This window comes from Candoia aspera, chromosome 1, assembly GCF_035149785.1.
Source record: "Candoia aspera isolate rCanAsp1 chromosome 1, rCanAsp1.hap2, whole genome shotgun sequence".
In the NCBI taxonomy this organism is placed as follows: domain Eukaryota; kingdom Metazoa; phylum Chordata; class Lepidosauria; order Squamata; family Boidae; genus Candoia; species Candoia aspera.
Genome location: NC_086153.1, coordinates 343,926,985 through 343,982,440, shown reverse-complemented (window position 1 = coordinate 343,982,440; position 55,456 = coordinate 343,926,985). Strand labels below are relative to the sequence as shown.

Sequence of the window (55,456 nt, the reverse complement as noted above, 5' to 3'; positions counted from 1 at the left end):
AAAATTGTGTCGTAACAGCCTGCGTTCCATCTAAATTCAGCAATGGAAGGGTTGTCCTGAAATTTTCAAGCTGTATTATTTAGCACAACTCTAAGGACCGAGCTGAAGCTGGCTTCCTTTGCGCACTACGTCTCTCTAGAGCCAGTAAAGGACACGCCGTGCTTAGGAAGGGAGCCGGACCGTTCGACCACTCTGGAGCCCCATAAGCGTCTACCTGCGGTCAGGGGGTGGAGACACCCAGGTCAGAACCTCGCCCCTCCTCCTGCTACCTTCCACGCACAGTGGACCCGGGCAGGGAGCGCCTCCTCTAAGCTGCCGAGGCCATCCGTGCGTTCTTCCAGAGATGCCTCTTGCTGGAGAAACTGTGGTGGCAGCCACTTGCTTTCGTTTTTTGCAGAGAGATTGTTTCATTTCCCGCCAATCTGCTTTTAACAGAATCTATCTCCACTGCTGTACAGTATTCTCTTTTGAGATGACCTCCTGTTTCAGAAAAATATCATTTTCCTTTTGGTAAATACTAGAGTTGTACAGCCTCGTGTGGCGCAGAGTGGGAGGCGGCAGGATTGCAGCCGAAACTCTCCCCACGACCCGAGTTCCATCCCGGCGGAGGCTGGATTCTCTCTCGGGTAGCCGGCTCAGGTCGACTCAGTCCCCCATCCTTCCCAGGTCGGTGAAATGAGCACCCAGCTTGCTTGCTGGGGAGGGTGGCGACTGGGGAAGGCAATGGCAAACCACCCCGCTCTATAGTCTGCCAAGAAAACGTCGCGGAAGCAGCGTCCCCCCAGAGGGTCAGACATGGCTCGGTGCTTGCATGGGGGACCTTTCACCTTTCACAGGGCTGTACAGCAGTAATTCAAAAGGAAATTTTGGAGAACACATGGTGATGTATCTATCAGCAACTCCTTAACCCAAATGTATCTTTCCCTTAGGTCATACTGGAGCCATGGAGACCTATGAGGGTTCTCTGCTTTCCAAAGACTGGACACACCACAGTGCCGCAAATCTGTACACAATGCTTCATTGCAGCACACACCTTCCCCAACAATTGACTATTGCTCTCCACCCTTCTAGGACTTGCAAGGCGATGGTGCCATTAAGTATGTCTTTAATATCCAGTCCTTCAATAGCAAGTCTGTGTAAAGTGGCATACCACCTTTGCTCCCTTCCAAAATTTCTTTCACTAGTTGGGCTGAGGTGCTGCATCAATGTGGTTGTTCCTCTCCCAGTTGCTACCAAGCTCCTGGCAAAGCGCCTGGCAGGACTCCCACCAGGAGATGCTGCTCATTGTAGGCTTGTGGTCCCAGCTGTTGACTAAGAGTCCTCTTGCCTGCTTGTAGCAGCTGCCGATCTCCAGGTGCCGCCTCCACTTCCCCGCCTGCACACTGTTTGCTTATTTCCTTTTCTCCCACACCTCCCCACTCTGTTGCAGCATTTGCTCTTGTAAGCGCAGGGCCTGGGTGGGGTGAGGCTGCCTCTGGACATTGGCAAGTCCTTGAAAATACCAGGTTGTGGCTCAATTATCACAGGCAGCTGAAATGCTGGCTTGGGTGCTTGTGAGTAAAGTTGTGAGTGAATGAACTGAGAAAGTGTGAGAATCTTTGGTTTAAGATACCGGATATCCAGGTTCAAGTCTTTGCTTCACCCCTTTGCTTTCTGGGTGACATTGAACGTGTTGCTCTTTCTCAACCCAATCTATGGGGGGATAAAATTAAGGGAAATCCTTACAATAGTCCCTTGAACTCTCAGAGAAAATGTGGAATATACAAGCAATCTATAAATGAGTAAAATATTTGTACATTCCTATCTTGCACACGCAACGTACCAATTAACTCTTTTAGAACTTCACGGGTTGCTTTTCCTTTGTTCTTACCTCAGCTTTTTTAGGCATTCACAACTCATTGGCTTCATCTCCTTCATCACAGACACTAGGGAAGAACTGAAGGTTCCTATGAAAATTGTAAATTAGCACAATCCATGCAAGTAAGTGGCTTCTGATGAGGTGTCCTCCCCGTTTTTTTGCTACAGAATCTGTGGTTTGGGTTCAATGTATATCCAAATATCTCACAGAACTTGTGAATAAATGTATCCTCTTTACACCTTTATTTAAACTTTTAACAATACAACTTTCAAACGTTCATGTATTTATACATACAGGCACTGTGCATATATTTATATAAAAATACTTTTAACTCAAGAACCTAAGAGTTGAGAAGACTTTATTGGTACATTTTAGCACTTACATGAGACAGCTGAACAAATCTGAAAATCTCAAGCTGCTGCATAACTATATTGGAACAAAAATAAAATCATAAAAATATAGCTTTTGAGACTCTTAAAAAAAAAAGATTCATCCAAATGCCAATGAAGTACCGCTGTGCCTGTAATTATTACTATTTTGTGTGTGATAGCTGTAAAGCCAAAGGGCATTTTTTTCTTGTAGCTTTAGAAGGCATGGGGAGACAAAACATGGCACAGGCAGGCACTGCAGTCCTCCTAACACCATTAGGACAACAGGTTGTCGTTCTGAAACAGCACGTTCTGCAGCAAGGTTGGCCGAGTCTATTTTCAAACATCTCCGTGCGTGAATAGGGGCTGAGTGGATGAAGCACTGCCACCCACTCAGTTAATTCTCAGAGTGATCTGTAGTATTTCCTTGACTACAAATGCCACTTGAAACATTTGAGCAAATCTGGAAAAGATATAAACTAGAGTCAGCACTGAGTTATTGGACACGGCACCAAACAACTCACATATTTTTGCATCTAATCCATGAAAGTTAACTCTGTAGTCTAGCCTTCAACAATCTGACAAGTTGTATTACAGAAGCTCAGGCCACTGTAATTTTTAGGGACTGCTTTTTGCTTGTTTAGAAGATTGATTCTGTCTATGAGTTCTTTGCTTCACATACATACTAGTAAATCTGCAGGAATTTTATCTGCATTTCATGGAGATTTCAATTACCACATCATGAGAGGCAGTCAACAACCATCACTCCATGTAGTTATTTCAATGTATGTATGCAATGCTAATCAGTAAGTGACGTTAATTCATTCTGAGTATGATAACCTCAATATTGCTTGATTTTTAGAGGTAATGATTTACTTTAAGGATCTGTCCTCTTAGTCCTGTGAGAAGTATAGTTTTGATGCATATATATACATACATACATACATACATACATACACACACACATATATATACAAAATATATTTTATATATTCAGCAAAGGATGGTTACCTTGTCATGGTGCTGGACCTTGAGCACCTCAGTGATGCCATGAACTAAACCATGAAGGGCCACCCAAGACGGGAAGGTTATGACAGAGAGGTCAGACTAAATGCGATCCCTGGGGAAGGTAATGGCAACCCACCCCAGTATTCTTGCCATGAAAACTAAATGGATCGGTACAACCAGAGATATGTCGGTATACCATCGGAAGATGAGACCCCCAGGTCGGAAGATGGTCAAAATGCTACTGGGGAGGAACAGAGGATGAGCTCAACTAGCCCCAGACGTGATGACTCAGCTGGCTCAAAGCCGAAAGGACGGCTAGCGGCCAACGGTGCTGGTGGTGAACGGCGAATCCGATGTTCTAAAGATCAACACACCATTGGAACCTGGAATGTAAGATCTATGAGCAGGGGCAAATTGGATGTGGTTATTGGTGAGATGTCAAGATTAAAGATAGACATTCTGGGTGTCAGTGAACTGAAATGGACTGGAATGGGCCACTTCACATCAAATGACCACCAGATCTACTACTGTGGACAAGAGGACCACAGAACAAATGGAGTAGCCTTCATAATTAATAGTAAAGTGGCTAAAGCAGTGCTTGGATACAATCCAAAAAACGACAGAATGATCTCAATTCGAATTCAGGGCAAGCCATCTAACATCACAGTGATCCAAATATACGCCTCAACCACAGATGCTGAAGAAGCTAAAGTAGAGCAGTTCTATGAGGATCTGCAGCACCTACTGGACAACACGCCTAAAAGAGATGTTATTTTCATCAGAGGAGACTGGAATGCTAAGGTGGGCAGTCAAATGACACCTTGAATTACAGGTAAGTATGGCCTGGGAGAACAAAATGAAGCAGGACATAGGCTGATAGAATTTTGCCAAGACAATTCACTCTGCATAACAAATACTCTCTTCCAACAACCTAAGAGACGGCTTTATACATGGACTTCACCAGATGGACAACACCGAAATCAGATTGATTACATCCTTTGCAGCCAAAGGTGGCGGACATCTGTACAGTCGGTAAAAACAAGGCCTGGAGCTGACTGTAGTTCCGATCACGAACTTCTTATTGCACAATTTAGCATCAGACTAAAGAGATTAGGGAAGACCCACAGATCAGCTAGATATGAACTCACTAATATTCCTAAGGAATATGCAGTGGAGGTGAAGAATAGATTTAAGGGACTGGACTTAGTAGATAGGGTCCCGGAAGAACTCTGGACAGAAGTTGGCAGCATTGTTCAGGAGGCGGCAACAAAATACATCCCAAAGAAAGAAAACCAAGAAGGCAAAATGGCTGTCTGCTGAGACACTAGAAGTAGCCCAAGAAAGAAGGAAAGCAAAAGGCAACAGTGATAGGGGGAGATATGCCCAATTAAATGCAAAATTCCAGAGGTTAGCCAGAAGAGATAAGGAATTATTTTTAAACAAGGAATGCGCGGAAGTGGAAGAAGACAATAGAATAGGAAGGACAAGAGACCTCTTCCAGAAAATTAGAAACATTGGAGGTAAATTCCAGGCAAAAATGGGTATGATCAAAAACAAAGATGGCAAGGACCTAACAGAAGAAGAAGAGATCAAGAAAAGGTGGCAAGTATATACAGAAGACCTGTATAGGAAGGATAACAATATCGGGGATAGCTTTGACGGTGTGGTCGGTGAGCTAGAGCCAGACATCCTGAAGAGTGAGGTTGAGTGGGCCTTAAGAAGCATTGCTAATAACAAGGCAGCAGGAGACGACAGCATCCCAGCTGAACTGTTCAAAATCTTGCGAGATGATGCTGTCAAGGTAATGCATGCTATATGCCAGCAAATTTGGAAAACACAAGAATGGCCATCAGATTGGAAAAAATCAACTTTTTTCCCCATACCAAAAAAGGGAAACACTAAAGAATGTTCAAACTATCGAACAGTGGCACTCATTTCACATGCCAGTAAGGTAATGCTCAAGATCCTGCAAGGTAGACTTCAGCAGTTCATGGAGCGAGAATTGCCAGATGTACAAGCTGGGTTTAGAAAAGGCAGAGGAACTAGAGACCAAATTGCCAATATCCGCTGGATAATGGAAAAAGCCAGGGAGTTTCAGAAAAACATCTATTTCTGTTTTATTGACTATTCTAAAGCCTTTGACTGTGTGGACCATAACAAATTGTGGCAAGTTCTTAGTGGTATGGGGATACCAAGTCATCTTGTCTGCCTCCTGAAGAATCTGTATAACGACCAAGTAGCAACGGTAAGAACAGACCACGGAACAACGGACTGGTTTAAGATTGGGAAAGGAGTACGGCAGGGCTGTATACTCTCACCCTACCTATTCAACTTGTATGCAGAACACATCATGCGACAAGCTGGCCTTGAGGAATCCAAGGCTGGAGTTAAAATCTCTGGAAGAAACATTAACAATCTCAGATATGCAGATGATACCACTTTGATGGCTGAAAGTGAAGAGGAACTGAGGAGCCTTATGATGAAGGTGAAAGAAGAAAGTGCAAAAGCTGGCTTGCAGCTAAACCTCAAAAAAACCAAGATTATGGCAACCAGCTTGATTGATAACTGGCAAATAGAGGGAGAAAACGTAGAGGCAGTGAAAGACTTTGTATTTCTAGGTGCGAAGATTACTGCAGATGCTGACTGCAGTCAGGAAATCAGAAGACATTAATCCTTGGGAGAAGAGCAATGACAAATCTCGATAAAATAGTGAAGAGCAGAGACATCACACTGACAACAAAGGTCCGCATAGTTAAAGCAATGGTGTTCCCCGTAGTAACATATGGCTGCGAGAGCTGGACCATAAGGAAGGCTGAGAGAAGGAAGATCGATGCTTTTGAACTGTGGTGTTGGAGGAAAATTCTGAGAGTGCCTTGGACTGCAAGAAGATCAAACCAGTCCATCCTCCAGGAAATAAAGCCAGACTGCTCACTTGAGGGAATGATATTAAAGGCAAAACTGAAATATTTTGGCCACATAATGAGAAGACAGGACAGCCTGGAGAAGATGCTGATGCTGGGGAGAGTGGAAGAGGGGCCGACCAAGGGCAAGATGGATGGATGATATTCTAGAGGTGATGGACTTGTCCCTGGGGGAGCTGGGGGTGTTGACCGACAGGAAGCTCTGGTGTGGGCTGGTCCATGAAGTCACAAAGAGTCAGAAGCGACTGAACGAATAAACAACAACAACATAAAATATATTAATTATTTTTTGTGAGCCAATTGCAGTGAAATTTCATTTTAATGTGCACTTGTGTACAGTGGAATGACAATAAAAGTCTATTCTATTCTATTCTATTCTATTCTATTCTATTCTATTCTATTCTATTCTATTCATCTATAAGATTAATAAATAAATGTTTAATTCAAGTGTCAATTAAATGAGAGGTTTACAGAGAGGGAGATGGTCAGGGCTGAACATATTAAGGGAAGGGTTTTGCATTCACCTTTAAATGCTCAGGTTTATATTTCGAAGCCTGTCATTTTCAGTTAATGGAAGGATATTACAAAAAACTAATTGTGTGGGAATTGGTCTTTTAGAGGGTATAAGGCCAAGGAAATGCAAGGGTTAAACACCAATTAAATAACTTGATTCAATGTATATGGCCATCTCCATCCATTCAGCATACAGCTCTGCAGAATATATGGGGGGTCCTTGGTTAATGATGGCAACTGGGACCGGAATTTCCATCGCTAAGCGATGTGGTTGTACAGCGCAATGTCGTGTGACATTGCGCCGCTTGGCAAGGGAGGTTCTGGCACTTCCAGCTGCCATTGTTAAACAAATCCCACGATACCATTGAACACAATGTCACACAGTCACCCCCCGTGACCTCCCACCAGCTTCCCCTCTGATTTTGCTTGCTGGAAGCTGGCAGTGGTCACAAAGGGCGACCATGTGATGTTGCAACACTGAATTGCGAGCTGCTTGCCAAGCCCCCGGGTCATGATCACGGGATGCTGCAGTGGCCGGAACTTTGAGGACTGGCTGTAAGTACCACTTGTTCAGCGCCACTGTAAGTTCGAACGGTTGCTGAATGAGCGGTCGCTAAGTGAGGACCACCTATAGTTAAAAGTTTGTTTGAAGAAAACAAATCTGAATAAAGAAGCCAAGGAAACATGAAGAACATGAAACTGACAAGGAGGAAGGGAAAGGAGCACACATTGTTGGAAATGAAGGTGATACGACCAGGAAGACAGTGAGAGACAGGGTAAGTTGGGAATTCCACTAGGTGAGCTGGGCCAAATTCCTAAAGAGAAGCCACCCATGTTACAGGCAGCAGGGGACAAAGAGGAAATCTTGGTGACCCGCAACAGTCTTTCTTACTCCCAACTAAGTGGTTATAGGAATGCCTTTCTAGATGTGACCTATATTTATTTGAATCTTCTTCACTGGCCATTTTCAGTCACATTAAAAAAAAAAAAGTCATGCAGCACATTCACACCAAAGAAACTATAACACTGAATCCACACAGAATAGTGATCGATTGAAGCAAAATACCCCAAATATGCATCCTTTCAATGGGATTCAGCTTGTTTTAGCCCCTAAACAACACCCAGCTTCACTTTCTCCCGGCTGAACAAAGAGGAGACTTCACATCTGAAATGGGAAAAATCACTGATACATCAAAACAAAACAAACAAAACAAAACCACCATGCCCAACCTGAACCCAGCTGAAATCCGTGCATTAAGATGAGAATATAATCATACCAGCATCAGATGAAGGAGGAGCCAAAGTAATCCTTGGTACATCAGAATATGATGCCAAAATGGACAACCCATTAACATTCAAGCCACCACCAAAAAATCCGGTCAACAAGACTGAGGAAGACGTCAAATTGCTCATGAAGAAAACTGATTTGGAAAAGTCAGTAAGGACAACTGTGAGCCCCTGTGCCCCTATGGCCTGCCAAAAACCAACAAGCCAGAAATTCCACTGCAGCCAATGGTCAGCCACGCTGGAACAACCGTCTGCCCAGTGGCAAAACACCCGGTCAATATACTAAACCCACATCAGGAAAACACTGCAAGCAGCCATAAAGAACAGCGAAGGATTTATGGAAATGATAAAATCCAATGTGAATAAGGCAGAATATAAAAATGCAATAAAACCTCCAAGTATTGAAAAAAGGCAGAGTAGCTGAACACTGCGCAAAGTGCTACTGTGCTGGGAAGACATGAAATTCCTAGCCTTTGAAGCCAAAAAGCACAAAAGGAAGATCCGGAAAGCAATTTCGGTGGAAAAGGTATGGAATACAGAATTCCTTGGACAATTCAAAAACCCATCAGCAGGACTAATGGCATGACCTGTTTACAGGGAATTAACCATTACTTTTAGCTTGCCTGTTGACAATTAGTTTATTGCTAAAATGATGCATTGCTTTATGCTATTATGTGCGTTGCACATTAAACAACTGGGTTTTTTCGTGACTGAAAATGGCAACGAAGGAGGTTCAAATGAGGTTAATCAACGACCAAACATTTCCTTCATTATTATGTGACCGACAAGGCCCTCAAACTGTGCTAGGAGATGAAAGCCTCTTGCCTCATACCTAGAACCGTATACGGTTATTTTGCTGGAACTTTGCATGAATCATTTAATTTTATTTGTTTGTTTGCTTGTCTGTTTATCTAATTTGTCCCCGCCCACCTCCTCCCGTCGGGGGACTCTGGGCGGTTTACAACAATCTATTAAAAGCAATAACCATAAAACGCACAGAATAAAATACAACAATATAAATAACGGTAAAAATAAAGGTAAATTAAATTTTAATCCCGCCTTTTCATTTGTAAGGTTCTGGGTAGCTTATTGAAATTTGGATGAAAATCAGATCCACGGACCTTAGCGCCCGGCCATATTGGGACGCTGTACGTCACCCGGGCAACAGTGTTGCTCTTGAATAACCCCTAACCCCTAATTTGTGTTAGGCGGCCATGGTGGTTTGTCTCATTTCCCTTCCTCAACTTACCGAATGACTACACACGCTTTCTTCCCTACTCCAATTCCCAAGATGTGTATTATTTGTTGGAACAATAATGGCAAAGATCACACTAAGGCTGCAGCTAAGGTTTAGACTCTGTTATGTGATTAGCTGCTCACCATTTGTACTGTAGCGCAAAGAGACTACCTGGAGAGGAACTGTTTAACTGCAAAGTGGTCTCTAGTTCTGTTAGTTTTTCAAGCCCTTGCTAGTAGACTAGTATATGCTTACAGGTAGTCCTTATTTAGCGACCACAATTGGGACCAGCAATGGTCGTTAAGCGAAGTGGTTGCTAAGTGAAACCACAACTGTGCTTACAAAATCTTACTTCAGCTTTCCTTTGCTTTACAGAGCTGCGAACGTCATAAATGCGAGGATTGGTCTAAGAGTGACTTCTTCATCACCGATGTAACTGTGAACAGTTGCTAAACAAGGCAGTCGCTAAACGAGGACTATCTGTATTACCTTTTATTAAACATGCAGCATTGTCTCACTGAATTGAATTAAAAGTGTTAACTGCTAAGTTGGTGCAGAACTATATTGTAGTAAAATATAGTTTTACTTTTGGGGGGAGATGGGCGGTGGTGAAATTTGATAGATAGATAGATAGATAAATAAATAAATAAATAAATAAAATTTGCTGCCCTGTTGCCAACTCCTCTCCTCCTCCTCCTTGGTTTGCTGCCAAAAGGTAGTATCCTGGCTTGGAGTGGGCAGATTGTGTTGACAGCAAAGGAATGGATTAAAACCCTCTGGCTTTACTCACTTTATCCTTTCTGAATGTCACTGTTGGCAGGAAACTCTCTCCTAAAAGGACAGTGATCAGGATGGGCTGAGTTTAGGGGATACGTGAATTTTGGTTCTGACAGGCAGTTGGCCCATTATTCCACTTTACTGCACAAATCAGCAGAGAGAAAAGGAGAGCACACTGGTCAAAGCTCACCGATGCCGGTGCCTGCTGAACAGCTCTTTGGCAAGCTGGGGGGAGGTGGCGTCTTTTGACACTCAGACCCTCCTGCTTTACCGTGTGTGGCACAGCTGGAGAGGGTGGCTCCACGTTCCAATTCTCCAGGCTCACAGTTCATCACTATTTTAAAGCTTTGCTAAACCCATACTCAATATTCAGCCCCTCCCCAAAGAATTCAGCAGGCATCAGGGGACGCTGAATAAAGCTGAGGGGGCATCCCTCTTTCAAAATCCAGCCTCACCAGATGCTAAGTTTTGAAATGGTCAGGTTCCTATTTTACCTGCAAGTTATCCAATTATCTCTTTGATGAGATGACTGGAGTCCCACACAAAACAAGATCTGTGAACAACGAAAACCCAAAGTTTTCAGAAAGCTGTCAACTTTAAACCACTATGTCCTGTTGTCATGACCTCGTTGCAAGGCACAAAGAGCCTCACAACGTGGATCATGATCATTAAGGAAAAGGGGAAGGAGATAATCAAACCAGGGATTAACACAAGCACCCAAAGGCACCCACACCCATGGACCCATAAGCAACTGAAAAGAGAGACGTCAGAGGAATGAAGACGCACATGGTGCCCCGGAGGACACAACCATCGCAGGGAGACAAAGAAGACACCGGGGAAAAACGCCCAAGCAGCCATCAAGGGTCCCATCAAGAGGGATTGGGGCATTGAGGGGTGGGGAAGCCCGGGGCAATACAGGAGGGTATAAAAGGGGCGCCCCCACACTACCTATCCCGTTCCCGTTTTTCGTTCTGTCAGCTATCATTTCAATAAACCAGAAATCCTTAATACCCATTAAGTGAGTCTGTGTCTTATTGTGAAGTGAGGCTGGCACTGACACCTGTCTCTTAGCAAGAGCTATGGAAATAGGTTGAAAATATGCAAGAACATTATCTAAATGTAACATTTTTTGTTCTTTATTTGTTTAGTCACTTCCGACTCTTCGTGACTTCATGGAACAGTCCACGCCAGAGCTTCCTGTCGGTCATCAACACCCCCAGCTCCCCCAGGGACGAATCCATCACCTCTAGAATATCATCCATCCATCTTGCCCTTGGTCGGCCCCTCTTCCTTTTGCCTTCCACTCTCCCCAGCATCGGCATCTTCTCCAGGGTGTCCTGTCTTCTCATTATGTGGCCAAAATATTTCAGTTTTGCCTTTAATATCATTCCCTCAAGTGAGCAGTCTGGCTTTATTTCCTGGAGGATGGACTGGTTTGATCTTCTTTCAGTCCAAGGCACTCTCAGAGTTTTCCTCCAACACCACAGTTCAAAAGCATCTATCTTCCTAAATGTAACATACCTTCCTTAAAAACCTTATGTACAGTACTTAAGAAATTTTCGTCCAGTCTCCTACCTCCCCTTTCTGGGAAAGGTGGTTGAGAAAGTGGTGGCATTGCAGCTCCAGAGGATTCTGGAGGAAACAGATTATCTGGACCCCTTCCGGACAGGTTTCAGGCCAGGATATGGGACAGAGACTGCACTGGTCACACTTATGGATGATCTCTGGTGGGAGCAGGATGGGGGCAGTGCGTCCATCCTGGCTCTTCTTGACCTCTCAGCGGCTTTCAATACCATTGACCGTGATATCCTTTTGGGGCGGCTCAGGGAGCTGGGGGTGGGGGGCATGGTTCTGCACTGGTTTGGCTCCTTCCTCTGGGGCCGGTCCCAATCGGTGGTCAGAGGGGGCAAGAGATCCGACCCTCGAGCCCTCCTCTGTGGGGTGCCGCAAGGTTCAGTTCTCTCTCCGCTCCTATTCAACATCTACGTGAAACCGCTGAGCGAGATCATCTGTCACCACAGACTGAGGTATCATCAGTACACTGATGATACCCAATTATACATGTCTATCCTGGGTAAAGTAAGTGATGCGGTAACTGCCCTTTCTCGGTGCCTGGGGGCTGTGGGGACCTGGATGGAGAGCAACAGGCTTCAGCTGAACCCTGGCAAGACAGAGTGGCTGTGGGTTAATGGCTCTTCCGTAGCCAGGAAATTGTCATCTTTAGTTCTGGATGGGGTAGCCCTGCCCCATTCAGACCCAGTGCGGAATCTGGGGGTCCTTCTGGACACACAACTCCTGCTCAAACAGCAGGTGGCAGTTGTGGCCAGAAGGGCCTTTGCGCAGCTTTGGGTTGTGCGCTAGTTACACCCTTTCCTGGATTGATAATGCCCTCCAAACAGTCACTCATGCCCTGGTCATCTCCCATACAGACTACTGCAATGCGCTCTACATGGGGCTACCCTTGAGGAGTATCTGGAAGCTTCAGCTGGTCCAGAATGCAGCCGTGCGGGTTGTTTTTGGTGCCCCTAGAAGGGCGCATGTAACACCTTTGCTCTGTGAGCTGCATTGGGTGCCAGTTTGCTTCCGGGTCCAATTCAAGGTGTTGGTTATCACCTTTAAAGCCCTACATGGCATGGGGCCAGGCTACCTGAGGGGCCGCCTCTTTCCCATGACATTGACCCGCCCCACCCGATCGTGCAGAGAGGGCCTGCTGCGGACCCCGTCTGTGAGAGAATTCCATCTGGCGGGGTCCAGGAAGCAGGACTTCTCTGCAGCGGCCCCCGCCTTTTGGAACACCCTTCCCCCGGATGTGGGACTGGCCCCTTCACTCCTGACCTTCCGGAAGGCCCTGAAGACCTGGTTCTTCCATCTCGCTTGGGGTGGGAAGGTGGGTAGCCATTCTTGGGGGTGGCATGTGCCTTAGCGCCCCTCCCACCAGATTGGAATTTTTATAGCCACTTGGGAGTCTATATATATTTATATTGTACTTTTATATTTGTAACTTTTTTTTTATTGTTTAGGGGATTTTAATGTTGTTATAGTATTAACTTTATTGTAAACCGCCCAGAGTCCCTCTTTTGGGGGAGATGGGCGGTAACAAAATTTGAATAATAAATAAATTAATAATAAATATATGCAGTGTGGATGTACATTTGAGGGACATAACCTCATTAACCATGACATTCATTGTCCCCTTTGGAAGCTAGGCTGAAATGTTCAATACTTACATGATTTGTCCTATCGGAAATCTGCTGTTCAATCAGTTGCACAATTTGCTTGAAGGCTGGCCTCTTTACAGGATCAGCATCCCAACAGCTCTTCATTATCTTAAAGCTACAGATACAGTTAGAATGAATCAAATAAAAAAAATCAATCATAACCTTCAGAAAATTTTTAGAACTTTTAGTAAATTCAGATGCACACAATTTGGATCTTTTTCAAAAACAAAACATTAGCTTAGTAACAGGAAGAATGAGAATGCCTTCTCAAAAGAATTCTGAAAAATATATGCAACGCGCATCTGAAGTCCCAGCCTCCCATCTGCCATACAGTAGTAGACTTACCAAGATTGTAAATGCAAAAGTATGGATTTGAAAAGCCCAAAGAGATAGATAAGTGATTGTCACTGTGCTTTTGTATTATACTCCTTAGAAACTGAAATAATTCTACCACGGAGCTTGCTGGAATTGTTCCTGAATTTCCTATAACCAATGGGAATGAATGCTAGTATCAAAGTCTGCAAGTGATCATATCTCCTTGAAGTAAACTGCAAGGAACTCCAGAGGAGCTGAACTGATTTTATTAAATACTGAGATAGGCATTCCGTTTTTCCTGGAATGCTCACATGACCATACAATGTTGCACAGTCACACGGGCATTCTAGAAAGTGCTGCCATAGGGGAAAACAAACGAAACGGACTGACAAGCTTATTAATTTTATACACGTGCTAAAATATACATACTTACAGTACACACACACACTTACAGCTCAATTGGAAATGGATGAAACAATGATGTTTTATTTATTTTTCAATCCATTTCTGCTGACTTTTAGGAGAGTAGCTGTTGACACAGGGTGAAAAGCTACTACTCAGTGCAAAAAAGTGCTTTGTCTCCAATATATAAATAACACCAAGTCTAATAATTGGAGAACCAACAATCAAGATCAATTATTAAGTTGATGAATTGGCTATATACAAGAGAAAACCATTTGCACTGGATCATCATGCAGTGGCCTAACTTTAGGACGTGAAATTCTGTTTAACTAGGGTGGTGATGATGGTTGTTGTTTGTTGTTATCCAGATCACTATTTGCATAATGCACCATTCAGGATAACAGCCATGTACTTTCCATGCATATGAGGTCACACACTGGGTCAATTTCAAGAGACTTGGATGTACTGGGCAATGCCTGCAAATGTGAACAAAAGTGGGATATTGACTGAACAGGACCTGGGGTCACCATGGAACTAGAGAAGGTTCCAGGGCTTTTGTTGTTTATTCGTTTAGTCGCTTCCGACTCTTCGTGACTTCACGGACCAGCCCACGCCAGAGCTTCCTGTCGGTCGTCAACACCCCCAGCTCCCCCAGGGACGAGTCCGTCACCTCTAGAATATCATCCATCCATCTTGCCCTTGGTCGGCCCCTCTTCCTTTTGCCTTCCACTCTCCCTAGCATCAGCATCTTCTCCAGGGTGTCCTGTCTTCTCATGATGTGGCCAAAGTATTTCAGTTTTGCCTTTAATATCATTCCCTCAAGTGAGCAGTCTGGCTTTATTTCCTGGAGGATGGACTGGTTGGATCTTCTTGCAGTCCAAGGCACTCTCAGAATTTTCCTCCAACACCACAGTTCAAAAGCATCGATCTTCCTTCGCTCAGCCTTCCTTATGGTCCAGCTCTCGCAACCATATGTTACTACAGGGAACACCATTGCTTTAACTATGCGGGCCTTTGTTGTCAGTGTGATGTCTCTGCTCTTAACTATTTTATCGAGATTGGTCATTGCTCTTCTTCCAAGGATTAAGCGTCTTCTGATTTCCTGACTGCAGTCAGCATCTGCAGTAATCTTTGCACCTAGGAATACAAAGTCTTTCACTGCTTCTACATTTTCTCCCTCTATTTGCCAGTTATCAATCAAGCTGGTTGCCATAATCTTGGTTTTTTTGAGGTTTAGCTGCAAACCAGCTTTTGCACTTTCTTCTTTCACCTTCATCATAAGGCTCCTCAGTTCCTCTTCACTTTCAGCCATCAAAGTGGTATCATCTGCATATCTGAGATTGTTAATGTTTCTTCCAGAGATTTTAACTCCAGCCTTGGATTCCTCAAGCCCAGCTTGTCGCATGATGTGTTCTGCATACAAGTTGAATAGGTAGGGTGAGAGTATACAGCCCTGCCGTACTCCTTTCCCAATCTTAAACCAGTCTGTTGTTCCGTGGTCTGTTCTTACTGTTGCTACTTGGTTGTTATACAGATTCTTCAGGAGGCATACAATATGACTTGGTATCCCCATACCACTAAGAACTTGCCACAATTGTTCCAGGGCTACCTGTAACTCATTTCTTTTTCCTCGTATCAATTCAAACAGAATTCTACAAAATCGGCAAATACATGAAAATACAAGAAGGGACCTACAGTATGATTTATTCTACTACTACAACTTTTCAAAGGAGAACATAAAACCAAACCAGCATTTCCATCAAAATCTAGTAATTGGTATTTTTTAACTAGTAATTGGTATTTTTTAACTTCAAATAAATTCAGACTCACATTTCCGCAGGTGCAAATTCTGGACTAAACATTCTGTATCCTTCCTTAACGTTTTTATAGAACCTGGAATCCACAGGCATTCCGGGATAGGGACTGCTTCCTGTTAACCAAGATGCTGTCCGTCAGTATATCGCTTTATGTATTTATGTATTTATTTGAATTTATTAGCCACCCAACTCTAATGGCCTCTGTTTTAAAGGGATTATGTTCTAAAAATGAGAGGGGTAAAACATCCAGGAAACAAATATAAAGGACATATTTGATCATCAGGAGCATTTTACCTAAAGAGAAAAGTTCCCAAAGCAGAATCCCGTACGACCAAACATCACTCTCAAAGGTGTACACGCATTCAAAAATACTCTCAGGGGCCATCCACTTGACAGGAAGTTGTGCCTTGGTGGACAAAGAAAGGACATGTTAAAAAATTAATGGATAAAAGGTCTTTTCTTATACAAAGTGAAATTCAGCAATTATTTGGTAGAGCTTTCAACAGGTTAAACGTTTAAGCTGCTCTTCAGTACATTAGCTGTTAATTAATCTTATTTTTATAAATTTGCATGTTACCAAATGTTTCATAAATAAATACAGTCACTCATTGCTGGAAGGAACACTACAAGAATACTAAGAATCAAACTCATCCTTTGAACCCATTCAAAATTAAGGGACCAAGAGCTGCTGAGGACTTGTACTCTTTTCTTCCAGGAAGACCATCAGCAATGGGAAGAGCAGACTGGGCCCCTCTGTTGCCACACAAGAAATGGTAATTGCTGTCTCTCCTCTCCTTTCAGAATGAACACGTTTGATCCTGGACAGAACGGTCAGTAAATTAAAGATAGTGTCTAAACTTTATAAGTAAATACTCTTAAGTATGTTAACTTCAAGCCCAGTGAATTAAAATTTAGCTTCTTGGCTTTTATTGATGAACCTACTAATTAACCCAATTAAAGCCTGCAGCTTTAATAATTATGCAGCAAACTAATTCCTATCAGAGTGGAAAATACATTAGAGCTGGGCATTCACTGTTACACAATACTAAACAACGCCAAGATACTGAAAGGAAGGTTATTTCAAAAGCATTTATGAAACTTGAATCTGTGTAATAGGACTATCTGGTTTTCACGAATCTGCTCTTTAATGCTCATTTGGGGAATGAATTCATTTCCGGGCTGTTCTTGCAAATAGTTTCCTTTGAGGTCTGACAATTTTGTTAAATCTATCTTTTGTACTTAGGGCAGGATAAACTAAAGTCATTTAAGACTAGCAATCCTGGTAACCCGAGAGGTTTAGAAATTCAATAGAAAGCTAATCATATACTCAGGTAATCTTTAATTATTTAATAGAAACTACCCTCTTTCTATTCCCTCAACTGTCATGGTAGCTTTCTTAAAAGGTGTCACAGCATTTGAACTTGATTCAGTTTAATCGCTATTGCATCTGAACTACAATTCCCAATTGTGTAGCCTTGGATATATTGGATTTAATTTGCCACAATCCTCCAGTTAAACTGACCAGAGACTTTAACTTGAGAAAAACCCTTTTCCTGTATCCTACGGTTGCTGTTTTCATGTATCCCATGTTATATGCTCTGTATCTTTATTAATTTGTAATTCACATCTTCAGCCATTTGCAACTTCATCCAGTCAAAATCCTGTAAGATCAATTCAGCTTTAAGTTATTACCCAAAGAACCATGTAACCACTTTTAGATAATCAAGTGAAGGCTGGTCTTGGATAGAAAATCCTTGGGCTACATAAAAAAAAAAAAAACCTCTGGAATTTGGATTTGTCTAATATAGATCCATGGAACTTGTTCTACCTCTAAATTTAGGTTTGTATCACTACTATACAATTCATTTGCTTTGTTACAATTTCTATAACAAAGTGTTGATCTTTATTGTTGGCTTGGTTATAGAAGTACATGCTTAGGTTAATAATCACGCTATTTCAACAGATCTCAACATACATTTCCTCCAGTGATGACCACCGCATGATACAAGAACCATAAATTTATTCTGAGGTTTAGGAAAATAAACTGCATTACTGTTTCAACTAATTATATGAAGTAAAGCCTTTAAATTAGAGTGGTAAAGTTCAAGAGCTGTATCAAGAACGAACGGAATCATTCCTGCTAAAAGCCAAATGAGGTACTGGCTACTGTAACGTTCAAGAGGGATCAGCATTTCCTAACATCTGCTTTAAGTCAGCCCAGATAGAGTAAAGGGACATCTTCTAACCCTAACCTTCTTGGGTCCAGTTACAAATATCCGTTTTTCTGAATCATTCTGGCCCTAAACAGGCAACTTAAACAGGCAAATTAATGATAGCTTAGAAAAAAGATACTTTTTTCCAGATATAAAATAGAGTGAATGGATATTGCTCAATATTTAATGGATAAGAAGAATACTCCAGTGCATGAAGCAGTGAAATTACAGCACAGCCATTCCTTTTACATCCAAGATGGCGACCGGGAGCAGATACCAATCGCTGCTCTGGAGGGGAGGTTCCTAGTCTCTTTGAACCCTGATCCCCAGCCCCCTTTTTGCCAACCAGGGGTTTTGGGGGAGAGATTTCTTTCAAATTTGCGGGTTCTCTGCCCTTTGGCACCTTGTGCCAATGTTGGAGATGGCTGAAGCCCTCCACAGGCAGAGCAGTAGAGCACAGCGTACCCTTGCGGTAGTGGCGGATTCCATGGACTCCGGCGAACCTCTGCAGACTCTGGTGGGCCCCTACAGACCCCGGTGGCCTTGGCAAGGTGGCGGAGCATGATGGGCCTTGTGGGTGGACCCTCCCGACTGGAGCGGCGGAGCGCGGTGGACCTTGTGGTGGTGGACTCCGGCAGATCTCCCGTTGGCCTTGGTGGACGCTGGTGGCGTTTTCCAGGCTTCCTGACTGGGGACTGGTGGGACGCTGAGCCCCCATGTCAAGGGCCAGCCTTGATGGTGCATTGAGTCCCGGCGCTGCGGAGTGGACTTTGGCGGTGTGGGGGGTCTGGCCTGATAGTGCATGGGACCCGGGTGGTGGAGTGGGTTTGGTGCAACACCCCTGTGGATACAGGTGGGGCAGTCCCCAGCGGTAGGGGAGAAGCAAGTTGGAGCGGAGGACTGGTCACTCCCCCAATTATTAGAGGCGGCAGAGTTACCGGGGGCCCCTCGGTGTGAGTGTGGTACTCCCCTCCGGGTGTGAGATGCAGGGGGAGTCCAGGATTGTATGGGTATGGGAGAGTACCCACCCGAGAGACAGGAGGTAGGTAGGAGTAGGTGGGGCGCCCCCCTGAAACCAGTGAGAGAGGCTGAGGGGGGGCACAGTGAATGTGTGAGTGGTGGTTGGCCCTAACAGCGCTGAGAGCGGGAGCTGGTGCACTGGGGGGCATGCCATCACCCAAGGTTGACTGAGTGCGGGAGGATGTGTGCGTGGGTAAGGGGACCCGTCTCAATCCAGGGTTTCCAGAGGTCCAGAATTGGAGGCTACCGGGCCTGGAAACTCTGGGGCTACAGAGCAGGTTAGCCCATTGAGGTGGTGATGGGCTGGGGACGTTACGATGGGAACCAGAGGGCAGGCCATCTTCGGGGAAGACGCCCCTGGTGTTTGTTACCGGTGGTGTGTTCCGGCCCTCTGGGTTCAGACCCAGGTCCTAGACAGCAGATCCTTGAGGGCCCTGGTTTCCAGCTGCCGCTTCTTAACACCAGGTCAGTTAACAACAAGGCCCTCCCTCATATGTGGGCAGGGGAGGAGGGGTGGCGGTTATCATCTGAGAGTCTCTAGTGGCCTTCAGAGGCGCTGCTCCACAACTGGCCAGTTGTGAGACCGTTTTTCAAGGGCTCCCGAGAACAACTGGGAGTGTCGCTGCTGTACCAGCCTCCCTGCTGCATAGCAACCTCCCTGCCTGAGCTGTTGGAGGCTGTCTTGGAGTTGACGGTGGAGTTCCCCAGACTTATGGTTCTGGGGGACTTCAACCTGCTGTCTCTGGGGCGGGCCTCAGAAGCAGCTCAGGAGTTCATGGCCACCATGGTGGCCATGGGCCTATCCCAGATTGTTTGGGACCCAACTTGAGACAGTGGGACAGTGACTCTGGACTTGATTTTCTTGTCGGAGCAGTGGCAACGTAATCTGAGGGGAGAGCCGCATCTATCCCCATTGTCATGGTCAGATCACACCCTGGTGGCTTTGAGATTCTTTTATGCCGCCCTCCTCCATAGGGAGGCAGGACCCATTTGATTGGTCCACCCCCGGCGACTGATGGACCCAGCAGGGTTTCAGAGGGAGCTGGGGGTTATACCCCAGGATCTGCTGCACAGTCCAGCAGTGGTCCCAGCTGCAACCTGGAATAGGGAAGTGGCCGGGGCCTTGGACAGGATCGCACCTGTGCAGCCTCTCTTGCCCCATTCAACCTGACACTCCCTGTGGTTCAAGGAGGAGTTGAGGGTTTTGAAGAGGGTTAAGAGACCTGGAGTGTCACTGGAGGAAGACAAAGACCGAATCTGAACGCTAGAGCCGCTGTTAAGGCCTAACTTGTGGCTGTTAGAGTGGCAAAACGTCAATATTTCTCCACTCTTATTGCATCTGCAGAATGCCGCCCAATGGCCCTGCTTAAGATTACTCGATCCTTTTTTGGTAAGGTGGACGTAGTAATCCACCTACAGGGCCATGCAGAGGAGTTTTCTGGGCATCTGCAGGATAAAATCGCTCAGATCCGTTCCAAGTTGGACTCTGAGCGTGAAGCAGGGTCTGTGGAGATGCCCGGGTAACGCGCTCACTGTTACCTGGGAACAGTTTTATCCTGTTGGGCCTGAGGAAGTGGACAGGATCCTCCGGACTGTAAACGCCACATGTCATCTAGACCTATGCCCTTCCTGGCTGGTGAAGGCAGCCTGGGAGGTGACATGTGGTTGGGTCCAGGTGATGGTTAATACATCTTTGAGAGACGGGGTGTTTCCGGCTGCCTTCAAGGAGGCGCTGGTGCACCCCCTCAAGAAACCATCACTGGACTCTGCCATATTGGACAATTTTCATCCTGTCTCCCACCTCCCCTTTTTGGGGAAGGTGGTTGAGAAAGTGGTGGCATTACAACTCCAGAGGACTCTGATGAAATGTTATTATCTAGACCCCTTCCAGTCAGGCTTCAGGCCAGGATATGGGACAGAGACTGCATTGGTCACGCTTATGGATGATCTCTGGCGGGAGCTCTTCTTGACCTCTCAGCGGCTTTCGATACCATTGACCATGGTATCCTTTTGGGGCGGCTCAGGGAGTTGGGAGTGGGCGGCGTGGTCTTGAGCTGGTTCACCTCCTTCCTCCAGGGCCTGTTCGAATTGGTGGTGATAGGAGATGAGAGATCCGACCCTCAACCCCTCTTGTGTGGCGTGCTGCAGGGCTTGATTCTCTCCCCTCTACTGTTCAACCTCTACACGAAACCACTGGGTGAGATCATCCATCACCTTGGGGTGAGGTATCATCAGTACGCTGATGATACTCAATTATACATCTCCATCCCGGGTGAGATAAGTGATGTGGACTGCCCTTTCTCAGTGCCTGGGGGCTGTGGGGGTCTGGATGGGGAACAACAGGCTTCAGCTGAACCCTGGCAAGAGGGAGTGGCTGTGGGTTGAGGGTTCCTCCGTATCTGGGACTTCGTCATCTTTAGTTCTGGATGGGATTGCACTGCCCCAGACAGACCTGGTGCGTAATCTGGGGGTCCTCATGGACACACAACTCCTGCTTGAAGAGCAGGTGGCAGTCATGGCCAGAAGGGCCTTTGCTCAACTTGGTGTTGTGCACCAGTTACGCCCGTTCCTGGAGTGAGAGGCCCTCCGAACAGTCACTCATGCCCTCGTCATCTCCCACATAGACTATTGCAATGCGCTCTACATGGGGCTACCCTTGAAGAGTATCTGGAAGCTAGGGCTGGTCCAGAATGCAGCTGTGTGTGCTATCCTTGGTGCCTCAAGATCAGCACATATAACACCCTTTCTGCATGAACTGCACAGGGTGCCAGTCTGCTTCCAGGTCCAATTCAAGGTGTTGGTTATCAGCTTTAAAGCCCTACATGGCACAGGTCCAGGTTACCTAAGGGACCGTCTCATCCCCATAAGATCAACCTGTCCCACCTGGTCATGCAGGGAGGGCATGCTACAGACCCCGCCAGTAAGGGAATGCCACTTGGAGTTGTGGAAGCGCCTTCTCTGCAGTGGTGCCCGCCCTCTGGAACATTCTGCCCTGGAGGCGAGGCAGGCCACTTTGCTCCCAGCCTTCCAGAAGGGTTTGAAGACCTGGTTCTGCCACCTTGCCTGGGGTGGGAAGGGCAATAGTTCTTTCTGGGGGTGGCTGGTGCTGTAGCGCCCTCCCTACTGAGCGAGATCTTATCACTGCTTGGATTTTATATTTATTCATTCTCTATTTATTTTGGTCTTACAATATTACATACAATACAATATTTGTATTGTAATTTATATGTTTTATGGCTCTGTCAATTTTGTTGTAAACTGCCCAGAGTCCCCGGAGCATGAGATGGGCGGTGACAGAAATTTGAAAAATAAATAAATAAATAAACAAACTCAAGATAGTGAAAGCTCCTAATCTAGACAAATGAAATGCAATTTACTTATTGCCCACCTGCAGGCGATTATCCTGCACTTTAGAACAACCACGATGCAGATAATGTGCTGGAGGCTGGAAACTACATCACTGTCAAAACCATGCATTTGATTAGCACACACAGTTGCTATTAAGGGGCTTTCAGACATGAGTTTGCTTCCCTGTGTAATAATATTTGTTAGCTCCTGTCAAACACCTACATCCCACTTTGAATTCTGCAGGGAAAAGCAGTGGTGGTAAAAATCTGTGCTAAGAAAAAGAAACACGGCTTCCGTGCTCCAGCCTTGGATGAGTCGGATCTTCACTATCACAGGAGACTGTTTCAACTGCATCCCTGATACACAGGAAGAGATTGCAGGTTTAATGAAGAGATGACATTGAAAAGGGGAGACCATTTGCAGTGAGCTAATGAAGGACAGGAGGAACCTCTTCATACCTTCTGTTTGGAAAACCAGCCAAATCTCAGTGTCCCATTCCCAAACTTCCCTGTCCTTTGAGAGAAGAAGTATGTGCTGCGGAGCTGATGGGTGTGGTTTCTGGTCTATAAACTGGTCTATATACTACCCCTGAGAAAGAGAGACAGATTGGACCAAACATACTTACATTCCCTTTGACTACGTAATTTGAGTCATTCCTGATATCTCTTGCAAGGCCAAAGTCACAGATTTTTGTTATCCGTCCATGAGTAAGTAATACATTCCTTGCTGCCAGGTCTCTATGAATGCACTGAAGGGATAGATTTACAAAACTTACATGTAACAACAAATAAACAAAAATAATAATCAGCACTGCAGATTACTACTGTGTAGAACACGGTGGCAGTTTCAGCGCTTTGTAGCAGAGCTCAGGTTTTTGAAGATGAGAGTAAAGGAGTCCAAGAAAACACAAAGCAAGTACACAGGGCCGCAATATATAAAAGAGATCCTATGTTAAGAAAACAGTATTTATTTTAATGCTGTGCAAATTCCTATTCACAGGTCCTGTCGTTAAGACTGCAGTGAGTGGTTATTTCCTTTCCTCATCCCTCTGATAGCTCAGAACGTGCTTCGGAAGAATGTCCCGCAGAAACCGATGGGACATGCTTCTACTGTATGTAACGTCAGGTTTGGAACGTGTTTATTCCGTGCTTCTACAATCAACATACGGCCTTATGGCGTCCGGGACTCTTATGGCGTCCATGAGCCACAGAATCATTTGTTTCCTCTTTCTGGGGTCGGAGAGAGGGTTCTGCTCTTGGAGGAGTGGTATCTGATTTCCTCCTTCCTTGTCCACCAGCCCACAAGGCTGGATCTCGTTTAGGCTGGAAACCCTGATCTCAGAAACCCACAAAGGGAGTTATGGTGGAGGCTGGAGAAGGGGGAATGGAAGGAGCCCTTCTCCATGCACCAACCCAAAAGACTGCTGATACCAACAGGTGTTGCTTATTTATTTCAAGCAACATTCGGGTTCTCACAGCAAAACACTGCATATTTGAGGCCAAGCATGCAATATAACATTTTTTAAAGTTATGTAACAGGGCACTGAGAACTTGCAGATTTCCCACCTGCCTGCAATGGGAGGTGCCTTGTCAAAAATTGGTGCTACACACTGCCTATCTGATGTATATAGGCAAAGACTAAAAAAACTCAGAGCAGAATTTCTAATGACTCTACAGGATAATAGTGGGATTTTCCTTCTCTAAAAGATCTCTCAACAATGAAAGTACAGAGAGCATCATGACACTTATATGAAGAGTTTCTCTGGGAGGAAGTATGACAATCTAATATCATCTCTCTCTCTCTCTCTCTCTCTCTCTCTCTCTCTCTCTCTGTATGTATGTATGTATGTATGTATGTATGTATGTATGTATTCATTCATTCATTCATTCATTCATTCATTCATTCATTCATTTTCCTGAGTTTCTACTTACATTTTTAGATGAAAGAAAGCTCATCCCCTTTGCCACCTGATAAGAAAAACTTAACAGATCGCCAACATCCAGGGCCAGTTCATCATCTTCTAAGATGGCAACAGTGACATCCTGATTAGCCGATGATCCTAAGCAGAACATGTGGGAACAAGGCATAAGTGGGGAAATTATGACTGCTTGGAAAGATAACAGATCCCCAAGCAACAGAGCATGGCACCAAATTTACACAGAAATTCTATTCAAGTACACTGCTATCAAAGCTTAAAAAAAACAAAAAAAAAACCAGAATGTAAATTCGCCCAGCCAATGGAAAACTGTGAGTGTTCTTTTAACCCAAATTGTATTTTAACTGGCTACGTGTAAACAAATACTGAAAATTTCAGAAAAGTTCCCACCCTTTTTCCAAATTACCTAGTCTTTTAGTGGTTTTGGCATGGATGACCTGAGAAGCTCCTGGCTTCACGTCTATGTATTCCTTGGCGGCACCCCTGTGTGGAAAGCAGAGGAATTATGAGACTAATTCATACATTGGACACTTTGTGTCACAAATAAAGAACACTTTTTACAACGTAAAAGGAAGCATGTAAATCTTTGAGTACAAAATAACTGAATTTCTTGAAAAGAAATGGACATCTATTATTAACATGATGAAAGGTACGGGTAGCTTTGTGACTGAAGACACCACTGTGAGTTTGAATTCTGACATTTCACTTGAACGGATCTTAGAATTACTCTTGGAAAGACATTTTGGATAATGGGTTATTTGGACTGAAGAAAGTTAATCTTTTTTTAAGGAACCGAAACAAGTTTTCCCTCTTCTAAAAGCTATCTCGTTGCAGAAAATTCCCTTTATTAATTTACTGACTTCCTGAGATATGAGTTATTACTGTCTTTGTTTGAATAACACAACAAAATAAAATAAAAACACCTGAACACAGAAAACACCACATTGTAATATGTTAGGATTTTTTTGTGTACAGATAATTTTTTTGTTAGAAGGAATAGCTTATCTTGACCTGGTAACTTTTTAATCTTATTATTTTATTTTTATCCCACTTTTATTATTTTTATAAATAACTCAAGGCAGCAAGCATACCTAACACTCCTTCCTCCTCCTATTTTCCCCACAACAACCCTGTGAGGTGGGTTGGGCTGAGGGGGGGTGACCAGCCCAAGGTCACCCAGCTGGCTTTCATGCCTAAGGTGGGTCTAGAACCCTCAGCCTCCTGGTTTCTAGCCCAGCACCATTTAAACCTCCTGAAGGAATTTCCATTTCATATTATAACACTTTGAGCAAAAATGATTTAAAAATTAGAAGGTTCTGATCTCTATTAGCTTGGAGGACCTGACCATAGCTATATGCATCTTGCCTAAGCAGCTGACAGCACTAAGCCAACTTTGGGTACCTCAAAAAGTTAAGATGAAATGGATTTGTTTAGTACATGGATAGGAGACCATGTAATGGTAAGTAAATCCAAGATGGCGACCAGGAGCAGACGCCGATGCCGACCGCTGCTCTAAGGGGAAGACTCCTGGGCCTGCCCCCCCGGCTTTCATCTGATCGGGGGCTTTGGAGGGGACCGTTGGGCCCCTCCAGTGTGAATGAGGACTCCCTCCTGGGGTGAGAGACGAGGGGGGAGTCAGGAAGTGTCTGACGGTGTGGGAGAGCACTCACCTCCTGAGCGAGAGGCAGGAGAGGGGGAGCGAATGAGATGCCCCTGGCCAACCGGGGAGAGAGGCCCAACAGGGAGCATTGCGACTGAAGAGTGAATGACTGAAGAGTGAATGGGTGGGTGATGGCTGAGCCCAGATGGCGCCGAGAGCGTGAGCTGGTGCACCGGAGGACCTGCCATTCACCTGTGGGTACTTGAATATGTGTGAGGGTGAGTGAGTGCATGGAGGGACCTCTGTTTCAAACTAGGGACTCCAGAGGTCCAGGAGCAGGGCTAGATGGACTTGGAGCCTCGGGGGGTTGTAGGGCAGGTCATATCATTGAGGTGGTGATGGGTAGAGGATGCCATGGTGGGAGCCGGAGGGCGGGTCATCTTCGGGGAAGACACACCCAGTGTTTGTTACCGGTGGCGTGTTCCGGCCCTCTGCGCTCAGGCCCAGGCCCTGGTCAGCAGACCCATGGAGGCCCCGGGCTTCGGCTGCTGCTCTGCAACACCAGGTCGGTTAACAGCAAGGCCCCCCTCATATGTGATCTGATCATCAAGGGGGGGCAGACCTGGTGTGAATTACCAAGACCTGGCTGGGCCCTGAATGGGGGGTGCCCCTTTTGGAAATGTGCCCAGCTGGGTTTGCGGTATGGCACCAGCCGAGACTCCAGGGCAGGGGGGAAGGGGTGGCAGTTGTCACCCGAGAGTCTCCAGTGGCCTTCAAGGGCAGCGCTCCACAAGTGGCCGGGGGTGAGTCCCCGTTCTTCAAGCTGGGCTCCCAAGAACAGTTGGGAGTGTTGCTGCTGTACCAGCCTCCCTGCTGCGTGGCAACCTCCCTGCCTGAGCTGCTGGAGGCTGTCTCAGGGTTGGCAGTGGAGTTCCCCAGGCTTATGGTGTTGGGGGACTTCAATCTGCCTTCCCTGGGGAAGCAGCCTGGGAGTTCATGGCTACCATGGCAGCCATGGGCCTGTTCCAGATTATTCAGGACCCGACTAGAGACAGGGGCCTCAGCCTGGACCTAGTTTTCTTGTCGGAGCAGTGGCAAGATGATCTGAGGGGAGAATGACAGCTTTCCCCTTTGTCATGGTCGGAGCACGCCCTGGTGGCCCTGAGATTCTCTTATGCCACCCCACTCCGCAGGGAGGCAGGACCCATTTGATTGGTCCGCCCCCGGCGACTGATGGACCCGGCTGGGTTTCAGAGGGAGCTGGGGGTTATACCCGAGTCTCTCCTGCACGGTCCAGCGGAGGCCCTGGCTGCTGCCTGGAATAGGGAGGCGGCCGGAGCCTTGGACAGGATCGCACCTGTGCGGCCTCTCTTGCCTCATCATACTCAATGCTCCCCGTGGTTTACAGAGGAGCTCAGAGTTCTGAAGAGGATTAAGAGACGTCTAGAGCGCCGCTGGAGGAAGACAAAGACCAAATCTGACCGAACACAAGCTAGAGCCGTGATTAAGGCCTATTTGTGGTGATAAGAGCGGCGAAGTGTCAATACTTCTCCACTCTTATCGTGTCTGCAGAATGCCGCCCCATGGCTGTTTAAAATTACTCGATCCCTCCTGGGGAAGGTGGACCCAGTGACCCACCTATAGGGCTGTGCAGGGGAGTTTTCTGAGCATCTGCAGGATAAAATTGCTCGGATCCATTCAAAGTTAGACTCCAAGCATGAGGCATGGTCCGTGGAGATACCAAGGGAGTGTACTTACCTAGTTATCTGGGAACAGTTTGATCCTGTTGGACCCGAGGAAGTGGACAGGACCCTCCGGACAGTAAATGCTACCACTTGTCATCTAGACCCATGTTTCTCCTGGCTGGTGAAAGCAGCTCGGGAGGTGACATGTGGTTGGGTCCAGGTGATAGTTAATACGTCCTTGGGGCAGGGGGTGTTCCCAACTGCCTTTAAGGAGGCGCTGGTGCACCCCCTCCTCATGAAACCATCACTGGACCCTACTGTACTGGACAATTTTCATCCAGTCTCCCACCTCCCCTTTTTGGGGAAGGTGGTAGAGAAATTGATGGCGCTGCAGCTCCAGAGGGTTCTGGATGAAACGGATTATCTAGACCCCTTTCAGTCAGGTTTCAGGCCTGGATACGGGACGGAAACAGCATTGGTTGCACTTATGGATGATCTCTGGTGGGAGCGAGATGGAGGCAGTGCATCCATCCTTGCTCTTCGTGACCTCTCAGCGGCTTTCGATACCATCAACCATGGTATCCTTTTGGGTCAGCTCAGGGAGTTGGGAGTGGGTGGCGTGATTTTGCACTGGTTCACCTCCTTCCTCCAGGCTGGTCCCAATCGATGTTGATCGGGAGTGAGAGGTCCAACCCTCGACCTCTTCTGTGTGGGGTGCCTCAGGGTTCGGTTCTCTCTCCGCTCCTCTTTAACATCTACATGAAACTGCTGGGCGAGATCATCCATCACCACGGGGTGGGCTATCATCAATGTGCAGATGATACCCAAGTATACATCTCCATCCCGGGTGAAGTAAGTGATGCTGTGGCCACCCTTTCCGAGTGCCTGGGGGCTGTGGGGGCCTGGATGGGGAACAACAGGCTTCAGCTGAACCCTGGTAAGACGGAGTGGCTGTGGGTTAAGGGTTCCTCCATATCTGGGACTTTGTCATCTTTAGTTCTGGATGGGGTTGCACTGCCCCAGACAGACCTGGTCCGTAATCTGGGGGTCCTCATGGACTCACGGCTCCTGCTCGAAGAGCAGGTGGCAGCCGTGGTCGGAAGGGCCTTTGTACAGCTTCGTGTTGTGCACCAGTTGCGCCCTTTCCTAGATCGGGAAGCCCTTCGGACAGTCACTCATGCCCTTGTTATCTCCCATATAGACTACTGCAACACGCTCTACATGGGGCTACCCTTGAAGAGTATCCGGAAGCTTCAGCTGGTCCAGAATACAGCCGCGCAGGCTATTTTTGGCGCCCCTAGAAGGGCGCACATAACACCTTTGCTACGTGAGCTGCATTAGTCACCGGTTTGCTTTCGGGTCCAATTCAAGGTGTTGCTTATCACCTTTAAAGCCCTACATGGCGTGGGACCGGGTTACCTGAGAGACCGCCTCTTCCCCCTATCATCAGCCCGTCCCAACAGCTCATGCAGAGAGGGCATGCTGGGGACCCCGTCAATAAGATAATTCCATCTGGCGAGGTCCAGGAGGCAGGCCTTCTCGGCAGTAGCGCCCGCCCTTTGGAACATCTTGCCCCCGGAGGTGAGATTAGCCCCATCGCTCCAAGTCTTCTGGAGCAAGTTGAAGACTTGCCACCGGGCCTGGGGCAGGGAGGAGAATCGACATACTTGGGGTTGGCTAGTGCCTTAAAGTGCCCCTCCTACATAATGATTGAAGAGATCATAGCCATGATCTGGATACAACCCTAAGGAAGAGTGAATTCGAAGTTTATAAATAAAAAGGATTTCCCCCTCCCCCCCCCCCAGCTGGCACACTACTCATAAAACAGGCACAAATTTGTAACAGCCAAAAGTATACAAAAATGCGCTGTGATTTCCTGGGAATAACTGCCAATTATGGCAACACAGCCTTACTGCATGCGTTCTTTTTGATGGAGAACGTTCTTGTAAACAGCAGCTTCTTCCGGCCCCAGGAAAATAAAGGAATCCCGTTTCCTCCTTAGGAAATTCAAAAGGTCACCATAGCAGCAATATTCAGTGATGACTAGAATAGGACCTGCAGATGTGGAGGAAGTGTGAAGCAGTGGGTGAATTCCGCATTCTGGCTCAGGCCTTTTTTTTAATTATTAAAAAAAGACTATTTGTCTACATGTACAAAAATGGGTCTTTTCCAACCACACTATAGATTAGCGTTTCAGCTTGAAAAGTCAGAGCAAAATTACATCAGCAAACTGTGACTTTTATTAAGTATTAAAAATAAAGATAAAAAAAAAAAGGCAGAATCACGTTGTTTATAGTACAAAGTGTTTTTATATCAAAGATATGTGTTCCCAATGCCTGGCCGCTACTAAAAAATTGGAATACATAATAACATTGTATGGGATTTCAACTATAGGATGCTGGGCTGGTGCAAGTAGGTCACAATAACCCCCTTAATTATCCTAAAGCATATTTTAGTAACTAAACTACTAGAGTTTTTGTCACAGTGAAGTTATTACTTGTTTATGTTGAGGTGGGTACCATAAAAAGAACTTTAACCGCCGGCTGGGCACAGAGACACAGATAGCCTTATCTACTATATGATACAGAAGATAAAGCAAATAATGCAGTCTTAATGCTCCTGACCAGTATTCTAGCCAGTCAAACGGATCCACTCTGAGAATACTCCGTTTCTTCCTCCACCCCACAAAAGTTAGGTCAGCATTATATACTGTACCTACTGAGACCCCTCAGTTCTCCTTTGGAAGGTCCCCCCAACTTCCATAGGGTTGCCCCCGATTGCTAATGTTCAGGTAACATAAAAGTTTGCAAAGCTGCATGCTGATGGCTCTCTTTTGTATTCAGATAGTGCCATTTGTCTTTATGATACTTCCCAGTCTTGGAGTAAAATCACGGTTAGTATAGTATGCTTGCTGGGTTCAAAATGAGGGTCACTGATTTACTCTGAGACACAAAGATGCCATGAATTCCTTGGGTTGCCAGCGTAATGAATCCCAGAAGAAATGAAAACAACTCTCCCTCAGCGCTTGGCCCCAGAGACGCAGCCAGGCCCTTATTCTCAGAAACCCTGAAGTGTGAATGGACATCCTTGCTTCTCTTCTCAATTGACTCAAACACAAATCTATCAGAATCATACCTCCAACAGTACAGGCTCCAAGCAGATTCACAATGTTATCGTGACTGCCAAGGTAACTCAGCACCTTCAGTTCTGACATCAAGGCTTCTTTTTCAGTGAAATGGGCACTGGCTAAAAGAGAAAGATGTAAGAGAATAAAGAGGGGAGTTGAACAGTAACCTGCTATGTAGTACTTCAATCTCCACCTGACACCCAGAGGTAACAAGGTGTCTGCTCCCATATGGCCTGATAGCTGCCAGGCGTCCTGCCTACATGATGTTAGCTTTTTTAAAAAATGAATGCTCAGAAATGATTGGGAAGCCAGGTTAGTATGCTTCAAAGCAGAGCGTAAGCCTTATACCCATGAATTATTCTCAGCCACAAATAGAGGCCAGGAACATTCTTGGGGAATAAAATGATGGAGGTCTGGCCGTGTTTCATGTGTCTTCTGGTATGTTGGGGGGGGGGGGGCTTGTGGTCACCTACACCCACCACGGCAACCATTTGGTGAATGGCTGTAACGATGTCGCTGGGCCTGCCCTTTGGAACCTCCCCCTGCAGGTTCGTTTGGCCCCAACCCTGCTGCCGTTTCTTATGTCTCAGAAGGGTAAGGCGCCTGCAGGTTGGGTGGGCCTGTCATTGTGGTCTTTTTTTTTTTGATACAGTTGTGTTGGGGTTCAAGTTTTATCACCCTTGAGTGCCGTTATGCTATTAATGTGTTACTGTGGTTTACTGTTCTTATTTTTGTTCTGTTGCTTTCAATCCCATGTTCTCTGTCCAGAGCTGCAGTTGCAAGTTGGGTGGTTACATGAAATCCATATAATAAATACACATAAAGACCCATGAGTGCTAGCGACCTGGGACTCCTGGGGCGCTCGAGCAGATTCTTTCCTCCCAGGGCACAACAGTCTGTGGGAGCATCCTTGAGAGACGGGGGAGGAGCAGGAGCTGCAGCCAGGGCAGTGGTCAGAGAAAAGACATCCCAGCCGACAGAGGGAATGGGGGTGCGGGAAGCACCTCAGAAGGGACTCTCCCCAGTTGTCTGGAAAGCCAAGCCAAGGGGGGAACGATGTGCTCTGAGACTTGCAAGATGTCAGCCCTTAACCATGAGTACTGACACTACCTTTATTGTAAAGTTATCTTGCGTTGATTTTAAAACCTTTTATAGAGGTTCAAAAACACTGCAGACTGGTCTTTATTTGTTGTGAGAAACACCACAACTTCAAGACGCAACTTCAGTTTGATACGTTAACAAGTATATTTACTGATTCTGAAAACGCCTCACTATATATTTTGTGCTTTGAAGCTCTTAAGGGGACAAACCTAAGTCACTCCAACTGTCCTCCAGAATAAGGCAAAGTTAATAGAAAAATGACCTTTCTAAGGAAGTTACTTGGTTGTGCAAATTCTTCTCCAAGGAAGGACTCCCAGTTCTTCTTCTATAGTTTTACAGAAAGCTAGTCAAGACCACTTTGTTTACAAAGGAATTTGATGCTCAAGGTGAGCTTCAGAGGTTTTTTTTTAAAAGAAAACTGAGTGTCAAATGGTTTTGAGAACAGTTGATATTTTACAGTAAATGTTGAGGGATGGTGGTGACTAGAAGAAGCAACCTCCTTCCAGTATGGCCAATCGCTGGCCTAATTTCAGTCTGTTCTCACAATTTCCTTTTCCCCCCCATTCTTCTCCTTGCCATCCAATTTAGAGAGAGACACCCCTCCTCATACAGTTGCCAGGTTCATCTTCAGCCTCTGGGATGAAGGTCTCTGTAGCATTGCCACCAACCAGACATCTATCTCTCGTTGATACCTGGCTCGGATTCTGCTAGTCCATGTTAATGTCTGATTTGGTTCAGATGGCAAATCTCCATAAGAATACAGGGTTATATGAAGCTTTGGAAGCCCAAGGGAAGAGAGACATTTTGCAAATAAACAAAAGGAAATCCAAGGAACTTACGCTTGAGCATTTTCACTGCCACTCTCGTTGGCCTGTTAGGTTGGAGCAGACCATAGGCAGTTGCTTCAACAACTTTCCCAAAAGCTCCAGCTCCTAGAGTCTTGCCTAAAGGTTTCCCAAAACACATGAAAGGTAAGCACAAAAGTTCCACCAAACAGTTTATCAATACAATTAACTGCATATAACACTATACGACCCAAGAGCAATTGCAGAGCTCTCTGGATTCCAAAACAAATCGCCAAGATGGAGTCCTACCATGCCTGGACTGCAAAAGATCCAGAAACCACCAGACCAGGGTTTCTCAACCAGCGTGAGAGATCACTAGGGGTTCTCTGGGAGAGCACGATTTATTTAAAAAATTATTTCAAATTTGGGCAACTTCACATAGTTTCATTCCTTATTTTCAATTTAAGAACACTGTTAGTGCATACAGTATATACAAGCCTATCCATGAAAGAAATATAATACTTTGTAACTTCTGGCCTATATTTGAGCCTGAATGTGCAGGGGTTCCCCCAGGCCTGGAAAATATTTCAAGGGTTCCTCCAGGGTCAAAAGGTCATGAAAGGCTGTGCTAGACAGCAGCAAAGAATTAGTTTCGGCAGCTCAGAATCAGTTTGCCCATCCTCTCTCCTTGTTCCTTCACCAGCAGGCAGACAGTGGCCAGCAGTTCTCTCTGGGGACTCTCTCTCTCTCCCTCTCTCTCTCTCACACACACACACGGGGCTTACAATGACAGATCAGGCCACTCAAAGGTGTCATGCAAGGAGGAGGCCTCAAGAGACCACCCAGATGTTTTGTGCTACTTTCACTATGCCACCCACGTGCCCTACTTCGATAGTTACTACCTAAAACGTGGTTTCATGGGGGGTGTCCAGAACATTTATGGGGCCATTTCTAAATTATTCCATGAATTGCCCATAGGGGTGGGGAAGAAGGGTAGCCAAATCATAGCAATTTTCTCTCAAATCCTTAATTTTTCATCTGACTGAATACAGGACCATGGAAGACATACAAACAGAGCAACTGTCTATGACTCATTGAAAAGCCGTGTCTCTTTCCAAGATCACAGGGCTACGTTGGAGGCCTCCCTACAATAGCCACACGGCTCTGGAAAAAAGTACGACTGCTTTAATGTAATAGAACTTACCCCTACAACTAATTGCGTTGGGGTCAGAGATACCTACAGAATCCAGTGCTTCCATCAAAATGATAATAGCAACATCGTTCTATCAGCTCTGCTGGTTTCATACATGCATATATTAAAAGTGCATGCGCAAGACGTGGGGCCTGGCATTGTGTTGGCACAATGGCACTTCTGTTATTTCCCTCCCCTTGACCCCGTCCTGCATGGCAGATGCCTCTGTATTGGGATATCATAGTATGGATGCCCTTTTCTGGAATGAGCTGCTCAATCAGAACAACAAGGAAAATTAGGTTAGGAGAAGAAGGCATTTTAAAACTACACCATCACTGATGCAAGGGTACTGAAAGTATTATTTAATTGCCAGCAAAATTAAATATACACAAACTAACCAAAACTGAGACGGTTCCTTGGAAATTCCCATTTGTCATCGTATGGAAGCTGTGTTGGATCCATGTATAGATAGCTGCTTCCATTTATTTCATCCACCACTTTCCACTGAACCCCATACTTGGGTTTCTGGAATAAAGGGGTAACTTTTTAACGTACTTAGACTGGGAATGCCGTGGCAGAGGAAGTGCTGAATGGCATTCCAACCCCCCTGCCCCCTCCCCACAATCCTTACCTGGAGATATTTATAGGTAAGGACTGTGACTACAACACACATCAGTCCTGCTGTTACACCAAAGCCAATCAACAGTGGTGTGAAAAGGCTGTGACTGTTTTCTTGTTCTAGAGAGACAGACACACACACACAAGTATGACTTAAGACATCTTATTAGCAACTTGAATCTTTACTTTTATACACTTGTTTTATTTATAACCTGTCTTCATTCTGGCAAGTCTACAAGGCAACTAGCAAACTTTAAAAAATAAAAGCAGAATATGAACATCAGTAATATTAATTAAAACCAACGCTAAATTGATACTTAAATACTCTAAGAATTAAAAGATTGGTGAAAAAGATGGTCTTTACAGATTTATAAATGCTGAGGCAGTAGATGTCCAACACAGGTGCTGAAGGAGTGTATTCTATAGAAGTGTTTCTCAAGCTCAGCAAATTTAAGATGCGTGGACTTCAACTCCCCAAATTCCCTGGCCAGCAGGCCAGCATAGGAATTCTGGAGTTGATATCCATGCATCTTAAAGTTGCTGAGCTTGAGAAACACTTCTATATTCTGAGACTAACACAGGGAAGGCCCTCTCCAGTATGCCAGAAACAGGAGCCTTCTGACATCAGAGGCATCTTCAAAAAAGACTCTCCTCTGGTTTTAACATTTGGGTAGAATTATTTATAGGAGATGCAGTCTCTTAGATAGTCAGACTTCAAGGCGTTTAAAGCTTTAAAGGTCAATACCATCATCTTACATGATGCCTGGGAAGCACCTGGCAACCAATGCAGTTTTAATATAGGCATTATACGATCCTTGTGTCTTACATTAACTTGCAACTTAATTGCCATTTTTTGCATCAATTGCAATTTCCAGATACTTTCAAGGACTGTTCCATGTAGACCAGATTGTATGAATCACTATGGAATGTAATGGAGGTGTGAATATTCACTGTCAAAACCAGCCAGCTCATGAGGGTTGGGGGATGGTGCACGAACCACAATTGTCTGAAAAAGCTCCTTGTTACAACTGCTACCTGTGAATCTTTGGATAGCTGAAGATGAAGGAGCCCTACCTTTCAGCAAAATGAACCTTGTTGAAAACAAGTTGAACCTCAATCCTCAAAACAGTTCCCTATTTGCCAAGAACAATTCCCTCAATAGGCCTACTAATGTCATTCTTGGAAGAACCCCCCAATGGTTTCAAGTAGATGTTGAATAGCATGGGACACAAGACTGAACGTTATGGATTACCATAGGACAAGAGCCCAGGTGCTGAACCGTAGTCCCCCCAAAACCATATACTAGATATGATCCAACAGGATCAACTAGAATCAGTATAAAATAGTGTCCCCAGGACCCAATTCTGCCAAGTGATCCACACACTACCATGGTTGATAATATCAATGCTGCTGAGAGATACAGAAGAACTAGCAGGGCCCTGTTCCCCATTCCCAATTCTTGTACTGGTCATCCACCAGGGTGACCAAAGCAGTTTAAGTACTAGTATATCTTTTTGAAAGCTTGATTGAAATAGGTTTAGATAATCAATATTAAGATGCATCTGGAGCTGCACAGCCATTACTATTTCTAGAAATGGAGTATTTGAGATGGCCTATAGTTGTACAGAACTTTTCCAGGAAGGGGTTTGTTTTTTCAATAATCTTGTAACTCCTCCTCTACAACGTGGATATATTAAATCACCTCTCTTAATCATAGGTGCAACCCCTAAAAGTTGAATTAATTAGCCACGAGAAGCAAAAGAGCCAGTTTGGCCTAGTGGTTAAGGTGCTGGGCTAGAAACCAGGAGGCTGTGAGTTCTGGTCCCGCCTTGGGCATGAAAGCCAGCTGGGCCAGTCACCCTCTCAGCCCAGCCCACCTCAGCTCACAGGGTTGCTGTTGTGGGGAAAACAGGAGGAGGAGGGAGCGTTAGGGATGTTTGCCCCCTTGAGTTATTTATGAAAATAATAAAGGCAGGACATAAATAAATGAAATAAATAAAAGTTGAATAAGCAACTGCCATCCCTCATCTCTCCACATCTCTGTCTGTATCCTTGAGATCTACTGATAAGGAAGATTCCAAAACAACAGGATGAGCAGATGTGCCGAAGTTTCATCTTCCTGCCCCTTCTAGGTCCAAACTGAGACAGATCCAATTGACACTGTCCACAAAGAATGATGCAGTGAGATCGCTCACAGTGAGTTGTTGACTCTTCTGACTCCTCTCTTCACAACATCCTACTAATTCTGCAGCATGGAAAACCAATGCTTCCCTGCCCTGTGCAGACACAATGGAGGCAGAGTAAAACACTCTTTAAGAGCAGGACTTCAGACAAGCCCAAGTCCTGTGCGAGCTGATCCGTTCTTAGAGTCCCCCTGCTTCTGCCTCAGCTGACATCCAATTTGCTTTACTCTCTGCTAGCAAGTCAACCAGAGGGCTGATTGGGCTCAGGGAAGAAGGCACTTAAGTGTTATGGTGACAATGACTGTTTCTGTATTCCAAAATCCTCCAGGCCATTGACAGTATTGCCAAAATATAATGTGGGAAATTCCCTAAATGTATTCAGGAAAGCACTCAGATCTTGGGTCAATCCATTTTAACCACCGCTCCATCCTTCCAGAGGACCATAAAACTGATCAGAGGCAAGTTGTTCATGACAATGGGGTCACATGAACTCCTCCAACTTCAGATCACAAGCTCCCCTCAAACAAAATACTGTGCCCTGCTGCCTCTGTGAAGCCAGATACTAGTTAGGACAGGTCAATGGTTGGCACAAAGGGTATGTTACTCCTGCTTGGAGAACTTCACATGAACGTGGAAGCCTGAGGTAACCCAACACCACGCCCAAGATCACCTAGCTAATTAAGGAAGAGAGACTGTCAGGCAGTGGGATGAATGTTACATGAGTGGTGTTTCTACATCCATCCAGCAGCATCCATTCAGAATTTACTGACTGTTGAATGGAGTCCCTGGTCAGAGAGATGGAATTCTCCTAGACCATCTTCTGGCCCTCCGAGCCTAGCTTGCTGTTCTAGAGGGCAATCCAGAGCTGAGAGAGATCATTTCTTTCCTCTCCTGTCAGACATGTGTCTGTAATATATACCAGGTCAATGCTTTCTTTCAGAATTCAAACTATAGTGACAGAAGTTTTACTAGAAAACAACCTGGCATTGTAGAGGAGGTATTTTAAGTTGAGAAACTACTAACATTGTCACCTTGACTTCTTTGGTTAGATTGCAGCCAGAGATGAAGGCTCAGGCAGGCATCATCCTGCCCCTCTACCCTCGCTTGCCAGTTATTATTTTAGAGCAGCATTTCTCAACTTAGCAACTTTAAGACGTGTGGACTTCAACTCCCAGAATTCCCCAGCCAGCATTCTGGCTAGGGAATTTTGGGATTTGAAGTCCACACATCTTAAAATTGCCATGGTTGAGAAACATTTAAGAGTTTTCTCCCAGGCCATGTGACTTGCATTTCAATTTGACGTTAAAGCAATAAACTTTCAGTGATGTGTGTGTGTGTGTGTGTGTGTGTGTATATATATATATATATATAAAAATTCAGATATCTCTACTTTTGACCAATACATCATTATCAAAATAATATTCCTATAACAAGAAAAAAGAATCATCGCATTTAAAAGTGAATTTTAACATGTTTTGACCGAAGTATTGTGTATCAACTTAACTTTGCGATATAGTGCTTGAAGACGAGCCCCTCAAGTCAGAAGGCACTCAATATGGGGGAGATGGGCGGTGATATAAATTTAATAAACAATAATAATAATAATATGCTACTGGGGAAGAGCTGCCTTCTCAAAGTAGAGCTGGGTTTTGTGACACGGATGAAATAAAGCCTCCAGGACCTTCATTTGCTGATGCGGCACGACTCAAAATGAGAAGTAACAGCTACAAACACCCATTAATAATTGGGACATGGGATGTACGAAGTATGAATCAAGGAAAATTGGAAGTTGTTAAGAATTAAATGGAATGCCTAAAGATTGACATCTTAGGTATTAGTGAGCTGATGCGGACTGGCATTGGTCACTTTGTTTCTGACAATCATATGGTATACTATGCTGGGAATGAAAAACTGAAGAGGAACAGCATGGCATTCATCATTAAGAATATTTCAAGATCAATTCTAAAGTACAATGCCACCAGTGATAGACTAATATCTATACGCCTACAAGGAAGACCAGTTAATACTACTATTATACAAATTTATGCACCAGCCACAAATGCTGAAGTTGAAGAAAGTGAAAACTTTTACGAAATGATGTAATCTGAAATTGATCAAACATGCAATCAAGATGCTCTGTTAATTATTGGCAACTGGAACACAAAAGTTAGAAATAAAGAAGAATGATCAGTAGCTGGAAAATATGGCCTTGGTGACAGAAATGATGCTGGAGATTGCATGATAGAATTCTGTAAGACCAATGATTTATTTATTTGCAATACTTTTTTCCAACACCACAGTTGATGGCTATATACATGGACCTCGTCAGATGGATTACACAGAAATCAAATTGATTATGCTTGTGGAAGGAGAAGATGGAGAAGCTCAATACTATCAGTTAAGACTGTTGGTATTCGGGTTATAACATATAACACAGGTTATGGGCCCAGTAAGCCACCAGAGAGAGCAGAGAGATCAGCTCCACACCTCATGCACATTTTTAAGGCAGGTAGCAAAGACCTGTGAAAATTTTCTTTGGAGCCACCTGGAGGTTTTCCAGCCACTGCCAGTCTGCAGGACAAAGAAGCCAGCTGAGGTGGCTTGCAAAAGAAGGAAGAAGCCATGGCTGCCTCCCAACCCTCAGCGATGCCTCTGAACAGCCTATCAGAGACCAACTACCTGAATTGGGCCCTGAAGATGGAAATGTATCTTTGCAGAGAGAATCTTTGGATGCCAATTGGTGAGCAAACCACCCAAAATCCCAGTGCTGAATGGCTTAGGCAGGATGAGCGGGCTAGAGCCACCATTATCCTGGGAGTTGAGGACAATCAGCTAATCCACGTGCGAGGCATGCAGTCTGCAGAGCAACTTTGGGACGCTTTGAGAGACTTGTATGTAAAGGCAACAGCAGGGAGTTAAGTTACCGTGACAAAAAAGCTGTACAAAGCCTACCTAGCAGGAGATAGCCTTCCTGAGCACCTGCATCATATTCAGCAGCTATTTGTTGAGTTGCAGGAGAGAGGTATGGAATTTGCACCTCTCACAAAATCCTATATCCTCCTGTCCTCATTAAATGAAACGTGGGACAAGCTGATTTGTACCCTAGAGGCTCTGCCTGAAGCAGGACTCACCCCATCGTATGTAATACAGCTCTTACTCGCTGAATGGGAGAAGAGAGAGGAAAGATTCCCCCCCCCCATCTCTTCTGGGAAGCTACAGCACCAGAAAGCAAGCAAAAGGAAGGAGAACAAAGCTGAGGCAACAGCACTAGCCAGCTAGCAATGCTTCAGTTGTGGTTCAGCTGGACATTTGCAAAAACACTGTGCCTTGTTACCCAAAGAAAGAAAGACAGGGAAGAACAACTAAAGGGTAACACAGAAGAAGGCTCTTCAGACAACCCAAATTGCAGAGGTTTCTGAGAAGGGTAATTCTGATGTACGGGTGTTAGATTCTGGGGCCAATTGTCATTTATGTAATTGTAAACGCTCCTTTGTGTCACTGTCTAAAACTGACAAAGTGTATCTTTGGCTGATGGGTCTGTGACCAAAATTATGGGACAAGGTGACATGTATTTATCCTGCTTGGGAGAAACTGTGAAAGGTGTGTTGTATGTTCCAAATTTAGTCAAACCTTTTTATCTGTGTCACAGTTAGCTGCAACAGGGTATGTCATAACATTTAAGAAAAATGGTTGTGAGATACGTAAAAATGGGAAATTGTGTGCTACTGGTATGTTAAAAGACTCCTTGTACATTGTGCAGAATGCAAGGAAGCCAAGCTGCAAAGCTGCAGTTGGCAACACTCCATACCATGACCAATGTGTACACCTGATGCACAGGAGATTTGGTCATGCTAATTTCAAGTATATAGCACAAATGCCACAGCTGTGTGCTGACCTAAAGATAAAACCCTGTGACAAATACTTAGACTGTGTAGTTTGCAAAGAATGCAAAACACTAAAAGCTCCTGTGAGTAAGCACAGTGACAGAGTTACAACTAGACCTTTGGAAATTGTACACTCTGACATTATTGGTCCTTTTGCTCCAAGTTTTGGACAAGCAAGGCATGCAATGACCATCATTGATGATTTCTCAAGATACACATTTATCTACATCTTAAAACATAAAGATGAGGCATTTGAGAAATTTAAAAGTTTTGTGACATGGGCAAATGGAAAATTCCCTAGGCCTGTATCTGCACTCCAATGTGATAGAGGAGGAGAGTACCTTTCTCACAAATTCAAAAGGTTCCTAGTGGAAAAGGGGATAGAATAAATTCTTTCTAACCCTTACACCCCTCAGCAAAATGGTGTTGCTGAAAGAAAGGGCAGAACTTTGCAAAATGTGATGGAATGCATACTTAAAGATTTCAGGTTATCGTTCAGATTTTGGGCAGAATCAATGTCCACCGCCTGTTATATACAAAACAGATTGTATAACTCTGTGATTCAGGACACTCCATTCCATTTGTTTTACAGTGTGAAACCAAAGGTAAACCATCTGAGAGTATTTGGTAGCACTGCTTGGGTTCATATTCCAAGACAACAGAGAAGGAAAGGAGGCCCCACAACAAAGAAAGCCATCTTTCTTGGCTATGAGCAAAGCCAAAGGAGCTACAGGTTCATAATGGGAGAGAAATTGATAATTAGCAAAAGCGCTTCTTTTGCTGAACAAAACTGGGGGAGATTAAATTCTAGATCTCCAGTTGATCTAACTACAACAGAACAGCAAGGACTTGCTGATAGTGATCTTTTCCCTGATGAGGACATTAAGCCAGAAAAGCAAACTGAAGATCTGTCCAATGAGACAGATGCTTCTCAGGAAAGTGATAGGAATCAAAACTTCAGCCCTGTATTACCTCACAGTTCTCAGCAGCAAACAAGGGCCCAATCAAAGAACTCCCAAGAGAGAACAATACCCCCACCAACACAAGCAGGGCAGGCCACGGTATATAAACTGAGAGCAAGGCCCACTCCCTCTTTGCACTGAAGATCTTGCCTAGTCTGGCAATGAAACATCTGCAAGAAAACAACAAAGCTCAGAGAGCACCAAGGACTCCACAGTAATATAATGCTCAAGATCCTGCAAGGTAGACTCCAGCAATTCATGGAGCGAGAATTGCCAGATGCACAAGCTGAGTTTAGAAAAGGCAGAGGAACTAGGGACCAAATTGCCAATATCCACTGGATAATGGAAAAAGCCAGGGAGTTTCAGAAAAACATCTATTTCTGTTTTATTGACTATTCTAAAGCCTTTGACTGTGTGGACCATAACAAATTGTGGCAAGTTCTTGGTGGTATGGGGATACCAAGTCATCTTGTCTGCCTCCTGAAGAATCTGTGTAATGACCAAGTAGCAACAATAAGAACAGACCACGGAACAACGGACTGGTTTAAGATTGGGAAAGGAGTACAGCAGGGCTGTATACTCTCACCCTACCTATTCAACTTGTATGCAGAACACATCATGCGACATGCTGGGCTTGAGGAATCCATAAAATCACTGGAAGAAACATTAACGATTTCAGATATGCAGATGATACCGCTCTGATGGCTGAAAGTGAGGAGGAACTGAGGAGCCTTATGACGAAGGTGAAAGAAGAAAGTGCAAAAGCTGGCTTGCAGCTAAACCTCAAAAAAACCAAGATTATGGCAACCAGCTTGATTGATAACCGGCAAACAGGGAGAGAAAACGTAGAGGCAGTGGCAGGCTTTGTATTTCTAGGTGCAAAGATTACTGCAGATGCTGACTGCAGTCAGGAAATCAGAAGAACTTTAATGCTTGGGAGGAAAGCAATGACACATCTCAGTAAAATAGTTAAGAGCAGAGACATCACGCTGACAACAAAGGCCCACATAGTTAAAGCAATGGTGTTCCCTGTAGTAACATATGGCTGTCAGAGCTGGACCATAAGGAAGGCTGAGAGAAGGAAGATCGGTGCTTTTGAACTGTGGTGTTGGAGGAAAATCCTGAGAGTGCCTTGGACTGCAAGAAGATCAAACCGGTCCATACTCCAGGAAATAAAGCCAGACTCCTCACTTGAGGGAATGACATTAAAGGCAAAACTGAAATACTTTGGCCACATCATGAGAAGACAGGTCACCCTGGAGAAGATGATGATGCTGGGGAGAGTGGAAGGCAAAAGGAAGAGGGGCCGACCAAGGGCAAGATGGATGGATGACGTTCTAGAGGTGACAGACTCGACCTTGGGGGAGCTGGGGGTGTTGACGACCGACAGGAAGCTCTGGCATGGGCTGGTCCATGAAGTCACAAAGAGTCGGAAGCGACTGAACGAATAAACAACAAAGTCATAGTTGAATAATCACTATAAAAGATTTGCTTCAGTGCTGGCTGAAAGATTGAAAAAATTTTACAAGAACTTATCCATTATGATCAATGTGGATTTTTGCCAAAAAGGCAATGTAAGAGTGGTTTTGGATACTATAGAATATCTACAATATCATAATGAATGCCAGGTGGCACTTATCTTCTTAGATGCAGAAAAAGCCTTCAATGATTTGAACTGGAGTTTCATGTTTAAAGTCTTGGAAATTATGGATTTGGAGAACATCTTATCCAGGGAATTAAGACAATTTATACACCTTAAAAAGCAAATATCATTCTGAATGAAGTGAAAGATGTCAAATACAAAAAGGAACAAGACAAGGATGCCCTTTGTCACCTTTATCTTGGTGTTGGACGTTTTTAATAGAGACATTAGAAGAGATGAACAAATAAAGGGCTTAAAGATCAAACAAGAGGTTTTTAAATTGAGGGCTTTTGTTGATGATTTAGTTTTGATATTACAGGATCCCTTGGATACTGTGGAACATCTGATGAAGAATCTAAAAGAATTTGGGTCATTGGTGAGTGTTAAAATAAGCAAAAAACAAAAATGTTAATTAAAAATATGACCCTGTGCAATCAAGAATTGCTGTCGGGTAAGATGGGTTTCAAGACTGAGAAAAAGGTTAGATATTTGGGGGTGATCCTGTCAACTAAGAATAATTATGTTAAATTATGTTGTTTCAGAATAATTATGTTAAAATTTGGAATGACATGAAAAAAGATTTGTTAAGATGGGGGAAATTACAATTGTCTCTCAGGGGAAAAAATATCTGTGATTAAGATGAATGTTTTGCCTAGGATGTTGTTTCTTTTTCAGACTATACCGATTCTGTCAACAGATTTACCATTTAAACAATGGCAGAGATACATTTTGAAATTTATTTGGCAAGGCAAGAAACCAAGAATTAAATATAAATTATTACAAGATGCCAAAGAACAAGGAGGTTTGGGTTTGACTAATTTAAAATTGTACTTTGATGCCTGTTGTTTGCTTTGGATGAAGGAATGGATTACTTTGGAGAACAAGAAATTACTGCAGCTTGAAGGACATGAAATAAGATTTGGGTGGCACTCCTACTTGAGGCATAGTAAAGTAATAAGGATTTTAAAAATCATTTTGTTAGGAGTGCCATATTGAAGATTTGGAACAAATATCTATTATCTATCTATCAATCATTTTCTATCCCGCCTTTATTATTTTTATAAATAACTCAAGGCGGCAAACACACCTAATACTCCTTCCTCCTCCTCTTTTCCCCACACAACAACCCTGTGAGGTGAGTTGGGCTGAGACAGAGTGACCGGCTTTCGTGCCTAAGGTGAATATAAGGTAAGACGACTGTCTCCTAATATACCATTATGGTTGTCACCTCAAGAAGCATTTGTTAGAAGAGAAGAGAAAATGTGGGAGGAAAAAGTATAAAGATTTGTTAAATTTTGAAGAGGGTGAACCAAAACTTAAAACAAGGGAAATGTTAGGGTTGGAAGGTTTCACATGTCATTGGTTTACCTACATGCAACTGTCAGGACATTTTAAAGTGGATAAAAACAATTATAAATTTGTTAATGAAACAACTCAGTTTGAAATGGAACTCTGCACAAATGATAAACATGTTATTACTAAAATGGACAAAATGTTGTTACAGATGAATTTGGAAAGAATGCATGATTAAATGGGATAAGAACTTCATATATAATATTACGTTGGAGCAATGGGAAAATATGTGGAATAAAGGTTTGAAATTCACCTTGAATTACAGCTTAAGAGAATTTTTACAAAATGATGTATCACTGGTATTTAACTCCTGATAAGTTGTCAAAAATGTATAATGTAAAGAACATTTGTTGGAAATGTTTACAGGGTGAAGGAACTTTTTATCATCTTTGGTGGACCTCTGAGAAGGCTAAAAAGTTTTGGGATCTAATATGTGCCACTATTCAAAAGATCCTTAAAGTGAACATGCAAAAACCAGAACTGTTTCTCTTGGGGTTGATGGAGGAGTTAGAGAAACAATATATGGAATTTTGCTTTTATACACGATTACAGCTGCAAGACTTTTATATGCACAGCAATGGAAAGATCCACAAATACCTACAGTTGATTATTAAATTAATGGATTTGGCTCAAATGGCTAAGTTGACAGAGTTAATAAGAGATCATCCTACTTCTGGATTCATATCTACTTGGCAACCACTTTTAGACTACTTGCTTGTGCTGGAAAAAAGTGAAGTTTTGATTCTGGGTTTTAGTGATTAAATGGTTTGTTTTAATAGAAATAATGTTATGGTTTAACTAATGGTAAGAGATTACATTTGTAAGTTTATCTATATCTGTATTGGAGAAAGTTGGAAGTCACTTTCCATTTCTATTTTCTGTCTATTTGCATTCTTTAGCTTTTCTGTTTTCTTTAGTTCTATTTTCAATCTTTTCTATACTTTCTATTTTGTATCTTAATTATACTTTGAAAAATAATAAAGTTCTTACATAAAAAAATTAAATACTGCTTTTCACCTTGTTCTGTAAAAAAGTCAAAATATTTATGCGCTTCTTAGAATAGTTAACGTGAAAAGCAAAAGACAAATGCTATTAAAGAAGTTGTGACAAAAAAGGTAAGTATGCATTTAGTTATCAGCAATGACTTGATGCTTTGTGATTTAAGTTGAGAATACTACTGCTCGTTTCCAAAAGCTTACAGGATAAATATCGTATTCTGTTTCAAAGAGCATTCAGGGAATTACCTTTAATGGAAAAGTTAAAGGAAGCTGAACATCTATGAACAGTATTGGAAGCCTCACATGTGATTGTGCTACTGTTCTTGAACACGCTGGTATCAATGGTACTTTCAACAATTATCTTTCCAAATGAAGAAAATGTTGAATTTTTATATTTGGCTTTTACATTCACTGGAGAAGCTTTTGGTGAATCTGGACACCTGGAAGAAAGAAATCATCTGGATGAAAAACAAGAAAAGAAAAACTGGTGGACAGGCACATCAGGAGTTTTAATTTGGCATTTATGCTAAGCTTTTCCTCCTAGCAAATTTCCAGTTATGTAGCCATTCTTGTTGGCAAGAGAAAGGAAGTGACATGGTCAGGATACATCACTATTCTTGCTTGGAAATTTTAAGTCAAGATTCTTGGGAATTCTAATTTACTCTTTCTGCTAACGCAGCCACTGAGGATTAGTTGCTCTTAATCCAAATTCACTGAAATAGTTGAAAAGGTGAAAGGTCCCCTGTGCAAGCACCAAGCCATGTCTGACCCATTGGGGGGATGTCACTTTCGCGACGTTTTCTTGGCAGACTACAGAGCGGGGTGGTTGGCCATTGCCTTCCCCAGTCGCCACCCTCCCCAGCAAGCAAGCTGGGTGCTCATTTTACCGACCTTGGGAGGATGGAAATAGTCAGTCTTATGTTAATCGTAGCAATCTTAAGTCTCATTAATTTCACTGAGTTTACACTAAGTATAATTACATCTGAATCCAACTCAATAAGTAAATAAACCTGCTAATTTTTCATTCTAGTTCTTGTGAACATAACCGAATTTCTTTTCATTAATTTTCAAAATATAAAGAAAATAAAACAATACTTGTCAGAAGTTGCTTAGGGCATATTGGTGAGACCCTTCAAAGTGGGTGTTCTGTACCCCAAACACCATTATACATCAGCAAAATCTATTGTGGGATTGAAAGGGAGCAGACACAGTGTTAGGCATCTTGCTTGACAAAAAGTAACACAATTGTATAAGTGGTACAGTTATTAGGAATAGAATTGGGTTCCTCTTAACAACTGTTGTTTATGGTATAAACAGAACTTTGGTCACCCTAGGTACAGTTGGGGGAAATCTTCATGCTACTGGAAATGTCACAACTTTCAGGACTAACTTGAGAAATGTCATGGTTGCCACTATTAATAAAAAAAGGCTTAATTCATAAAAATAACTTCTGAAAAATGTTTTGTATATGGAAGTACTGTAACTAGTAGAAATGTTCAAAACATCATCAAAATAAGCAAGCGTTGATATTCTCATTTGCAAATGTGCTACCTGCAATGAAAATACATACAATCTCCTTAGAAACATGGGTCATTACCTCCGTAGTTAATTCTTTTCTTCCTTCCAAGCTTACAAGCCACATTTGCCATATAATCTACTGTGTGTAAATGGAAATCTAACTACCCCGTGTCCTGGGAAATTGGTTATTACATGATAAAGCTGAGAGATAATAGCCAGACAGAGAAGCTATTTTGTACTTGTCATTCTATAGTGTTAAATAATTAGGGCCAAGAACATCCCAGCTGTAAATGGGTTCAGTTCAATTTTTTATTACAGTCACTGACCAATACAAGGAACAATTCTGTAAAGATATACACATTAGCCTTAAAATGATTTGAAATCATTTTAAATCTGAATTTACAAGTTCCAATTAAATGTTAAAATGCGTTTGGATCACAATGTAAATGAGCCCCTTAATCAAATTTAAAAACAATCTTATTAATTTACATTATCATGACTAATATTCTATCAAATATAAGTATCTATAAAATATGATATGTAAAGTAATAAAAAGAGTAAAATATATACTTTAAAACCACTTAAAGTTATTACACGGGGTACATTACTACATTTTCCCCGTCATAATCTGACGTATCTTCATAGCAGCTGCGCAGCATCTGGCTACTTGCGCCGTGACAGTTGGATGTTCGTCTACAAGTAACATTTGCATATAGTCTGTATCTTTCCGCCTAGGATATTTATTGATCAGAGGTAATATTAATTTACTCCTGAGCTCTTTATAAAAAGGACAACGGAGAAGCACGTGGTCTGTGGTTTCTAGCTCTCCACTGTTACAAGGGCACCACCATGCCGCTATTGGAATTTTTTTGTATCTGCCTTCCAAGACTGCAGAAGGGAGCGCATGGCTTCGAGCTAGGGAGAAAGCTTTCCGATGGCTAGGAATCAAGGTAGCTGGCAGTATTGACAATATATTTATTTTGCTCTGAAGATAGGAAATGAGGGGCCTTCTCTAAGTCCGTTTGTCTCTCTGTGTCCTTTATCCTTTGCTTCAGGGTCAATTTTGCCTGTTCATAAGCTATGCTAAGAATTAAATCCGTGGAAAATCCTAGCTTTGCGAGACTAAATACAATATCCTTTAACCAAGAGGATTGGAAGTAATCTTGGAAAATGAGTGGTGCTAAACCTTGGGGATAATGCTTGAGTTTTAGCCAAAGGTTCAAGGAAGCTAGATGCACTCTTGCCTCAACTTCTATCATGCCGACTTCCAATCAAAGATAAGCGTTTGACACACATTTGGGCATTTGGAGTACTGCTCTAATACATTTTGATTGCACTCTTTCCAGAGGTGTAATGCTTGAAGTCGGAGCATAAAGCCGCCGTTGGGGAGAGATGGGCAGTGAATAAATTTATTTATTTATTCATTAAATAAATAAAGCTTGCTAATTGTATTCAGTAGACTAATAGGCCTGTAATTGGCAGGATCACCTGTCTTCCCTTTTTTAAAAATCAGGAATATAATAGCCAGGCCCCAATCCTCTGGGATTCTCCCCGAATTATCAATATAAGTAAAAAGTGATGCTAAAATTGGGGACCACCATTCGACATTATTCTTTAATACTTCCACTGAAATAAAATCCATTCCTGGAGCTTTCCCTTTTCTAAGTTGTCCTATAAGAAATTTGATTTCAGTCACCGAGACTGGAGGCCACTCGGTTAGACCATCATTCATTTGTGTCAACATCGTATGGTTAGGATCCTCATACATTTTCTGAAAATGATATTCCCACACCTCTGGTGAAATGTGAGAGTCTAGAATAGTAGATGATCTGGCTGTCTGGTTGGATAATAATTGCCAAAAAAGGGAGGCGTTCTTCAGTTTGGCAGCTTCAATAAGATGCTTCCACATGGTTTTCATGTCCTGCTTCTTCTTATCAGCCACCAGTCTCTTATACCGTTTTTTGATGGCAAGAAGGTGTTCAAGATACTTTGTATTTGCGTTATTAGACTCTGTCTCAGATTTATATAGGTGATAAGCTGCAGTGAGGGCTTTCTTAGCTTCGACACGTTGTCAAACCATGCCTTAGAGAAAGTCACAACCCTTTTGATATCAGGGTTAGTAACGCAAGTTAATATTGGTTGTAATTTTTGTATTAAATTTTTATACAAAATCAATGGGTCTTGTGAGGTATTGGGAAACATAAACAATGATTTAATTGTTTGTAAATCATCCTCTGCCAATGTCTTCCTCACCCTTTGATCAAGTTGTAAGGCCCATCTGGCATGACAACTTACTTGTCCTGCTAGAACAATGACAGGGGTAAAATATGCCCCTGGCTGCATTTGACTAGTAGATGTCTTCAAGTGTATGCATAAAGGAAGGTGGTCATTTTCTAGATGCGGAAGCACCTTAAAGGACTCCACTGAATGTAGTAAGTTAATAGAGACTAGCATATAATCAATAGTACTTTTCCTCGTCCCAGCCATAAATGTATATTCTCCTGGGTGACCACTTTTAATAGAGCCATTTAGTATGTATAGATTAAACTTGTTTGCAAACTTGGCTAGACAAATCCCAGCATAGTTAGATCTTTTATCTTTAAAAAGGCATACAAAAGTGGCATCAGGTAAATTGGGAGCGCAGGTTGGAGGATACTGCTGAAATTTAGAGAACAGTATATGGTCATCAGGACCTAGCCTGGTGTTAAAATCCCCCCCGAGGAGTACCAAAGCACTAGGGTATTCCAGAAGGAGGTTATCAACGTACTGCTCTAAATCTGACCACATTGCCTCAATTGCAGCTCTTCTTTGTATTGGTGGGAAATATACATTAATAATTAATAAAGAAGTATTTCCCAGATCTAAGAGTACGGCCATAGTTATTTGATTAAGTGGCTGAATGGATTTATGACCTACTCTTAGAGCGATGGAAATAAGGATTCCCAGTCCACCTTTCATCTGCCCTGGCCCTCTGCCAGCGGTTGCCTCCAACTTGTACGAATAATAGCCATTGAATACAAGATCATCAGCTGTCCAAGTTTCCTGTAACAAAAGAACATCCGTATCTAACAAATGATCTAAATGGTTAAGGCCTTTGTTACAATACCATCCAGCTATATTCCACAAAATAATTTTCAGGGGATTTATCTTATACTGGTCTGCATACCGTCAGGCCATCTGCATTAATATCCTTAATCTAGACAAACCCTCTTTATGACCCAAGTGGGTCCCATCCATATTCCCGTCTTCAGATCCACAGTTGGAAATTTCTAAGGGCTGCTCGTGAACTTGGGCTACTGTAATAATTTTTGCTTCAGCTGTTTCCACTTGCTTCTGTGTGATATTAATACTTGTAGTGAGAGAAAAAGGCTCCTCTATTGCAGATATTACATCTGGATTTTGTAATTCTTGGTTCCCATTGACAGCTTTCTGCCTACAGCTAGTTTGCTCTCTCTTTTCAGTGCATTCATATTGTTGTCCCAGGTGAGGATTTTCTTCTTGCATTGTTTGAAGTGTTAAATTTAATAAAGGGTTCGCTGTGTGGCAAGTTGCCATTAAAGCTCCTTTTAAGTCATTTAATTTCTTAAGTGTATCAACTTGTCTATTATCTGGTAGAACACTGGATACATTAATTAAGTTTCCTTCTAAGGGATTGGGAGGCAACTGAATTGTTATCGGGTGGAAAGAATGTTTACTATTATTGTTCCTTGGCATAGTCTCCATTAATGAGGTGTCCTTGGATTTATCTGCAGGAGTATTTCTACTATGAGTTAAAATTCTAGCACCCTCTTGGTTATACTGAATTATAAGGGGACTAACTTCCTCTGAATGAAAAACTCGGATTGGAAATATTGAGAATATATTCAGAAAAGATTTCATTTTTAGAAGCATACTAGGTATCGCAGAAAGACCAAAAGTCAACAAAATCCGTCTAAAGCTGCCTCTGGCTGGTAGCCAGTCTATCGTCTGTAAATCCACAAATCGTTTCTCACATCGTAGTAACTGACTTAATGATTGGAGTATAGCTCTTTTCGACTCCGATTTGCCTCCATTAATTCTATTAGTTTGTATTTGAAGGGCTATCTTATTGAGTTGTAAATAACATTTACCTAATACAGGTTTTTTACCCTTTTCATCTATTTCTATACAGTTGTTTGTCATTTTCATATCTTCCCTTTTAGCTCCTAATAAAGGGTTAACTTCAGAGGCTGAAACTTCCCTTCCTCCACAGCCTAACTGCAAGGAGCGATGTAAGAGTAAGCCCTCAGCTTTATCAGAGGCCTCAGTTTGATTTGCGTGATTCTTACCAAATTCAACCAAGGAGTCTTTTAAAGAATCAACTTGAGTTTTGATCGTAGTCAGTAAATCAAAGATTGAGAGAACTGTCTGTGCCATCAATAGACTGTGTCTGGTTATAAATTCCAATGAGTTTTGGACTTCCAAGCTTTTATGATCAAGGAGTCCTTCCTTATGTAATTGTTCAGCAGCTGTACAAACAGCAGCAGCCTGTGAGGAAGGAGTATTTTCTAGCTATGATGAAGTAAACTCCAACAATTGCTGACTCTCGATCTCAGCCTTCAAGTCCCACTCTAAGGAGTCCTTTCTGTTCAGTAGGTAAGTTGGGGAATCACAGTTTGCTGACGAGGTTCGCTTACTTGTAACAAATCTGTCCACCTTCTGTTGTTTCAGCGGTTTAGATGAGGGTTGCGTTGCTGAGGGAGTCCTTTGTCTCTTCTTCCTTTTCCCCATATCAAAAGATATGTAGTATAAGTAAAATACAAATAAGCAAGGGAGGCTCCGTAGTAGGATAACAAACTATCTAAAGTTGAATGGTGAATTTAAAATGTGATAAAATAGAAATAAAAGGAACTTGTTAGAGGAGCTCATTACAAGATGTTGCAAGGGGGAGGCATTCATCCGGAAGTATGCTGTAAATGGGTATAAATCATGTAATGTCTCATTTGGCCCTTTGTGTTTAGTCAAAAATTACAATGACTCCTTCAAGAAACAAGAAGCAAGCCAGAGAAACCCTTCCAGAAATTGGGGTCACTTCAAGAGCACGTCTTAGCAGTTAGAATTCTAATACAGAATGAATGAGACTAAGTGGTCTCCCAGTTATCCACTTAAGGGCAAAAGAAGTTAGAACTGTTTGGATATATCTACACACACATCCAATGAAGGTGTAAATGCAAACAGAACCACACTTTCTACTACTATATAAATTCTTTTTATTGGTCATGGCCATGCATCTCCAATGCCCATGAGTGCAATGCAAATTGGACGTGTACTGTTTGCACCTGGAAGATCCTTCTTTGCCAGTAGGTGTAGTTATCAGGCAAGATTAGTGAACAGAGGTCCACTCCCTTCTCCCATCTGCTGAACCTGTTTCCTCCATCCCACGTGAACCAAATGGGAGGAAATTATCTCTACGAGAACAGAACTTACTACATGGAGTAGGGTGGAATTAAGATACCGCCTTCTCCATCCCACCTCTCACTTCTGATGGCAACCCCAAGAAATCTACTCTCGCGTTAGGTTTCAAAACCAAGAAAAGAGCACACATTTGAACATTAGAGATGATTGTATTGATTTCTTATCCTTTACATTTAATCCAAAATCAAAATAAATGTTTAGAATCTCTCACCTTTGCTCAGTGGCTGGGCAAACATACCAGTTTATAGTAGGAGCAGGATACCCACTTGCCACACAGAGCAGCATGCCATTGCTAAGTCTTTCTAAAGTGACAATCTCTGGTTTGGCTAGAAGATAAATAAATGTTTTTTAAAAAGGACAGCTTTTGGGGGGTCATTTCTACTTTGCTCATATTTCAGCACAATCCCATTAGAAATAGTGCACCATAGCTCACTTTTTTTCTGTGAAAGGCTACAATCTTATACACACTTACTTCAAAGTGAGGCTTCTTGACTGTCATCCTTCTTAAGTTGGAGATGCAAGAAATTAGAAGGAACAGTAGTGCATATGCTCTGGACATGTCTACCATCTAAACTTTACTGGTTTAGATATTGCAATTTATGGTAAACCAGTTTATTGAGAGGAAAAGAAGATGGAAAGATGTGAACATATTGTTAAATTATATCCCCCCCAAAATTGGTGTGTGTCTATTTATGAAGAGCTTTGGATTTTTCATGGCTGGACCGTTGCAAAAAAAGTGATCATGTATTCCTGGGAGAACATGTCCCTCTGTGAAACTAGGCTGAAGCTGCCATTACCTAAAGATGGAGCAGACACATACGCAGAGGACAAAAACCAGGAAACTTGTCTAAAAGATCCCGTCAGGGAGATAGACAAGTTGGAAGCAAGTCGTTAAGGAAACAAAGGAAAAATGTCACCTGAACCAGACAAAGGGAGTTGGGCCTGAGCACATGGAAACCCCCACCCCAATCCCATCAATAGCTCCAGGCTTGTAAATTAACAAGGCCAGAGTAGCTGCCAGTCTTGTGAATCAACAAAGCAAGGACTTCTGGTGATAAAAGAGGTCCCAGAGCCCACCTACTACTTGAGTTGTCTTTGGATTCAGACTTGGAGGCTTCTGTCCCTCTAGCTAGTTCCTGGCAGCTTAGTTGGATGTGGGTTAAGTGTGAATGAGTGTGCACGCGTGTGAGGAAGAGCAATTGTACCTTGCAACCAGTAAAGTTTTGCTGTTCCTTTAAATTCACTGGGTCTCCATGTATTCCAAAGAACCTGTTGTGCCTCAGTGTTCAGTTGGAAGTGATTTGTGTGTATCCCTAATTACTTCCACGCTGTTGTGAGCTGGGGGTTAAAAGTAAAATAAAAAGTGTCTCGATTTCATAAGGAACAAGGATGAAGAATTTGACCTTTAAAACATTTTGCATATGCATCAAAAGGAACAGGGAAGTGACAGCTTATCTATTGTAAAATTGGTGATGGGGCAAGGTAAGAAAAAACCCCTGTATGTGCCTCAAACTCATGAAAAGGGAAATATGCCACCGGACCCTGAACTGAAGGGGGACTGGAGGATATGGGTGTTAGATAAAGTTATTTAGGTTAGAAATTTGTAGTTAATTGTGTATAAACTGCTGGCTGGCGCCAGCAAAGATATGCTTGAGTAGGATGAGACCCTGAAACAAGTAGGTGATAAGTGTGATAAGAGTTGCAGGAACATCCTGCTGACATGTAGAATCCAGCAATCAAGGATACTTGTGAAGTAAGATTGTGAGCTGAGCCCTCGAAGAGGGGGAGGACAGATAGGGTATAAAAGTTTTGTGTTAACTTCATTCAGGGTTCCTTCTTGCACGGAGGGACCCGCCTTTGCAAACGCATTACAAATAAACTCTTTTCTCTGTATCATCGAACCTTGTGAATTGGAATTCTTTTGGGAGGTTTTCCCGCTGACAATTTGGCGAGCCAGCCAGGAGTCCTGGGAGTAACGTCAGTCTGGAAGGATCAGGGTGGGGTAAGTGGCCACCGCTTCCCGTTGTTGAAGTGGCTTCGCCCAATCCTCCTGGAGCGACTCCCAGGGCCCCGATTAAACGAGACGGTTCAGAGAAAGGAGAGGAGAAAAGTCCAACTGCTGGATGAGCAGTTGGTGGAGCAAGTCCAACCAGTTGGTGGAAGTCCAGCTGATTCGGAGATCAGTTGGTGGGACCAGTCGTGGGCTCTGACGAGAGCTGGAATAGGTGAGTTGTAAGGCTGGTGGGAGGACGTGACTGACCAAGGGACTTTTTCGGTGTGGGTGGTTAAACAGTCGCAGTTCCTGCAGGTAGCCGTGAGAGTCCGGTGCCTCAGGTCGGCTGTAGTGCTCCACTGGGGACAGGTGTAGAAGGAGTCAGACTTTAAAAAATTAGCCAGCGTCTGCTGGGAGTCTGATAAGATCTTGCCGTAAAAGAGAGGGCTTAAAATTCGTATCCAGTGCGGGCTGGAGTCCTCGGGGCAAGGTCGGTGAGAAAACGGTCACTCATGGGGAAGGCACAGAGCAAACTACCTAGGAGACTGGAGGCCGGGGTTGGAGCCCCGAGCAGAGGGCCAGATCCGGATGTGCCCTTAGGACAGGTTATAAACCAGTGGGGCATGCCATGGCTAAAGAAGTATACAAAAGGATTAGAGAAGGTAGGGATGATTAGGTTGCGCACAAAACAGTGGCCAAAATACCCCTTGGTCGATCCTGAACGCCCCTACTTTTGGGATCCGAATGGGATGTCCGATGGGTATTGGATCACTCAGTTGAAGACTTATGTGGAAGGAAATGGTCTCACGGACCAGGTCCCTTATGTAGAAGTCTGGTATCATGTGTCTTGGGAAGGGCCAGACCCACCCACAGGCATTTTTGTAAGTAAAGAGGACAGCAGCGATGAGGAATGCCTTTTTAAACTTGTCTCGATGCCATAGGTTGAGGTCAGACTTTAAAACTAGCCAGCGCTTGCTGGGAGGCTGGCCCGGTTTTGCCCCCAACAGTCAGAGGCTTGAAATTGCTGGAAAGCAAATCCAGCGCGGGCTGGAGTACTCTACCTTGGGTGTAAGACAATCAGAAGGTCGAGAGGGGCTAGTGCTGATCAAGGATCAGGGTGAGAGAAGGCAGTAACCAAGATGGG

At 43.6% G+C, this 55,456-nt stretch overlaps 1 protein-coding gene across 1 annotated transcript; it reads right to left on the bottom strand.

Moving 5' to 3' along the window:
* Window positions 1-2,623: 2,623 nt before the first annotated feature.
* On the bottom strand, window positions 2,624-52,652 carry LOC134488556 (mast/stem cell growth factor receptor Kit-like; the record flags this gene model as incomplete). Its single annotated transcript, XM_063291037.1, has 14 exons — window positions 2,624-2,689; window positions 13,197-13,302; window positions 15,735-15,834; window positions 16,016-16,127; window positions 22,928-23,050; window positions 24,234-24,361; window positions 24,645-24,721; window positions 29,437-29,578; window positions 30,659-30,769; window positions 32,591-32,695; window positions 34,127-34,253; window positions 34,360-34,466; window positions 45,615-45,808; window positions 52,531-52,652. Coding segments are annotated over 14 exons (1,620 nt in total), but the record flags the coding sequence as incomplete, so codon positions are not given.
* Between the last annotated feature and the right edge of the window lie 2,804 nt (window positions 52,653-55,456).